The 72,089-nt window shown below is 32.4% G+C and overlaps 6 protein-coding genes and 1 long non-coding RNA gene across 17 annotated transcripts; 5 read left to right on the forward strand and 2 right to left on the reverse strand.

Moving 5' to 3' along the window:
• Positions 1 to 1,117: 1,117 nt before the first annotated feature.
• Positions 1,118 to 6,593, forward strand: LOC123224387 (zinc finger CCCH domain-containing protein 12-like). 3 transcript variants are annotated; one of them, XM_044648027.1, is made up of 4 exons: positions 1,118 to 2,430; positions 3,076 to 3,998; positions 4,242 to 4,309; positions 4,758 to 4,890. In XM_044648027.1, the coding sequence occupies exons 1-2, from the start codon at positions 1,623 to 1,625 to the stop codon at positions 3,195 to 3,197; spliced, it is 930 nt and encodes a 309-aa protein (XP_044503962.1). In that variant the 5' UTR covers positions 1,118 to 1,622; the 3' UTR covers positions 3,198 to 3,998; positions 4,242 to 4,309; positions 4,758 to 4,890. The 3 variants fall into 3 exon arrangements, with proteins under 3 accessions (XP_044503962.1, XP_044503963.1, XP_044503961.1); XM_044648026.1 differs by lacking the exons at positions 3,076 to 3,998; positions 4,242 to 4,309 and adding exons at positions 5,652 to 5,870; positions 6,375 to 6,593 and having other exon boundaries at positions 1,131 to 2,430; positions 4,758 to 5,490; XM_044648028.1 differs by lacking the exon at positions 4,242 to 4,309 and having other exon boundaries at positions 4,758 to 4,884.
• A 10,606-nt stretch (positions 6,594 to 17,199) lies between these two features.
• On the forward strand, positions 17,200 to 18,463 carry LOC123222347 (RING-H2 finger protein ATL29-like). Its single transcript, XM_044645048.1, has one exon. The coding sequence runs from the start codon at positions 17,243 to 17,245 to the stop codon at positions 18,296 to 18,298; it is 1,056 nt and encodes a 351-aa protein (XP_044500983.1). The 5' UTR covers positions 17,200 to 17,242; the 3' UTR covers positions 18,299 to 18,463.
• A 6,431-nt stretch (positions 18,464 to 24,894) lies between these two features.
• Positions 24,895 to 33,077, forward strand: LOC123224577. 8 transcript variants are annotated; one of them, XR_006503999.1, is made up of 9 exons: positions 24,895 to 25,113; positions 25,801 to 25,911; positions 26,800 to 26,874; positions 28,822 to 28,946; positions 29,027 to 29,130; positions 30,458 to 30,586; positions 30,698 to 31,203; positions 31,287 to 31,331; positions 32,703 to 33,077. It is a non-coding gene; the product is annotated as an uncharacterized LOC123224577 (long non-coding RNA). The 8 variants fall into 8 exon arrangements; XR_006503995.1 differs by having other exon boundaries at positions 24,896 to 25,113; positions 32,659 to 33,077; XR_006503997.1 differs by lacking the exon at positions 32,703 to 33,077 and having other exon boundaries at positions 24,896 to 25,113; positions 28,803 to 28,946; positions 31,287 to 31,686.
• Positions 33,078 to 36,197: 3,120 nt separating this feature from the next.
• LOC123223065 (transcription factor bHLH71-like) lies at positions 36,198 to 38,487 on the forward strand. Its single transcript, XM_044646129.1, has 3 exons — positions 36,198 to 37,009; positions 37,471 to 37,893; positions 38,091 to 38,487. The coding sequence occupies exons 1-3, from the start codon at positions 36,581 to 36,583 to the stop codon at positions 38,211 to 38,213; spliced, it is 975 nt and encodes a 324-aa protein (XP_044502064.1). The 5' UTR covers positions 36,198 to 36,580; the 3' UTR covers positions 38,214 to 38,487.
• Positions 38,488 to 42,495: 4,008 nt separating this feature from the next.
• Positions 42,496 to 44,091, reverse strand: LOC123223064 (E3 ubiquitin-protein ligase Os04g0590900-like). Its single transcript, XM_044646128.1, has one exon. It carries the CDS (start codon positions 43,817 to 43,819, stop codon positions 42,719 to 42,721), a length of 1,101 nt encoding a protein of 366 aa, XP_044502063.1. The 5' UTR covers positions 43,820 to 44,091; the 3' UTR covers positions 42,496 to 42,718.
• Positions 44,092 to 47,484: 3,393 nt separating this feature from the next.
• LOC123223066 (33 kDa ribonucleoprotein, chloroplastic-like) lies at positions 47,485 to 53,858 on the reverse strand. 2 transcript variants are annotated; one of them, XM_044646130.1, is made up of 4 exons: positions 53,459 to 53,856; positions 53,266 to 53,364; positions 51,951 to 52,292; positions 47,485 to 47,948 (listed from the first exon to the last, which is right to left on the reverse strand). In XM_044646130.1, exons 1-4 carry the CDS (start codon positions 53,813 to 53,815, stop codon positions 47,811 to 47,813), a joined length of 936 nt encoding a protein of 311 aa, XP_044502065.1. In that variant the 5' UTR covers positions 53,816 to 53,856; the 3' UTR covers positions 47,485 to 47,810. The 2 variants fall into 2 exon arrangements, with proteins under 2 accessions (XP_044502065.1, XP_044502066.1); XM_044646131.1 differs by lacking the exon at positions 53,266 to 53,364 and having other exon boundaries at positions 53,459 to 53,858.
• A 6,676-nt stretch (positions 53,859 to 60,534) lies between these two features.
• LOC123223053 (protein TORNADO 2-like) lies at positions 60,535 to 62,431 on the forward strand. The gene is made up of 2 exons (XM_044646113.1): positions 60,535 to 61,284; positions 61,787 to 62,431. Exons 1-2 carry the CDS (start codon positions 60,787 to 60,789, stop codon positions 62,102 to 62,104), a joined length of 816 nt encoding a protein of 271 aa, XP_044502048.1. The 5' UTR covers positions 60,535 to 60,786; the 3' UTR covers positions 62,105 to 62,431.
• Positions 62,432 to 72,089: the final 9,658 nt, after the last annotated feature.

A 72,089-nucleotide genomic window follows, 5' to 3' on the forward strand; every position in this document is an offset into this window, starting at 1 on the left:
CTAAAAATGACGGAGAATGAATAAAAAAAGAAAAAATATTTTAAAAAACAAACTATAATTGTACTTATTAGAGTATAAATTAGTAAATTAAATATTATTGAATGATAAATTGGTCAATTAAAATTTTATTTTTGATAGATGTATTTATGTAAATTTACTAAAACAATAACCCCATATGCCTATAGTTTCTAGTCCCCAATTAAATATTTAAATGATATATCATTATGTAATTAAATAATTTTGAGTTAAATAATAATGATATATACTCTAAGTATATAATTAGATACTCAAAACTAAGGGATACATGCTCTGATTTGGTGAGATTTAAGAACTATTTCAAAACAAATTTTTAAAAAAAATTTTAAAAAATTCAAATCAAATCATACTATTTTAAGTTTGAAATTAAACTAAACCAAACTAAAATAATACGATTGAGTCTGTTTTGGATTATAGTTTGAATTTATTAAAAATCATTTATTTTCAAATACTTCACACTTTACTAATAACAATTAAATTATAATTATCTAAGATATGAAATAAACATATAAAATAAATAATATATATAAAGTATAAAATATATATTAAAAAACAAAAGGTATACTTATTTTTAATTTAAAATTATCTAATTATATGAGTATATATTATTATTTGTACATAAAATTATACACGTAACACTATTTTTTTTAATTATATTAACAACGATAAGAGTAATATATATATATATCTATTTTTTCTACATAATTTATATATATAAATAATATATTATTATATAAATAAATATTATTTTATTTTTAATTTAAAATTATTTAATTATATAATGGTATATTAACCATATATATAAAGAGCAATATTATGTGTACCTACTTTGGGTACATAAATATATACACACTCATATGTGTCATCATGTGATTGGTTATTGTTTTATTCTTAATTCAAAATCATCCAATCATATAATGACATATATAAATATGTACATATTTATGTACCTAAAATGAGTACACATAGTTTTATTGGTATATAAATTAAATATAAAAAATAAACGTGTAATGCCTTAATCTAATCTTTTCCATAAATAGATATAATTAACGGAACAAAATTACACACAAACTCCATGCTTTACTTCTCCCAAGCTTCTTTCGATGCTTGCTTCACTTCTTTTACGTCATCTATCCTTCCAAATGTTTTTCTAAACCAAATCAGTTTATAAATTTTACTACTTTATTTCTTTTGATCTCTACGAGACTTTATTTGTTTTCAGGTTCCTGACAATCACTCCAAGCTATTCTGTATAAGCTAAAGTTTCTTGAAGATTTCTCAGTTTTTTATTTTTATTTTGACATTGTCTTGTTTGTTTATTTAGATCTATTTCTACGTTCTACGTTTCTCCCTTTTTCTATTTAGATGTTATATTCAAACTGTTTCGTTGTATCAACTGTTTCTGTTGTTGTATTCGTCTCAAAATTTTCATTTCTAGTTTCTTTTCATGTCTGAGAATCCAGTAATGCTCCAATCTCAGATACCCATTTCTCAAAATTTAGAAATATTCCCATCAAATTTAGCCCGTTTGAGAATCTGGGTATCATTCATCATCAATTAGGGGTTTGCTTTTGTTAATATAAACTATGAATTATAGTCGAGATTCAAGCGAGGACGTGGTACACACCGTTGTGGGAAATGCGCCTCCCGATACTTGTATTCCAAATCCATCTGATTCCTTAGTTTGGGCCACCGAAGATGACTACCGAGCTTGGAACGACACGTCGGTTGACACTCCCTCTAACTCCAACTCAAATTACCAGTCTCAAAGGTCCGGCAATGAGCAACAGCTGAATAAAAAGTCAAGAAACAACACTCAAGATGCCAATTCTAAATCCAAGGCTATCGGCAAAATGTTTTTCAAGACTAAACTTTGTTGTAAATTTCGCAATGGAACTTGCCCTTATGTTACTAACTGCAACTTTGCTCATAGTATAGAAGAGCTTCGACGCCCGCCACCCAACTGGCAGGAGATTGTTGCTGCTCATGAAGAAGAGAGAGCGGGTTCTAACGATGTCCAAAGAGAGGAGTTTCAAATTCCCTCTTTGGGGTCGTCTAATTTTGTTGCGGAAACTCAAAGATCACATAAAGGGAGGCATTGCAAGAAGTTCTATACCGAGGAGGGATGCCCCTATGGAGATAATTGCACTTTCTTGCACGACGAGCAGAGTAAGAATAGAGAAAGTGCGGCAATAAGTTTGGGTCCTGGAGGCTATGGTGGTGGTAGTGGTGGAGCTGCTGTAGTTGTAGCTGGAGCTGGGGCTGCTGCTGGTGGAAACAACGGAGGGTCAAATGTGAAGCCTTCTAATTGGAAGACGAGGATTTGTAACAAGTGGGAACTTACTGGTTATTGCCCGTTCGGGAATAAATGTCATTTTGCACATGGCGTTCAAGGTACGAACTTTTAATTCTTGGTAGATTTACTCTATGCGGTTTTTGTAGGGCAAAATGAGCAGTTTTAATGTGATTATTTTTTATATTTTTGGTTGCCGATGGTTGTGGAAGTTATTTCTATTTTGAGAAGTAGTAATATAAATTATATAGATGATGCAATTTGGGGAGAAATTCTGTGATTGATCTCCTATTATTACAGAGAAATGGATACATGGCAATATTACCTTTGAGTAAACTGATTAGTTGACATGGACTTCCCATTTTGGAAATTTTGGTTCTTGCTTGATTATGGGAGTTTCTAAATTCTTGAGAGATATATTTATGTGAGTTTTTCTTGATTAAGGAATGCTTTAATGGACAAACATGAACTATAATTAATAATAGCTAGTTTGTTGCGTTGCAACTTAAGTCATATGTTATAACTCTATGGGTTTTTAAAGTATTTATAGTGTCATAATAGCATCTGCTATCTGGTTTGATAATCTTTTGTGCTACATTGATTATATTCTACAATTCTTTTTCCATATATGATGAATGAAAACAGTTGTCCTTGTTCCACATTTATGCAATTGATGAAGATAGAATGTGTTTCATATATCATGCACTAATGATAATAGTCCTGAGATTGTCTCTCTCTTCTGTCAGTAACTCGGGCTTTCAGTAAAAAGACTTTGTTTTGCTCAGCATTCCTCATCAAGGATGAAGTACTATGGCCTTGTTTGCGTCAGTCTCATTGGAATTTAATATTGAGAGGTGTTTCTTTATAGAAGTATTCAAGCAAACCTTTTAGATGTTTAAACTGACATGTATATCAATTTAGTAAACATTGTTTAGAACCCTACTGACATTGATTTTGAGAGGAATGCATAACTCTGTTAATCTCTTATCAACTGAAATTTCCCTTGATCTTTAAATACACCAATTGAACTATGTGCACTTATAATGAGTATCAATTTCGGTACGAATGATGTTGTGTCATTATATTATTGGATAATTTTGAATTAAAGATAAAGTAACATCCAATTATATGGTGACACATCATCATTGGTACTCAAATTGATACTCATTATAAGTGCAAATAACATTACTATAAATACACATAACTTGTTCAGGTCTTTGAAGTGTTAATATCTATTACTTGGTTTATTTTTAGAGTTGGTGATATGTAAAGGAAAATTTTTTCATCTATTAATTAGCGGCCTACTACCTGTCCTTGAGGTGTATATGATGGCAAATGAACTGAGTCCTTATAAGGAAGAGAGACTTCCAAGAGACACACAATGAGGAGGAGATAAATAAGTGCATGAAACTAAGCCTTGAAGTTCCTCAACCATTCTTTAATAATCTGAGGTCCCTCACCAGCTTAGTGACTCAGGCATCACACACAAAATTGCAGAGAAAGAGAAAAAAGAAAAGCCCAGATCTCCTAGTCTCATCAACTTTAAAGAAAGAGATGTTTCCTATCTCTTAATTGCATTTCTGTGCAGAGCAAGTGTATGGAGTGAATCATATTCTGCTGACTATTGATCAACCATCTTATCATGAAAGCAACCTTAGAAGATAGTAAGGTGCACAAAAAATAAAAATTTTCTAATCTTTTCATGCCAAATTTAAATTTCAAGCTTCTTGAAACAAGTCCAGGGTTTGTCTGATGAGAGCCTTATAAGTGGAGTCATTCATCAGCTTTGAATTTCTGCAGTTTAGGATTTTCATAAAGATTATTTGTGATTCTATTCCCAGGTTTCAAACATTCTGTATGGTTACAGGGTTTCTAGGCATTTCATCAGCTAACCAAGTTACATTGTGTACAGTTGGTCCACATTATTGTTTTGATAGAATACAGTTTGAGAACCACTCCAAGTGAGAAGTATTACCATCAGTTAAGTATTTAAGCTGATATAGACTTTAGTATAATCATAGTTGAGTCATACTGTGTTTAGGCTAATTAATGTTTTCATCTTTGTAAGATGAACATCTCCAGCAAGAATTATGAATCTGAAGGGCGTTCTTTTTTAATTGTATGCACTGTATTACTTTGACACTGAGATGCTCCTTCTGCCTATGGCTTTTAAGAACATTACTCTTGTACTGGTGTCGAATGTCATCTCTCTTTCTTGGACTATTGTTACTGATGAGTTGCTTGACAAACTAACATTACAATGATTTTTCATACTTTCAAGTGCTGTTGTGTGCTTCATCAGTTTGTTGTGTAGTCCTATTGAATTAGCTGAACATAACCAAGAAATTACCTTTTTTCTTCAATTATTAATATAGGGTAGAATAACAGTTGTGTATATCGCTCTGAATTTCAATTTTTGTTACCACAGAATTACACCGATATGGAGGTGGCCTTGTTGACTCGGAAACTAAAGATTCTTCTGATGCTCATTCTGACTCAAAGCAGCGAGGAGTGCCTTCAAAAATTCCTGCAGATACTGTTGTTGCATCAGTCATTTCAGTTCCTCATGCAGATGTTTATCATATTGGAGTTCCATCACAGAGGTCATCTGTTGCAATCCAGTGGCCAGGGCAAGGATCTTATCAAAAATGGAAGGGTCCAGACAAAATCAGTAGAATATATGGTGACTGGATTGATGATGTTGAATAGAATGTGAACTTAGAACCTTAAAAATGTTGAAGAGATAATATGAAAGCTCAAATAACTTCCATGAAAAAGCTTTTTATGGCACACTGAATGATTTTATGCAGTCCTAGGACGTCAAGATCATATATCTTGAGCTTTCAGTAAGGAAACTTTTGGTTTGGATGCTTCAAGCTTTCTGTTAATACGTTTTATTATTGGTGTCTAAACAGTCACCTTTGTGATACTCACACTCAGGTTTGGAAAGTTGAAGCTTGTACTATTTGTAGTAATCACCATTTTTATCAGATAAAATTACCTGATGGTCTTATCTCCATGAGAGACATTTGTACCACTTTCTGAAATTTACAAATAATGTTTAATTCCCTCTTTTTGTGCGGGATATTTATATTGTTTTACTTAGGTTATGCCAAAGCTTTCAGCTGAATCTGGCCTCAGTTGTAGCATTACACTCTGAGGTATGTTATTGCTTGTATTTATTTCTATTAGATACATTGTTTGTTGGTTTGAAATTTTTTTGTTTTGTTGTTATATTTATTAAGAATATCTTCAATATCTCCTCTCTTCTAATCTTCTTTGAGCCTTGCCCTCAAGGAATCAGAATTTTTTCATTTTCCAGGCATCTGAAACCTGATTTGATAAAACTTGAAGTACCTACAAATTGGGAGACATTGGACATACGATGATAGTTTTCTGAAAGTAAAGTGTTGGAAGGGAGAATTTACCATGAATTCCTGTATGGTTCGATCTGTGCTCAAAATTTTCTGCACTTAGCTACAGAGTTTTGTCGATGATTGGCAGACACAACTGGGTCAGTGTTCTGATTCTTAAGTGCAAGGTATAAACTAATTTTGAAGAATCATAATGGCATAGGTGATATACTAGTGGCAAATTTATTTGGACTTAAATTTCATATGATATGATTTTGTTCCCTTTTTCAGTGATGGTTGGTCAGACTTTTGCAGGATCTTTCTTTTGTTCCTGATAACATGTATAGATGATAAATTTAATAATTCATTTTTGTGTTCCTCTCTGTTTGACAACACTTGCAGCCTTCTTGGTGTAATATTGATCCAATACTTGTTCTAAATTGAATTTGTTATGTTGCACAGAATAATAGAACTGGATAATAGCTTCAATTTTTCTTAGCTTCAATTTTTCTTTCGTCCTCCTCTGAGATCATTTTATTTACATTTAGAAAAATGCCATACATAAAAATTGTTAGATATTTTTATATTGCTATCTTAATAGAAATGCTTGGTTGAAGTTGCTTTTTTCACTTACTATTTTATTTATTTTGCGTCACATCAGTTTGTTCTGTATCTAAAAATCTCTCTGATAGGTACCTGGAGGATTCAGGAGCTGGTTCGACCAAGTTACATAGCCTCGACCATCGGAAATCGAAAGCGTTGGCAAATCACAGATGCAGTTCGCAAGAATATTTGTGTTGTTGGCAGTTTATTAATGTATATTACAATGACAATGAAACAGCAAACTCGCTATATAAATTTTGTTATAGAAGCAGAAATAGACAACTTGCAATTAAACATTGTTTCTCTAATATTCATAACAAAAGAACATGTAACTTGGAATATAAATGCTAATTGAAACTTCTTAAGGAGATGTTCCTGATACAGAAACAAACCAAAACCATAACAAAAGATGGATTAAATCCATAACATAAAACCCGAATGCAACTTCTAGCTTTCTAGAGGCTGGTTCTCTCCTCAAACCTTTCCTTCTTCAAATGATTTTCCTTTCCCCTCTCTGCTCTCCAGGCTCCCTTTTTCTCCCCTTCTCCCCTCATTGTTGCCCTTCCAATCATGATATGCCAACTCAGCATACAATACATCCATGGTTCCCTCTTTTTTCTGCATACTTCTAATTTTTTGCTGATGTTCTGCGACCTGTCTTGTTTCTGTAAAGCTGTCATCTATTGATTTCTCAACATGTCTACCTGTATTAACATTATCGGTGCCATATATCAATTTCTCAGCTCCACCTGTGTTGACATCATTGGTTATCTTCTCACTTTGCTTAATTGCATTAGCGTTTCTCTTGCCTCTCTTCTTTACATAAACATGAGCTCTAACATTACCCCTCCCATCTAGAGGCACCTTGTGTTCAAGGTGCAAATGGGGAAAAATCTGAATAAGGTTCTTGTACAGTTCCCACAAGTTTTCATAGTCCGGTAAGCCATGCCATTTAATCAGCAACTCTAAATCCCCTTGTGGTGAATATCTGAAATTCAACGCATCTTCAGGTTGGGCTGCTAGCTCAACCTCCTCATTTAAGCAACTCGGAAGGGTAGACTTGGGACCAGAGGTCCCACACGTTTTTTCAGTTGTGATACATGAAAAACAGGGTGGATTTTTGTCGTCGCAGGGAGTTTTAACTTATAAGCAACAGATCCGATCTTTTCCTCAATTTCGAAAGGTCCATAGAAAGGAGGACTAAGTTTTTCGTTAGGTCTTGTAGCCAAAGATCCAAATCGATATGGCTGCAACTTCAAAAAAACTTGATCACCTACTGAAAATTCTAATTCCCTATGGTTCTTGTCTGCCATTTTTTTCATTCGTTCCTATGCAATATGGACGTTTTGCTTTAATGTGTCTAGGATTTCATTTCGCTGTCGAATTAGTGCATTTGCCTCCTCTATTTTTGAAGGCTCCTCCACCAGCCTTAAAAGAGACAGGGGATCCTTCCCATAAACCTCCTTGAATGGTGACATACTTGCCGATGCACTAAAAGTGGTGTTGTACCAATATTTAGCCCAGGGTAACCAATTGAGCCATGATCGTTGTCGCTCAAAACATAAACATCGGAGATAATTCTCTAGGCTTTGATTTATGACTTTAGTTTGCCCGTCAATTTAGGGATGGTAGGTCGAGCTAAATTTAAGTGTCATACCTGATGCCTTAAATATTTCAAACCAGAAGCTACTCATGAAAACACGATCTCGATCCAAAACAATAGAGCGAGGAAACTCGCACAACCGTACGATCTCTCTGAAGAAGATACCAGCGATATCTCTCGCTGTATAAGGGTGACGTACAATGATAAAATACTCGTATTTTGTTAATCGGTCTACCACCACAAGTATAGTGTCGAATCCTTTCACCTTCGGCAGCGCCGTAATGAAATCTATAGATAAGTCCTGCCAAATTTTTGAAGGAATGGGGAGAGGTTGCAATAAACCGGCAGGAGAAGTAGCTTCGTATTTGGCTCATTGGCAAACCTCACATTCAGCAATAAATTGTTTAATGTCATTCTTCATTTCATCCCAATAAAGAATTGAAGAAACTCTTTGGTATGTTCTAATGAAGCCAGAATGCCTACCCATTGGAGATGAATGAAATTCTATTAGAAAAAGTGGAACCAACTTGGAATCACGTGGCACTACCATTCGACCTCTGTAAAGCAGACTCTCATTCTTTAAATTATATCCATTATGAGAATTAAAGCCCCTCAATAAATCCTGTATGATCTGACGAAGTTTATCATCTTTAACCATTTCTTCATGTATTTCATCTACGCCAACAGGGACTTGGATCGACACTGCTCGCAATTTATTTTCATTACTTGGCTTTCTCGACAATGTATCTGCTGTTTTATTTTGATAGCTTGGCCTATACACAATATCAAAGTCATATCCAAACATCTTCACTAGCCATTTTTGTTGCTCATGTCCAATTATCTTTTGTTCGATCAAGAACTTAAGACTTCTTTGATCTGTTCTCACCTGAAAATGTCGTCCCAGTAAATAGTGTCGTCATTTCTGGAAAGCCATAACAATCACCATTAACTCATGTTCATAAATTGATTTTCCTCTATTCTGAGGTGATAACGCTTTACTCAAATAAGCGATAAGTCTTCTAGCTTGCATAAGGACAACCTTTAACCCCGATCCAGATGCGTCAGTCTCGACGACAAACTCCTTAGAGAAGTCAGGTATTGCCAAAACAGGGACAGTCACTATGACCTTCTTAAGGTCTTCGAAAGCTCCCTATGCTTCATTACTCCACCTAAAAGAATTTTTCTTTAATAAATTAGTTAGAGGGTTTGCAATTTTCCCATATCCACGTACAAACCTCCTGTAATACCCGGTCAAGCCCAAAAAACCCCTCAAGTCTCGTAAGTCATGGGGTGGTGGCCAATTTTGCATGTCACTGATTTTTCTAGGATCGGCTTCAACTCCTTCTTTTGACACAATGTGACCCAAATAATTCATCTTGTCTTTGCCAAATTCACATTTTTTTTATTGACCACAAATTGATGAGCTCGTAGCAAACCCAATACTTTTCGAAGATGTTGTCGATGATCATCAATCCTTTTACTATAGATTAAGAGGTCATCGAAAAAGACTAACACAAACTTGCGCAAATAGGGGCAAAATATGTTGTTCATTAAACTTTGGAATGTAGCTAGAGCGTTAGACAACCCAAATGGCATAACAAAGAATTCGTAATGGTCGTCATGCATTCGAAAAGCCATTTTTTCTATGTCTGATTCCTTAACTCGAATCTAGTGGTACCCCGATCGTAAATCTAATTTGCTAAAAATGTCTGCACCAACTAACTCATCGAGAAGTTCATCAATCGTAGGAATAGGAAATTTATCGGGTATGGTAATCTTATTCAATGTCTGATAGTCAACTCAGAATCTCCAACCCTCATCCTTTTTCCTTACCAACAACACTGGATTTAAGTATGGGCTCATACTAGATCGTATTATGCCTGCCATTAACATCTCCTTTACAATTCTCTCAACCTCGTTTTTTTGGAAATGTGGGTAACAATAAGGTCTCAGATTTGGTGGTTGCGCTCCTTCTACTAATCGGATAGCATGGTCCCTCTCCTTTTTTGTGGGGCTTTCTAAACAAGTCATCAAACTCACTTAGCAAAGGTACTAAGGCAGACATAATTTCTTCAACTTCGGTGTCCAAAATTTTGGTCTCATCCCCTGATTTTAGGCAAAACCTGTCACTCCCATTGGTGATAAGTTTCAGTAAGGTCCTCACAGAAATCTCCTCTTATCTCTATTTTTTGTCCGTTCCATTCAAACTTCTTGGTCTGCTTTCCCCAATTTGATTTCACCTCCCCGAGTTAGCTAAGCCAATCAATTCCAAGTGTTATATCCACTTCCCCCAATTTGAAAGGAAACAAATTTTGAATTATTCGGACCCCTTGAACCATTAGCTTCACTTCCTCACATCTCTCTAGCCCCTTCACTCTCTGATTATCCCCAAGTACCACTGAGAATCTGGCAGGTCAAATAGGAATCTGTAATTCAGTTACCACCTTTTCTGAAATGAAGTTATGGGTTGCGCTGTTATCTAGCAATATTAGCACCTGTTTCCCTTTTAGAGTCTTTGTGAACTCCATTGTTTTAGGAGAATAAATTCCTATTAATGGTATTTCAAAGTATAGAATTTGAATTTCAATTCTATTTTTTCGATTTTCGTTCTTTCAGGATATATCGATTCGTATTTTTAAATTTTCGGTTGATTTTTTGATTGTTAACATTCTAGGGTATTTTAATTTATAGAATTCAAATTTCATTTCTGTTTTTTCAAATTTTACTGTTTTAGGATATATCGACTCGTATTTTTCAGATTTTCGAATGATTTTTTTATTGTTGACATTTTAGGGTATTTCAACATTTAGAATTCAAATTTCAGTTTCGTTTTTTCGAATTTCACTGTTTTAGGATATATCGAATCGTATTTTAAAAATTTTCGAATGTTTTTTTGATAATTGACCTTTTAGGGTATTTCAACATTTATAATTTGAATTTCAGTTCTGTTTTTTTGAATTTCACCAGTTTAGGATATATCAACTCATATTTTTTTAGATTTCTGAACGATTTTTTGATTGTTGATATTCTAAGGTATTTCAACGTATTGAATTCGAATTTCAGTTATGTTTTTTTATTTTCACCGTTTCAAGATAATGAATTCTTATTTTTTAAATTTTGTCATTTCTTTTTTTATTGTTTTCTATTTTTTATCTTTTTATGTTATTTTCCATTACTACATTTGTTTACATATTTGTTTTTTTATGAATGTCTTATGATTTTATAAAATTTTTGCAGGATATTTCTCGTAAAGGAAAATGTGTTGAAGGCGAGCTACGAATCTCTGATAAGTCTAGACACTTCCAGGTAGATGTGATATGTCGTGCACAGTACACCACATTATCTAGGATTACTTCTACATTGACTCCATATCAGCTTCAACTATTTAAGAGAACATATTTCAAGATATTGGTTCATGCATTTCTACTACGATAGCTACATTGGCCCTCCGTTAGAGACGAGTTATAGTTTAGGGTTAGTAGGGTTTATGTTAGATTTAGCCCGTTTGAGTTTACTTTGATGATGGGTCTTTCATTTAGCTGACACACTGTTATTTTCTCATATATTCCTCGCTCCTCCAGACATAGGATCAGAGATACATACTTTCAGGATTGTCTAAAAGTACAGTATTATCACATAAAGCGTGTTTTCTTGGTCAGGTCATGGGGGGATAACGATATTGACGCCGTCAAGATGGCCTTGTTGTATATCCTTCACATGGTGTTGTTAGGGAATGATCAACGAAAAAAGGAATCTACGAAATACATATAGTTGGTTAACCATTTGGATGAGTTTAATTCTAACCATTTGGATGAGTTTAATTCCTACCCTTAGGGTGTTGCCGTGTGGCAAATGACGTATGAGTCTATGTCACAGGCGAGTGACAGAGTGTGCTCCGGACGGATACTTGAAATGCGTAAATACGACCTCTACGAATTTCCTTTCGCATTTTAGATAAGTTTTAATTTATTGATTATATATATTAATTGGCAAAAATATGAATTGATTTATTTAAATTGTTAATGATTATATTGCAATATTGAATATATGAGACATTGGACACCTTGTACGATTGGGTTGACAAAATTGATATATATGCGTCCCCACGGATGTTTAGGTGGCATACGCGAAACGTTCCTAGTTAGACTCATATAGACATTATTTTCACTAGTCCCCCGATATGTAGTCGTTAATTAATAAATCGATTAATTCACTGAATATTGTAATTATTTCGACTTATATATCTTCATGATTAGGATGATGTCACATTCCTGCTTCTTCTGTCACCGATGGAGGAAGGTTTACCATGGTATGCTAACATTCGCGAGTACACCAATTTACCGGATACTGATTCCTCCACATCATCTTTGGTTCCTCTCATGATAGGAGATGAGGTTGCTCTAGTCTCAGGACATTCAGATATACCCGTCGAGACTTCTAAGACACTTGAGGAGTTTATTCAACCTCCTGTTATGGAGCAGCCTATCTATCCCCTTGGAGTTCAAAGCCCATTGAACACAAACCTTATGGAGTTGAGGATTGTATTACCCATCCTGTCGCCAAGGAGTGTCCCCTATCAGTATCACCTAGTTTTCGCAACGATATGTCTTCACAGATGAATCGATTACACAACAATGTGGCTTGACTCGAGGATCGTATGACTCGTTTGGAGGATATCGTCACACGTATATGTCTAGCCCTCATCGATCAGGTTGTAAAACCACATCTAATTTATTACTTATAAAAATTGTATTTCGTTATTATTCTAACAATTATAATTATATTCGTATAGGAGAGGGATGACGATATCAGGACGACCTCTCCCATTAATACCATAATACCATCCTAATCAACCACATGAAATCTGTATTTAATTTCAAAATTATATTTAATGTTAAATGTTGTTATTATATTATAATATTGTTATATATAAAATGTCACTGATTAAGTTATTATTACTATTACCTTAAGGTAGTTGCTAGGAGGGGGCACCGATTGACCCTTCTGTTGCATCACCTGTCCGAGCTGAGGTATGTCACTTATCAATGAAACTTTATTTTTATGATTGTTTTGTTATCGATTAATTCATTTTATATATTCATATAGGGTCTTCATCATAAAGGTCTTTTTGTCAGATCTTTGTTTGTTTTAGATCCTTAACTTAAGGTATGAAAATTATTATAGATATTATATTTTTTTTATGAAATATCATTTACCATTTTGTTCTTTTCATGCATATAGGGGACCGACATTAAGATATTATCAATCAAGGGTTCTCCCCAAACACCTTCCCTGGAAGTTGAGATTATGTTTTTTTAAGAAATGTTATTGATCGATTTGTATTTCTAGTTATAATGCATTATTGAACAATGTTTTGTCTCTTTTTCAAGACGAGCACTTGTGGTTACTTGTTGATATCCCGAGCTCCAGCAAAAGGACAGTGGATATTAGTTCACAGGAGAAGGACTTCTAAGAGGACGTTTTCGAGGCCATCCATATTGATGTATATAAATTATAATTAGTATATAAATATTCATACATATTGTTCACTGAGATTTTCAAAATTACAATTTTGTAGTCCGTCGACGGGGCACGTATGGTGGACTTGACCATGATTCAAGATTCTTCAGTCAAACCTCTTCCGACATACATGGAGAAGGTAACATTAATCGATTAATGCATAATTGTTACGTAGGATCAAATAATGAATTGATAGTTGTATGTACTTGCAGCTGATTCGTACAACACACGGTTGGATCGTTCGGAAGGGTCTGCTTGTTCGCACCCTGTATACAAATCCAATCAAAGTGAGGGTGAAATGACAACTCAAGATCATTCCATCCTCTGCCTTAAAGCGTAAGGAATCTTTCCTCACGTGGTACACCAGAGTTACGGCTTCTAACTCGCATGATATTTACTTTATCGGGTCGAAGTCAAAAGATAGTTTTTGGCGGCTTGTAGTAGAGTTGTGTGAGTGGTTGACCGATGATGTAAGTTGTTTACACTATATAATTTGGTTAAAAGTTTGATACAATCGTTAATAACTAACACATTTGAAATTGTTTAAACCATTTCAGCATATGGATTCCTTTTTTACTATATTACGTCGACATCAAGATGATCACCGTTCAACCGTATCACAACGTTGAACGACTGTCCGCACATTCTTCGTAGGACATATTGAGATGACCTGGAAGAGTTGGCAGACCACACCGGATGAGGAGTTTCAGTTTTCGGGGCTTTTCACGAGGATGGTTGAGACAGCTTATACCCTGGGTTGTTTTACAAACCATGGGGGATGATCGATAAGGTATAGTATAATAGTATTTTTATTACATTTTATGTTGAATTAATTTATAATCAACTTTAATTTGTCACTGTTGATATATTTACATTCCTATAAACTTCGACTACGCACATTGGGTGGCCAAAGTTATAGATTTTCGTGAGTGATCGATTACGGTGTACGATTCGGAGGTATCATACTCAAGGAATATGGGGTCTCTCAAAGAGTGGATGCAACCGTACACGATTTTCATATTCGTATTATTAGAGGCGATGAGTTTCTGGACCGCTTGTGGGCAGACTCCACGACGTGATCCCCTCGTGTTACATCGAGCGATAGTTGTCCCTCAATAAAGGGAAGACTCCAGTGACTGTGACGTGTTTATATTACATATTTTTAAATGTTTGACATTGTCACGGAGTGTCGATTTTTCCCAAGAGTCGTCCACTTCCATACGTCGACGTTTAGTGTCATAGTTGTATTTTCACTGTATCAAGTAGATCATAGGTGTATATTTAGTTAGTTCATTATTTATTTATCATTCTTCATATGTTTTTATGTATATATTTATTGTATATGTGTATGTATACAATGTACTTTATCTATCGTTATATATGGATATCCTTTTTATTTCATTTTTTAAATAATTTTGTCACGAAAGTAATTATATGTGATTTGAGTGATGTTACTATCAAACATGAGATGAAATAAAGAAATACTCAAACAACTCATTTCAATAAATATGAAATGAAGAAATTATTCATACTAAAGTTATTCCATCAAAAAACCCCTCATATTTTTTTAATATTTAATTTAACCCCCTACAATTATTTAACAATTTATGTAACACCCTCGTATGTTATCTTATATCAAAATACATCTATTTGTTCTTAACATTCCATTTAAAATTTTTTTACAATGTTTAAATCAAAATACCCCCTATATTTTTTGAATAGTTTATTTAACCCCCTATAATTATCTAATATTTTATTTGACACCTTTGTATAATATTTTGTATCATAATGTATCTATCTATTCTTAATATTTCATTAAAAATGTTCTTATAATGTTTACTATCAAAATACCCCCTATAATTATCTAACAATTTGTTTAACAACATTTTCTGTTACCTTGTATCAAAATGTATCTATCTATTTTTAACATTTCATTTAAAGCTTTCTTACTATGTTTAATATCAAAATACCCCCTATATTTTTTAACATTTCATTTAACCCCTCATACTTATCTAATATTTCATTTAATACCCTCGTATGTTTCCTATTATCAAAATACATCTATTCATTCTTAACATGTTTCTAAATCCTTTATATATTATGAATTATCAAAATACTCCCATGTTTTTTATTTAACCCCCTATAATTATCTAACATTTCATTTAACACCATTTTATGATCTCTTATATCAAAAAAATCTATCTATTCTTAACCTATTATTTAAATCCTTCATATATTATGTAATTTCAAAATACCCCCTATATTTTTTAATATATTTTTGCCCCCTATAATTATCTAACATTGCATTTACAACCCATGTATGCTGTCTCATATCAAAATACATCTATATATTCCTAAAATTTCATTTATAATGTTCTTACAATATTTAATATCAAAGTGCCCCTCATATTTTTATAACATTTTATTTGATCCCCCATAATTATCTAATACTATATTTAACACCCTTGTATGTTGTCTTGTATCAAAATATACCTATCTATTCTTAACATATTATTTAAATTCTTTATATATTGTATAATATCAAAATACCCCCTATTTCTCTAACATTGCTTTTAGCCCCTATATTATTATCTAATATTCAAATACCTCATTTACATGACATATAAACTAGATTTAACAAATAAAATTAAGTTTTTAGGTTAAGATTTGTATAAATACTTTTTTTCCACGAATAGCCTTTTTTCTATTCGAATTCAGAAATACAAACTTCTTTCATCCGAATCAACCTGTATTAATTGATATTGAGTAAAAATGAGAGTGAGAGTGAGTGTTTGAGTGAGATAAAATGTGTGTGTAATAAGAGTGAGAGAGAGAGTTTATGTAGATGTGGTGAAGGGTAATTTTGATATTTTAAAAAAAGTTTAGGGCATTTTTGCTTAGGAATAGAAAAATTGGGCTTTTTTACTTATGAACAGAGAAATTGGGTATTTTTGCTTAATGTATGGGTAATTTGGCCAAAATTAATAATTTCCCTTTAGTTAATGAGTTTATTGACGTGTTTTAAACGTTTTGATATGTAATTTTTAGATTATTTGTAAACAAGACACAAAGTTATAATGTTTGTTTTATTAATAATGTGTTGAAGTAATTTGGTGAAAAATTTAAAACTTTAAATAAAAATAATAGATAATTTTGTATCAATTTATATTGTATTAAACAACCTAAATATTAAAAGATTTTACTAGGGTAAACAATTTTAATATAATTCTAATTTGAATTAAATTAGAATCAAAAGTTTTTAACTCAAAACCTAAATTGACATACATATGATCTAATAACACAAATTATCATACGAATTTTTTATTGCGAAAATCATGACTTATTTGAACCGTGGAGTTGAAAACTACCAAAAATGGTCAATTTCAGTAAAATTCACTTAAACCGGGTAGACATCAGTCCTCTTGCCAAATCACTATTAGGTCTAAATCAATTCCCTAAATATTTGGGGCAAGTTCATCACCCAAGGGCGTTACCGACCGAAAGTGGCAAATGCACCCCCAAGAGATTGAATAATTTTATAAGTCACGGTTTATTTTCGATTCCCGTTTCTTCAGTTTTATTATTTTAATTATACAAAAATGATATTTATTACCCATTTTATATAATAAAATTATAAATAAAATAAAGTTTGATAAGTTTTTGGGTGTGCTTGTCATTTTCCAAAATCCTGAAAGCAGTAGCAAGGATGAAAGTGTTACAAACCACATGAAAATGTAAATCAAAAGTATATGGTGTAGAGATTACCTGATGATCCTTCTTCTCACAAAGAGTAAGACTCGCTCAATTTCTTCCATCATCAACCGCCCACCCCACATGAATCCCCCTTCCAAATTAAGTAAACTATCACATTTGCACACAAACATATTGCATTGGTTTCTTCTTTTGCTGCTCTTAAACCGAGTAACAATTATCACACCACCACAACAGCCACCTTTTGATTGTTATTTTCTCATCCATGCTAAGACTCAAGGCCGGATTTTTCCACTCTCCGGCCACCCTTCAATGTCGTCACATCATCCTTACCCTCAGCCACCAGATAATTATTCATCCCCTCCAGTGGTAATTTTTTTAACTGTAACTCTTCTTGTGTTTTTCTTCGTGGGATTTTTTGTCATATACTTTTGTAGGTGTTTCATGGAAAATATTTTTAACTCAATGAATAATCGAAGTAGTCCCTCAGGGAATGTCGTTGGTTCTTCCTTTGTAAATCAAGGACTTGATCCTGCACTTGTACAATCTTTTCCCACATTTGAATACTCAACTGTTAAAGATTTTTGTCCTGAAAAGTATGGTTTGGAATGTGCTGTTTGCTTGGCAGAGTTTGAGGATGACAATATGCTGAGGCTTTTAACAGTTTGTTACCATGCTTTCCATCAAGAATGTATTGATCTTTGGCTTGGTTCTCATAAAACCTGCCCGGTTTGCCGTAGGGATCTTGATTTACCCAACATTTCAATTGAAAAATCTCCACCGCTTGTGCGTAGCAATTCCATGAATGACATTAGTAATGTTTCTTTAGAAGATGCAGTGAGCATTGTTATTAAAGAAGATGAAGGGGAAGAATGCAGAGGGGAAAGTGTTGAGCAAGGGGCTCAAAATAATACCATATTTAAACAGAGTGAAAGAGGTGAAAAATTTGTGAAGTTTTCAAGGTGCCACACAACAGGACACTCAATACTTAGAACAAGACAAGAGGAAGATAGGCATACGTTGAGATTGCCAGATCATGTGAAGAAAAAACTATTAAGAAGGCACAATTGGACAGGAAGTTTTATTGCATTTGGCCATTTCTCACACCCAACACCCACCAGAAATGGAGGTTTTGGTGAGGTTACAGGGTCTCCTGCTGGAGACATCAATAGAGTATAAGCCTTTTTCCTTTTTCATTCCATACAAATTTATGCAAGTCATAGATGATATTATCTATTTGTTTGCTTATCAATTCTTAGTTAGATATGAACGTAGAGCAAAAATTCAAGTGCAAGACCAGGCTGGTTTGCCATCACTTGGAACTTTTAGGCCGTACAAATTGTAAGTTGCTTCAGATTATATATATTGACTCTGGATGTATAATTTATACATCCCAAATTTTGTTTTTAATGTATGCAAGAATACAATAATTTACAAGCTTTTAAACATTGTAGATATATGTTCATTAAAAATCCATGGTGGTTATTGATTTTAAGCAAAGGGAAAGCTAAATTGCTACTGCAAATTTATGCAGTCATTATAGAACAATTTTTAGAGATGTACACATCGGCATCTAAGTCCTCTATGACAGAAACAAATATGTGAACATTACTAACAACAATCATGTGATCAGCCTGGCTCCACTAGGATATCATTTTTTTCTTTTCAGATTGTGTTGAGTAATCTAACTTTTAGGCCTCCTCATTGGTTTATCAATATTGAATATGCTGCATTTGGGATGTGGCTCAGCATCTGATAAAACTCTGAAGTAGCTATTGGTGACCCTAAACTTTCCAGCCAGCTCTTGAGTATTCATGGAAGTATAGTAAAGCAGCCAGCTCTTGAGTATTCATGCAAGTATAATAAAGCATCATCAGCACATATCTGTTCTGGCTCAACATTGTATTCTTCCTTCCTTATTTCCTCCAACGGTGGCAAAGGAATTTTAGTTAACAAGGTGTCTAATTTACTGCATGCTTGCTGATAATGGTAAAGTCTATATAGGAAATTTTGGTTGGAGCTAGTACACATTAGCTTAGGCTTCCTCTATAACACCAGTAGTGGCTCATGAACTTCGCTATGAATTCTGTTAAACAAAATGCTTTACTTATAGTTGCAGGGTCTTTTTGTTTGCAACTTACATGCATATCTGTATAGCCTTAAAGAGGCTGATCTCAAAATACACTATCACAAAAAAGTTCAAACTGCTTACATTCTCTGAGCAGAAGGCTTAGAAAATTTTTCTTTGTTGTTGGTATCTTACATCTATCTCCATCAAAATGGGCTCCAGTATTCTATATTATGTATAACATGTACAAGTTATTGCCAGATTAATTTTTCTTAAAGAAAGAAGGAGGAAATGAAAAATTTAACCTCATGCAAACATCAGCACGGATAATTGAAACTACATCAGTTTGGTAAGACTGTCTGTGCAGTAACTAGTATGAATGAAATTTGAACTTATATATCGCTTACTTTGTCTGCCAAATAGCCTCAAATGAACGAATAGCTTGTTGAAGGCAATTCTTAGACTTCTCTGCTATATGTTTAGCCACTGTTGAGGCAATTTAATTGTTCAGCAATGAAGTCCAAGACAACAATAATCTGTAGCATAGTAGGGAACAATAAAAAAATAGCAATTCAAAGTGGCCTCAAAGGAACTTCAAACTTTAAAAGAATTAATATCAACTTATCATTAATAACCTGCTTATCTGAAGGCGGAAGAAATTGAATAATTTTGCAGAGGGAACTGAGATGCTGAAGCTGGGAAACATCATGGCAGCAGAAGATGACTTTACAAGGGCCTTTATGCTCGCTAAAAAACCTAGGATATGAAGTTGGGAAACGTAGAATTTGATTTGAACCCAAGAATTTATTATCAATTCATCATTACCTTCCTCCCAATATGATAACACAGATCCCGAACTGATTACCTCCGTAATTCAGTATCTTTTCACCCTGCAATTTTTGCAGTGTTTCCTTAAATGGTTGTATGACTACATCTGCTGCATTTCCTTTTAGGCCATCTCTATTGACTTTCTATGTGCTGAGGAGATACCATCACTTTCAAATGGAGATGGGAAATTGGCCACTTGTGTAATGCATTCTCACATGAACTCAGAAAGATATGGTTTCAGGGCTAGACAATACGGAGTCACCTGTTTTTTTGTTCTTTTCTTTTGCATCATTTCTGAGTCATCCTAATTTTTCAAATTAATAAGATTTAAGGCCATATTTTCAAAAAACAAAAATATCCTTGCTTGAAAGAACAGTACGCATTCTCTCTGACACATCAATTCTCCAACTCTTTCACCATTTCATCTAAGCCTTTCTGCTTTCTATCTCTTCATATTTGTCAGCAATTTGACAAGATCTCCTTTTACCAATATCTTTGTGCTTCTGGCAGTTGTACTTGTAAGTTGCACATTTGCTTGATCAGAATTGCTCTCTCACTGCTTCATACATTGACTGATTTCCATTTTGTATTGATTTCATACTTCAATAATTCTGGTACTTGAACTCCTGTCGTTTTGAAGGATCAGGAGTAATAGTATGATAAAAAACATACGTACATATTCATAGCATACATCTTATAGGTTTTATGATGAAAACAAGCATTAAAAAAGGAAATTAGTGTAAAAATTAATTATTAAGTTCCTAGAAAAATGTTTGATTCTTTTAGTACGGCACAGATGAAGTTAAGTCTTGAAAACAGAAAGACCTCTAAATGAAATTTATACCGCAAAAATTTTGTTCATAATAAAACTTATGTTTTAAATGAGATAAAACTTTTTTTTATTCAAAGGATTTATAAAACATTTTCTGAATGGTTACATATTATTCAAAAACCTTTTTATGAATTTTAATTATATTTTTGAAACAGTTCCACATGAAATATATTTTATCATCCATGGAAAGTGCAAATTATCCTTGGATGATCAATTTTCTCTCTGTGTTCTCTTTATTCGTTCAAATTTTTATGTGTGATATTTTAATTTCACTATAGTCTAGACATGGCCTATCGACACAAAATCGACTCCCAAAAAATGTGATGCAGCGTGAACTATTGGTAGTTGAAGAACGAGAGAAGCAGAGAAGTGGCGCCAAGGTTTTTCAAAGAAGCAGGGGCGAACAACATGTGTAAACATTACAATGTCGTCAGTTACATGTGCATGTGTTACGGTGTCGTTTCAGATTACATAGAATGTTTACTTTATTGTATGCGATGCAACATCGTTTGGAAAATATTAAAACGCTGGGTTTATTGTTATATAAATATACTTGTGAGCGGGAAAACTATTATGCCATTTAATTCATGCTTTCTATTCCTATGAATCTTGATCTTTCTTTCTCTTCTTCTTTGTGTATGTTTCTTGTAATTTTTCTCGATTCTTTCTAAGTTTTTTTGTTGTACTGTAACTGTATGCATTAGTGGTATCAGAGCAATTCTAGGCCATGGCTGAAATGCAAAATCAGGAGCCTTATAGGGAGATTGTACAAATGATAACACAAGTTGTAGCTGAGGCAGAAGATAGGCAACAAAATCGTCTCTAGGAGACTAAGGAACGGATGCAATAGTCCATGGACGATTTGAAGAAACTCATAAGTGGTATTAGTCTTCAACAGGTGGTAAGTATTGTCGTAGACACCCAAATTAAAATATTAAATTCCTGTAACAAAAATATATTAAAGGAAAGTAGAGATCGTTCCCTTGAAGAGTTTCAATTAGTAAGTCATTATTTATCTCGTAAAGCAATGAAACTGGGGGTTTCTGAATTGACTATGAATTATAATTAAAAGCAATAAATAAAAATTGACAAAATAATCTAAAATAAATAATCAATTAAACAAACTTTGGCCTACGGTCACATCCACCATTGAAACTACAATTAATCATCGACATCCAAAAGTATCAAATTAATTATTCAAATATTCATTGTGCTATTAATTACTTGTCTTTCTTTATGATTAGTTAACCAAAAACATGTATTCCAGTTAACTCTTATTGATTAATAACTCGGATACGATCTCGAATTTAATTAGACAATAGCATTAAGAATTAGAAAGACCAATGAAATAAGACAACACAAATGTACGATGTTGCATTTAATCCAATTGATTATTTTCCTAAGAATTACAATTTATGACACAACAAACAATAAATCTCAGTTGCCACTTCGATTAGATGAATTGAACAATTACAGATTCATCACCTAAACTAGCAGTAGATTATATTAATTGATAAACTAATCGCGCACCTTAGCAATCAATCAACATAATCATGAAAAATAATTCAAAAAGATAATCAATACTTGAATAATTAAAAAGATGCATTAAAGAAAACAAAAGTTCCACAATCCTTGTAGTTCATGGTTTCAGATCCCTTCAACCAAGAGAAAAAATTCAACCACTGTAAGTCATGCTCCTCTAATTTTTCCAGATTCGATTCTCCTCTAGCAAAATAAAAATATAAATCAGATCTGAAAACAAAATGAAAATCTTTAATAATCCCCTAATCCAGGCAAGTAAAAATAATGTATATCTTCTCCAAAAAGAAATAGATATATATCTTCCTTGTATATATCTCTTATCTATCAAAATAATATTCCCTTTTTTCAGCTAATAATCACCTCTTTTCTAGGAAGCAAATCTTGACTTTTTTGGAATATCTCATATGTTCTAGACTTCAAAATTTAAATTCAGAAATCTGCTCTCGTCATTGCACGTGCCCACACCTAGTCAACATCACAGATTTTGTTGATTCATAAATCTGCTTTCACTTTAAGTCATTTTGGTCCAAACTTGGCTTCAAATATGTTCAAAGCTTCCTAAGTGCAAAAAGATAAACAATTCTATTATATTGAATTAAATTTTCACACAACATAAGGGAATTAAAAATATTGACAATTAACAACATTATCAACAGGTTGAAGTTGTGTCTCAAGTTGCCACAAGAAGGTACCCCACACATGGTTTTAGTGGTTACCGTTAGCTGAGTTTTGGTATAACACTTTTGACTATTCCAACATTCGAATGACTCTCTTTGAGGCCTTTTATGGTTATCCTTCTCCTATTCACTTACCCTACCTTCCACATGATACAATTGCTACTGAGGTTGATATAATGTTGAAAGTTAGAAAGTCCACAATTCAGATTATAAAAAGAAATCTCTTTAAGGCTTAACATAAAATGAAGCAATTAACAGATAGGCACAGATCAAATCGTTAGTTTTGGATAAGTGATCTTGTTTATGTCAAATTACAACCCTATAAGCAGTTCATGATGCATATGGGAAACTAAAAGTTCCAAGCAAAATACTTTGGTCCCTTCCCAATTATTGATGTCATAGGAAAGACTGCTTATAAGCTTCAGTTACCATTTGATGCAATGATACATGGTGTCTTCCATGTCTCCCTGTTATAGCCTATTTATGTGCGGTTATCTATTTCTCCTATATTACCTCCTCATTTCTAGCTTCAGCGAATACCTTATGTTGTGCTTGATCACAAATTAGTACGCCATGGTGGAGTTCCAGTTGTGAAACTTCTTATCCACTTGCAACATGAGCTTCCAACTGTTGCTACTTGGGAGTTCGTTGATACTCTTCATAACTAGTTTTTGTCATTCTCCCTTGAGGACAAGAAAATCGAGGAAATGGTAGTTGTTGCAATATGAACTGTTGGTAACTGAAGAACGAGAGAAGCAGAGAAATGGCACCAAGGTTTTTCAAAGAAGTAAGGACGAACAACAACATGTATAAACATTACGACATCGTTAGTTACATATGCATATGTTACGATGTCATTTCAAATTACATAGAATGTATACTTGGTTGTATGCGATGTGGCATCGTTTGGGAACTATTAAAACGTTGTGTTTATTGTTATATAAATATACTTGTGAGCGGGAAAGTAGTTATGCCATTTAATTCATGCTTTTTATTCCTATGAATCTCGATCTTTCTTTCTCTTCTTCTCTGTGTATGTTTCTTGTAATTTTCCCCAATTTTTTCTAAGTTTTTTTGTTGCACTGTAACTATTGGCATCAAGACGTGTCTAAAAGTTCATCAATTACGGTAAACATTTAACAATGGATCATAATTCATAAATCGTAATGAAGACTAACTTTATAAAACCTTTTTTGGATAGTATATATCGTGTAGTGAAATCTTTTCATTGTTGGATCTCAATCAAGGAAAGACTCATAATGTGTCAAAAGCCTAACCTTAATCAGTTATAGAATCCTCAATCAATATATTCTAAATATGTTATCATGAAGAACCTTTTATTTAACTTTTTTTGTACTTTAGTTAAATATTTATGTAAAATTATCAGGGAATTTAAAATCAAATTATTTTGAGTCAATAAATTTTTTCTTGACTCTCTTGTATCCATATATGAAGAGTTACGTATTTATATACCATATAAAATAAACATATCCATATCAGATCTAACAATGATATCTCATGTATAAGGATTAATAAAACACTAGTATAATCTTACGAGAAATCATTAATTGTATTTTAAATATTCATATGATTCATCATAATTGATTTTGTTCAAAAAATAGTTCAATAGCCTTTTATCTATACTAATGTGTTGTGATATTATTGTCCGATCAACATCACGAATGTAAGAAAAGCTTCAATGAATCGATCTTCTAAAACTCTGTATCATCCAAATAATTTACACGCATACAATATATTTAACAAAAAAATAAACTATGGGCTTACAAAAGGAAGAATGATTATTTAGTTTTGGCTTCCAAGAACTTTTGGGCTTACGTTGTTACTATTACAATGGATTTTTCCTTCATTGCCATTCCCATAAATTTTTTCACTATGAGTTATTTTCTCTCTTGCAATTTTCTTTTGTTGTACTTGTTTCTGCATTTTTAGTTGTTGCTCTTTTCTGCTTCCGAACAGTTTCTATCAGAATGGGTTATCTTGGATGGCTTCTGCCGCTGTCAGTATTCTTTTCGGTAACAGGAAAAAGGTCATACCTTGCAATTCATGTGCTTATTTAATTTTTAAGTTGGGTAAATTTTTTTGTTGTTTCTGCAGAGTTAAAGAAGGACCAGGTTTGAAATATATCTAAACAGTTTTTTCCTACCGAGAAGGTTGGAGACACATTTTATAATTGAGGGTTTTTTTTTTTTTTAATAACAATTTGTGGGGAGAGTTACTATGGTTTCATAATTTTAGGGAGGTTTTCAACGAGTTATGTTATGAAGCAATATTTCCTGTCTACATCTTACACGAAGCTTGGAAGGGATCAATGAAATTTTCTTTTTTTCTTTTTTTGGTAAATACTTGCAAGATTAGTACCATAAGTCTTAGTATTAGCATTTTCTCGGGGAAAAACTCTGAAAGATACACAAGCATGTTATAAACATCAGCGGCAATTATCCTCATCACAAGACAAAAGGTCGTGATGCAAATATATTTCATACCAATTAGGACAGTATAGAAGTATGAAAGAGACACGCACGCACACCGTGTATGACGATGTAAAAGGCCTAAGCGAATGGGTCCCTTCTTCCACATTAGGAGAAATAACAAATCTGTATGAAGCAGTATTAACTGTTTAGTCAGTATGAATTATAGGCCATTCAAGCACATGCGTTAGTCTTGAATGGCCTATAATTCATACTGACTAAACAGTTAATACTGTTTCATATAGATTTGTTATTTCTCCTAATGTGGAAGAAGGGACCCATTCGCTTAGGCCTTTTACATCGTCATACACGGTGTGCGTGCGTGTCTCTTTCATACTTCTATACTATCCTAATTGGTATGAAATATATTTGCCTTTTGTCTTGTGATGAGGATAATTGCCACTGATGTTTATAACATGCTTGTGTATCTTTCAGAGTTTTTCCCCGAGAAAATGCTAACACTAAGACTTATGGTACTAATATTGCAAGTATTTACTAGTAGTATATTTCTTTGCGGTGGTTCTATCAATTGTCATCATCATATCACGGTTGTTATAATTGAGTAATTTGCATGTTACATCCTTGTTACTTAAATTTATGACACAGGATAGGAAAACATAAGAGTTTAGCATTTTTTATTATAGTATCTCTGAAACAATAAATTTATAGTCTGGGAGATAATAACTACCTCTGTATCAATTCTAACTTGTTAATGGTTACTAGCGCAAGTTATGGCTTGTAAGCAAAGTTAAATAAAAAAGCTTTTCTTCATTAAATATTTAATTTTGTCCTAATCAGGATATAAATGTTGCTGAAGAAATATATGATGTTGAGAAAATGTTTTAACAAGATGTGGTAAAAGTGCAACTATCTCAAACCAAGCTGACGAAGAGAAAATGTTGGTCAAAGCTCTACCAATTTTAGGTTGTAGTGATTATGTATTAATTAGACTGCTTCAGGCCATCATTTTTTCAGTTCTAGTGGTATCATTCGTTGTGGAAACTTTGTTAAGTAGCTTTTATTTGGTTTTGCATTTTGGTCAGTATTAAGTGGATTAACTTTTAATGTCATGTTTGGTTGGTGGAATCTGCCATGGAATGGAAAGAAGGGTTCTATACTGTAATAACTAGGAATAAGGATTCCAAATTATGGGCTAAGGAATCTGAATTTCACCCTTTTTTTTTAATTTCATATTAATATGTTTCTCTTTTCAACTGACACTGTTCCTATTATGATTGGCTTAGATGGATCTTAGGGTTGACTCATTTGTTGTAGCAAATGCAATAGTTTCGCGGCAAACACAAAAATGTCGTATCAATGTGAGTCCTTCTGTGCTTTACCATCTTGATTCTGAACCATGTTGATATCAACTACTTGCTATGAACATGAATAGATGGAGAAAGATCTAGAGTATTATGAGAACAATATTTGCTCAAGGCATATGTTTATCGGAACTCCTTTTATTCATTATCACTGATCGTTAGTTGGTGTATGATTATTAGTTTGTATTTCACTTTTAATGCATATTTATATGTGTGCATATATGTCCCAGTATGTGTGTATTGAAAAACAACAGAGAAATTGAACCTGAATAAAGACCAAGTGCATATCAACTGCAGATTTGTTTGCTTGAGTTAAGCAATTGATTCTGGCATTTAACTTGATTTAGGTCATTTTTATGGAATTTGTTGTCTATTGATCCAATTCCATTCAAGAGGAATATGTTGGTCCTCCATGCATATGTTTTCTGGAATTTTTTAACTGTTGTGATAGTTCGAAATTATGTAATGAGAGAGTGGGAATTCATCCAATTGATGCCCACCTCAAATTGTAGTAGGCTGAAGTGCAAGATACTGGGAGAAAATTTGATAATGATAAGAGTTTCTTTTCTTAATTTCAATATTCATTCTTTGATTTTCTGTTTTAATTCTGGCAACATTTTTTGTTTTCCCACTCAACTGCTGTCTTGTTGTATAGGTTATGAAATGCATTGATTTTTTGATGCTGTGTAACTCTCTTCTTGAATTTATGATGATATCAGAAGTTTGCTTGTTTATTCATGCTTCTGTAGAAATTGGAAAACTGCACCTAAAACTATGATTCCTTAGATATTGGTAGGTGTCGTTCAGCTTGTTTCTACAACAGGTGTGGACAATCAGGTAGAAGGGACATATAATTTTGATATTTGTTGTTCTCTAAATCCTTGCATTTAGACAAAATATTGCTATATATATATGCATCAAATAATAAAAGGTAGAATAACCAAAAGGTACTTTAGAAAATTATGTTTTCCAATTGAAGGTCTACGGTTAGATTTCTCAAAAAAAGAAGAGGGAATTAATAGTAATGTCTTTAAGAGATTAAATTGATTTGATTGTATTTTAGTAGACTATGAGGGGATTTTTTTTAGAAAGGTGGTATATTCCATAGACAGGCATGAGAATTGAAAGCATACCATGGACAGGTAATCAGGATTTCTTTTAGAGGTCAAACAGGATTCTATAGATTTAAGTGAATCTAAGTGAGGTTTCTTTCCTTTCTCAAAGCTTTCCAGAGAATGTTTTCAGAATCTTGTCCAGCTTCCAGCCACTTCCAATCTGGAACAAAGGTTACTAGCATGTATGGCAAACTTGATTAAACTGACTCAATTTTTTTTTTAAATGTCTAGAGAGACGCCTTTAATCTCTTCTATTTGATCTGGCACATTATTCTGAAATTCTGAAGCTCTTGGACTTTTGCCCAAAGGAAGACCCAATCGATTAGAGGCCAATCACCTACTTCCCAACCAATCAAGTTTGACCCAAAAAAATGGTTCTATCTTAGTGCAAATTAACTTTTACCATTATATTTTTCGAAAAATTTATTTTCAGTTTGATATTAGAAAAATTGAATTTTTGTTGGATATTGTAATCTCCTTACCAGAACCAGAAGAGGAGAGGGATTATCTTCTGCTAATTGATGCTGGAAACCTCAATACCATCCATACCCTTATAAGCTATTGATCAAATATGCTTACATGCTGTATGGACTTGGTGAATTCTTGTTAAAATCGCTGAAAGCAATCATAGTGTGCTGTTATTTATATGAATTTTTTCATTTACATATTTCTGATGTAAAATTCTCAACAGTTGGCAAGTACTGATGAGGAACTTTCAAATCATTCTTGGAATGTTGTTCAATATGTTTGCCTGCTTGAGGGTTGAATGTTATGATTTTAACCTTGTTATTCTTTTTTACATGAAACTAGTTTTCCTTTGTCCCTGTAGGTCCATGTTGGGGGAATATGGAGTGCGCTGAAATTTCTTTCTCACTTGCTGGTGTATCAATTCTTGCACCATTATAAGTGTTCCTCCTAAGTGCTGTGGAGTTCTTGGTTTTGTGGTGCTAATAGGTATGTGTTCAATTTAATATCCATTTCTACGTATATGTATCTGGATAGTCATTTCTGATTAATGTTTGCTAAACTACCAGACTTCTTCAGGATACCAGAGTTGGTTGAATAGTGGATTAAATGTGTATATGCTTTCTAATGAAAGGGGAACAGATATCATAAGAAGGGATTTTTAGCCTATTCGGTGAGAAAATTTTGAAAGAACATATAATAATTTGTATGTTATGTTATATATTGTCTTTCAAATTGGAGTTGTGCTTTTCATCTGTGAGTTGTTTGTGCATCTAGACAGAAGTTATGACTTCTGCGTTTCTTATTTTTGTTTATCGGATGTTTGGATGGTTATGAATATATCAGTGTTAAAAGGTAAGGGAACAAAATGTATTTGAATGCACTGTAGAGTTCTTGGGATCAAATCCCAGTCATACCAGGATTGTATGGGTAAAGGGCAGGTTGGGGAAGGTTGAAAAGTTTTAAGGAGACTCTAGAACATTTGATAATTGCTTAATCTGGTAAAAAGGAAAGGGGATATATAAGTAGTTATGTTAAATCTGGTGTAAAAGCAAGGCTGCATGGTATTAGATGGAGCTAATGGTAAACTTGATGAACAAAGAATAACAAATATGCGTTGCATTTGTGTGCATGCTCATTTGGCCGTGGATGTTTATTCCTGCACATTTTTAATGTGTAGTCTCTACAAAATTTGTGTTCATGCTTTTGTTTGGCTTGCATCTGATTTCTTTACAAACATATACAAGGCTCAATAAGTAGAAGTGACAGCATAGGCCACTTGTAAAGCACATACTAGGGTGTTCATGGGGTGGCTTAGTTTCGTTTTAGCAAAAATCTGTCCCAAACTGGAGTAAATAGATTATGAGTTATAAAAAATCAAAACTGAAATAGACAAATTAAGATTTGGACATTAAGATACAGATGCAAGATATTGAAGTTAAGTAATTTCCAAGCATTTAGACTTGTCCACGGGATAAGCCCCAATTTTGTTGATGACCCAATCAGGCAATATCTCCCATTTGCTTAGCCTTGAATGTGAAAAAAACAGAAATGTTTTCTTGCATAGTGAACAATTGTTGTATCTTTTTCTTGAAAGTGGTGGATGTGTCTATTTACTGGAGGTAACCTAAGAGTAATGAGTTTGTTCAAGCTCTTATTCACTAATAATGTGAGATGTGATGAGTCCCCACCTTTGGACCTAATTTCACTGTGAGGTTCTATTACTCCATAAAATCAGGTGGCAAGGTAGCTCTAGTTTTTTAGTCACTAACATGTCGATTGTAGAAGAAAATAGTTGTATTTGCGTTTTGCATATATTCTGTCTTGAAATATTATATTTGCTATTATTAGAGACAAAAAAGGTGGTGTTTTTTTATCTATTCTATCTTGTAAACTTTTCTTAGTAGAATCAGCCATCACTATCTTTGATAAAAAATAGTTATTCAATGTAACTTTCTGGTAAGCAATCTTTGTTAGTAATTAACTGTTTTTGTTCTCAGGTTATAGGAGCCTTTATCTTGTTGGTGTACAGTTGGGTCACTATCATTTTTTGGGAAAGGTTATCATTCCACATTTAGAAGCAATCATATGACAGTCATTAAAGTGTGGCTAGTTGCTTTTCTGTTATGGTATATCTTCTGTTTGAAAAGCTCTGTTATCATGATATAGCCTGAACCCCTGCCATCAACATGTTTGGCCTGAAGTGGCCTTCTAACTCATTTCTGCAATGCCTGTTGCAGGTTATTGACTTTGCTTGTTGATTGAGTCCCAGCCAATTTCTAATGCAAGCAGAATGGTTCAAGCTCACAAATCAACAATCAAGAATTGCAAGTGAACAAACTCAGAATTGCAAAGATAATTGACTAAATAGTGTACTGAATTACTGCTTACACTGATTGAATGAAAGAAATACAGTATGAGCTGTGATGCAAACAGCTTGACTGCCCAACAGAATTGAAGAGAAATACAAAACAGAAGCAGAAAAATAAGCTAAGTTCCTGGCAAATTCAAGAGTGCCAGGAACATCCTGATATCAATATTCTGTCCTCCCCCATACTTCCCATGCCCTACCCTTTTATTCCTTTCTCCACCAAAACAACCACGTGGTCCCTATAATTGGTTACTGGAATCTTCCTGATTTATCTTTTTTTTCTTTTTCTAATCGCACTTTGTTGGTTGGTGATCTTGAATTATTAGGGCTTTATAACTTGTGGATAGGCACATTGAAAGAGTTCCACACAGAATGGTACAATCTCCTGTTCTTGTTTGATTCTATGAAGATCCTTCGTCTACAATATTGATTAAAATAAAACAAATTTACTTTTGCAGTGCAACCAGGCTTATGTTACTTGGGTGTTGTCTCTGAATTTACAGGTTGTTCAATTTCCACTCTAATTTCAAGTTTTCATATAGATTTCTAATTGTTCATCTGATTTTGTGTTCCTGACAATAATCAAACTGTCACTGAACACCAAGTTGATCTAAAATTTATTTTGAATTTTGAAATCAGTTGTGATGCAATGTGTTCTTTATGTACCTTGATCAAATTCAATTTGTTTGTCCTGAACCATTTTTTTTTTTTTTTGTGGGACTATTAGTAATTTGTAGACATACTGAAATGTTTTCACATTAGGCAGGAAGTAGGTTTTCAATTTTGTTGTGTTGCATATATGTACTTGGTGTATATGGAAATATTGGTATTATTTTGTACTGATTATTATCATTCCAATGGTTGAAATCCATCTTGATTATGTGCTGTGCTATTTAGATAAAAGTATTGAAAATCTTGAAACATGTTTCTTCTGTTAATAATTTTAGATTTGATTTTAAAAATGATTACTGGGCATGTCATTACAAGAGATGCATATAATCTGTAGTGAGCCATGACAGCTACCCTCCTTCCTAGCACCTTTCAGGACAGTAGTAAGTGGGTAAACTGTGACAGCATTCTTTTTCTCTCCTATTTTCTGCACCTAGTTCAGATGAAGCATTATTCTACCATCCCATAGTTGGTTTAATATACTAATCAAGGGCATGCCTTCTTCAATTAGGACAAGGAAAAAAATTATATGATCTTTTCTGCAAAAGATGAAAATATCTGCTGAACAGCAATTGAAATTATAAATAGACCAACAGGATTGTAGGGTTTAATATATCAGAAGAATGTAATTTACTGCTACTTTATAATTGGGACTGTCATACTGAATATAAATTAAGGAACCAAGCCAACGTTGAAGAACTTAAGGGGACAGGTGAATCGGGGACAGATAAGGTGGTTTTGAAGTTGGAATGTAAGAATACGGCCACAAAATGAATCTAAGCTCTGAATGCAACTCTTTTTATGTTGATGAAATATACATTATAAGAACTTGAACCCTATTGTTTATACTTATTATTGAAGCCTTTTTAGTGTTACACATCATGTGATAATTTAATTTGACTTGTTGAAGTTAGACATCACTGGCGTATAACACTATAACCATGTCTGCTTATATAATAAATTTAAGAAAGTCGACATGTAACCTGTTTTCTTGAAATCTAAGACATCACTGGTTATGAATGGAGTAAAAATTTTCATAGCTAAGAGGACAATTAATTTTTACTTACTTTTCAGTTCTAGTAGGTTCATCGTTAAGCTTGTTGGCTTTTTTTTTTTTTTTTGGTATGATGCATAGCCAAGTAAATTTTGCTCATTTTCCAGCTTTTAGGAGGCTTCATGATATCTCAGTAGTTCCCTGTATGCAGAATTACAGAACTTGAAGTAGCATTTATCCGCGACTTTCTGGCTTCATTTCTTCTGGTGAGCATAAATGCTTGTTATTCATTTCCAAAGTGTTTGTCTTACTTCCCAAACTCAAAACAATAGTCTATGGTGCACTTGTACAAATTATTTATACAAGCAAATCTGTACAAAGGCTGGTAAACATCTCAGTAGATACACTATTTGCCTCAACAATCTCGGCCCTCTAAATCTTGTCATAACAAGAATCGCTTTAAGCAAAATTGTCGATATCTTCATCTGTGGCCAGAAAGTGCCATACATTATTGGCCTCGGAAATGAGGCACGTGCACAGTTTATGTAAAATTTAACCTAGATTATATGCGATGTATAATGTGTAATGCTAGTAGTACCACCACTGCCTGGACCATATAGGATGATATGGGTAATAACAAAATTGAAAGCTATTTGTGCCTATGACACTTTGGTTTTAACATGCGGATGCATGTGTTTTGCGCAAGTCATATGCCTGCTGATTGAGAATTGCCAGATAACTAAATTCTCCTCAACTGAGTTCCATGCTTTCTTTTCCATATATTTTCTCATTCTATTTTCCAAAAGATATCATAGGAGATAAAAAAAAAGCCAAAAGCCTTGTTCCCACCCAAGCTTTGATGCAACCCTAAATTACCACCCGTCAACTTTCAAAAACCCAAACACTTATCTGTAAGTTAATTTATATTAAAAATCTCAATTAGGGTTAGGGATAAAATCGTTATTTAATAAAATAATTTGAAAAACTAAAGTTTTATCACATTTTTTCCTTAGGTTTTAAAACTAACATTTTCCCCCCACCTAAGGTTTGAAAAATAAACATTTCCCCTAGGTTTTGTAGTTTTCCCTTGTTGTGGCTATTCCGGTGATTGGAGTTGGCCAACCTCCATACCAACACTCCTCTCTCTCCCGAACGATGACAAATCGTCAGTCAATTAGAGGTGGGTTGATGATTCGTTAGTGTAAAGATGAAGTAGATTTGTGTGTCACACAAATTGGCAAGAACAAGAAATTAGCAATAGTAAGGGAAAACTATAAACCCTAGGAGGGTATTGGTTCTGAGAGTAAGTTTTTGCAAATGTGTGATTGGAAAGATTCTTCTTCTAACAATAAAAACCAAAAAATAAAAAATAAAGAGATCCAAAATCAGTGATTTTAAGGGGTAGAAAGAGTAGACATAAAGTCGCTTTGATGAGGTAATTGACAGATCCATCGCAAGTGCACAAAAGAACATCACAAGGCAAAAAGATTAAGGCCAAAAGACTATTTCCCACCCAAGGTATAGTGAAATCTCAAACTCATATCTGATAACTTTTAAAAACTCAAACATCCACCGATCACTCAATTTTTGTTAGGATCAGAGGTAAAATTGTTATTTTATCAAAAAAATTAAAAAATATATAATTTTATCTCATTTTTCTCTCAAGTTTTGAAAATTAACATTTCACTCTATCCTCAACTTTTTTAGTTTTGAAAAGTAATATTTTTTCCCCGAATCCCTAAGTTTCGTTCTTCCTCTTCAACGACAATTTATCTATGATGACTCATCTCCAATGACCATCTATCTATGACGGCTAATCTCCAACAGTCATCTCTTCGTCTCAATCAATGAAGAGACAAAGAAACGTCGTCTCTTCATCTCTATCGACAAAGAGACCGTTGTTGGAGATGAGCTACCGTAGCTAAATGGTTGTCAGAGATAAGTTGTCATAGTCGGATTGTCATTAGAGAGAAAGAACAAAACTTAGGAATTTGAAGAGGGAAAATGTTACTTTTCAAAATTAGAAAATTGAGACTGGGATAAAGACCTAGGGGTGAAAATATGATAAAAATACAATTTTTATAATATTTATAGTAAAACTAATGGTTTTACCCTTAGTTGTAACAAAAATTATATGATAGATGTATATTTAAGTTTTTGAAAGTTGATAAGTATGAATTTGACTTTTCACTTTATCTTGGGTGAGAATAAGTTTTTTGGCCAACGATTAACAACAGTATAACCAGTAGTGGTGAGGGGTTAAAAAAAGGTGTATAAAACGGAGTCGAAGCTAATACTTTGGATGATGATTGGTATTTTTGTAACATAGCATCAGATAGTTTGTTTTTCAAAGAGATGGTGAGGGTCACATGGATTCGTCTGCAAAAGGCTGACAGTTTGGACCATGGTCCAAGGTCGACAAACCTTCGTCAGTCTTCGTCGCCAGAAAAGGCAACACTTCCCGCAGTTCGTAGTTTTTTCCTCTTTCATTATACCTCTCATTTCTCTTTTCTCTCCCTCTCTTTCATGCACACGCGTGTGTGTAGTGCACCTAATTAATTATAATAATATTCATTTGGGTTTTAAGTTTTTACTAGAAGAAGAGTGCTCATGCATCCCACCATTAATATGAGCATCATAATTGTTGATGAGAACCTTTTTTGGTTCTCGAATCATATTTCTGTTCAAGTTCTAAACTTGTTATGATATGAAAATATTTTGATCCGACTAAAATCTCTTGATTTTGCCTGTTTGATGGTTGGAATTTGGAGCAAGTTGATTACATTTTGACAGTGGGAGAACTTGGCCATTATGATAAAATCTTCTTGTACTTGGTCAATCGTTCATTTCATATAGCATAAAGCCAAGTTATAGTTCTAGGGTTGATAAAATTTTCAGGTAGATTTTGTAGTCTTTTAATTTCTGACGGCTTCTACTTCTAAGATTGCTCTTTTCTCAACACCAGCAAGCTAGGCTGACAAATGACTTCACGATGACCCTTCTGTTGGTCTGTCGGGTAATCATATGGAAGTGCTAAAACACACTCCAACCTAACTCTAATCACAGATTTATCAGACTACCAGGTGTTGCCCACAACAAACCCCATCTATATTTACCGTTTCATCAGGAAAGCATGTGGTGAATGGTCCGGATGAGATATCACTGAAGACAAATAGTGATCAGCATGAAGTCGAAGTGGGCTCCAAGCACATGTTAACACTTCTCTGTGTTTCAAGTGAGTAATTGAGCCCAATTGATTTTCAATTAATAAAGATTAAGTTAGTAATTTATTATTTATTTTTTATATTACTATTTTTATATTAAATATTAAAATATTATTAATATAATTTTAATTTTATTATAATTTATTAATTTTTAAATAAAAATAATCATATTTTTAATTAATATAATAAATAATATAAAAATATTTTAAAATAATTATATCAAAATATTTAAGTAAAATAATTTATTGATATTTTTTATTATTTTTAAATAAATATAATAATTATTTATATTTATCAAATTTTATTTTATAATTTTTTAAATAATTTATCTTAACTTATTTTTAAATTTTAATAATAAAACACTATCCAAACGAAAATAGCATTAAATTTTGAACTAAGACTGTGAGAGGGTACTGAGAAAGTGAATTCCTGCACAGCACAGAACAAAGTTTGAATATGAGGTGAGGAGTAGGTTTTCACACAGCTTGCTGGAGTTGTTTGTATGCATATTTCTATATAGATTTGGGTCCCTCATCCATTCATCCATCGCTAATCTCTCTGTCATTAGTGTCGACAGCATCTTTGAAATCGGGAAGGGAAACCAAAATTAGCAGCAGTGAGTTGTGAGCTGCCTCTTTCTTTCTTTCTTTTTTTCACTTTGTTTTGCAACTAGAAAAACTCAACACACTTTCTGCCCTCTCACGCGCAACACCTCCCTTCTCTCCTTATTTCCTTCCTACTAATCTCATTTTAACCATATCTCTATCTTCTCTCAAGTTCATAAACACAGAATTCTTTTCAGCTTATATGTTGAAGTATGAAACAAGTTCATGGTGTCAAGTCATTAAGGTTTTATTTATAAGAAATGACACTTGAAGCTCTTTCTTCTAACGAGTTCTTAAACTTCATCATTTATGACACTATTTCTGCAACCCCATATAGCAGCCAAGAATATTCTTTAGAGACTGCAGCCGGTTTCTCATTGGGAAATAATTGCACAACGCCTCAATTCCTTGAAGACCAAGTTCTTAACATTGGCGCTTTAAATACGTCTTCATTTTCAGCAATGACTCGACAACGTCGCTCTGTGGGAGTCGAATCAATGGACAAGAAGCAGAACCTGGCGGTGCGAGGGGGGAAGAAGAGGCGAAGAAAGCCGAGAGTTTGCAAAAACAAAGAGGAAGCTGAGACGCAAAGAATGACACACATTGCTGTTGAGAGAAACCGCCGTAAACAAATGAATGAGCATCTTGCTGTTTTGCGTTCACTCATGCCTGAATCTTATGTGCAAAGGGTTTGTTTCCTTCGATCTCTTTCTCATCTCTTTTGCCTCGCGCTATGTATATAAACTTCCATGGAAAAGTTTCTCTCCACATGTGTTAATGTAGCATTATGATACTTTGAATGAATTGAGCTGGTTCATAGCTTCAGCCACGCAAGTTTGACACCATGTGCAGGTTTTTTTTTTTGGTAAGATAAAAGGAAACTCGGTTGCTTGTTCACCAAAATAAGGGGGTGAATGGTAATAGATATAGAGATTCTTGATCCACCATTACTTCCAACACACTGTATTTCAAGCTACGAATTAAGATGATTGGGGACATTTATAATGAGAAATATATACAAGACTGGATTCTTGTTTTCTTTTTCATTGCTTTTAAATGGGATATTAAATTATTGATGTTCTCTAGTATGTTTTGTAAGTTGATTTCAATTTTTTAGTAATGAGATTTTCTCTTTATTTTTTTGGCATAGGGTGACCAGGCTTCCATTGTAGGAGGAGCTATAGATTTTCTGAAGGAACTAGAGCATCTTTTGCTGTCACTTGTGACTCAAAAGCTCCAATTGCTACAAAATAGAGAAACTGCAGGAGCTGCTAACAGAGACAACAGCTTCTCTGTCTCTGAAATGGTGTCACCACCTTTGGCACAATTATTCATGTATCCTCATTACACATGGTCTCAGATCCCTAAGAAGTTTACATCCAGGACAAAAGCAGCCATAGCTGATGTCGAGGTGACTTTGATTGAAACTCATGCAAATCTTCGAATCCTCTCTCGAAGAAACCCTAGACACCTCTCTAAATTAGTTGCTGGTCTTCACTCGCTTCATCTCTCCATTCTTCACCTTAATGTCATCACAATGGACCCTTTGGTCCTCTACTCTATCAGTGCTAAGGTAAATTCACCAATTTATTACAATATTAATTAATATAATCAATCATATGACCCATCTTCGTGCTTGATTAATAAATTGTCATATGGCGAGAAATGAGTATTTATGGTGTTTACCAAGTTTAGATATTATGTCATGGAATGTGATTATGGAAAATCAAGAGGTTTAGGCTAAAATCTAAAGATGTATTGTAAATTCAGGTTGAAGAGGGATGCCCATTGACTTCAGTAGATGACATAGCAGGAGCAGTTCACCACATGCTTAGGATAATTGAAGAAGCACAAAATGTTGATGGATCATCATCGGTACTTTGTTGCCTATAACCAGTGCTCCTGGGGTTGCAGTTGTGGCAGTCTTTTTTGTTTCTTTTCGGCAAAGTTGCCCTTGCTTTTTAGTGTTTGGCTTCTATTCAAGCTTGTCTTTTATCCCCCTTTTCAGCATGACTTGTGAGTTCAAAAGGGCAAATCAATAGGGTTTCACTCCAAAATGAAATTAAAAAAAAAAAATCAATGGTCCCTGCAAACTCACTGATAAAGTTTGGTTAATTTTTATGTGACATGTTTAGGAGAGTGAAATAACAGCGTTCTTTTCATCTTATATATTTTAATTATAAATATATTCACTAAAATAAATAATTAATAATATTAACTCAATAAAATAATATATACTTATTCAGCAATGCAAGTACCTAGGGTTTTACCCCCAAAAAAAAAATAATGGTGCATGCAACCTCACCAACAAAAGTTCACTGGTTTACAACGTAAAAGAAGAACCGAACCTCAGTGAAAATGCACTTGGTGACAATATTGAAAAACGTAATCTCTTTCACTCAAATAGTGGAATGTCAACATTGAAGGGGCATTGAAAAAGTGGGAAATTTTGTAGTTTAGAGAAAAGCTGCAAGAAGGGTTTTGTGGTTCAATGCATGTTATGCAATTGGTGTTGATGGAAAGCTCAATTTTTTGTTTGTTTGCATGAGAGAAATCCATACACTCATTAAATTTATTATGTCCTCTTGTGTTTCTCGATAGAGACAGTGCATGAGGAGAGAGACAAGTAAAATGCAGATCTCGTCGTCTAATCATAATCTATTTTGAAATCCCATAAAATTACAGCATAGTTTTCTGTATGTAACAGTCTGATTCTATTTCTCGGTATTGCCGTTTTTGACTTGCAGTTATAATTTTAATCCTACAGAATTACCCGTATAATTTTATATATAAATAATTATATATTATTATATAAATAAATAATTAAAAATATAATAATTTTTAATTATATAATAATATATTATTATTTATATATAAAATTATATTCATAAATTTATTAATTTTTACTTTTACTCTGATCCCACTTGTGAATAATTCTTATATTATATATAAAAACTAATTTGACATGATTTTTCAATTATTATTATATTATTTATTTTTATTTATTAATATTTATAAAGCTAAATTATTGAATAAATTCATTTTTTTATGTCAAGTCAATTCATATAGAAAATTCCTTCACTAATTCGTTAAGATTTTTAATTATTTAAATAATAAGATGAGCTTGTTAGAAGTTGTGAATCCCTTGTTATCTTAATTAAGGTTGTGTTTCCAATGACTTTGGTAAAGCCAAAAGACTTACAATCGATGAAAATTTAGTTCATTTGATAAAACTTTACTTATTAATTTTAAAAAATTTAAATACTTATTTAATAATTATTCTTTTTAGTGAAATTTAATTAATTAATAATAAAATTATAATTATCAATGTACTTGTTAATATAAAATTCATTTTAAATCGTATTTCAAATTTTAAAACAAAGATTCACCCCCATTAAATGCTTACAAGGAAAGGCGGCAGAAGAAATAAAATTTTTTGCCTTTATCTAATCAAAATTAATTTTTTGGCGTATTCATGCCACATGCTCGACGACTGTTTAATAAGGGTTGATATGGCTTGCTGCGTCGTGGACACGTGGCCTGGGATTTTTTATAAAGTATCAGCAGCAAAATAGATCGTGACACGTGGAGGATGCTTTTGTAATTTCAGTTGAAAGTAAAAAAAATCTGCGAATTAAAAAATATTATATTCATTTTAATTTGAATCAAATGGCGACATGTGGAATCACGGGTTTAAAGGAACATGAAGGCTTCCCTAGTTTTCTGTGTGCGAGGCTATTGTCTAAGTGAAAATTTTTGCAAAAACCGAAATGCTTGTTGTAAAACTGTAATTTTGCAATTGAGTCCAGAGTAATGCTCAACCAACTATAGCGAATTCATTTCGATACTGGAATGTAGATCTTCGATAATCACACAAAAATATTTAGAATGGTTTACAAGAAACTCTAATACAAATAAATGTAATTAAATTAATATATTTTACTTTTAATTAGATAAATTGAGAAATTAATTTTTATATAAAGGTTAATTTTGTAAATTTAATTACATAATTAAACTTTCTAAATTAATCATTTAAATTATATTAATTTATAAGGGTATTGTTGTGATTATACTAAAAAAAGATAAATTAGTAATTTATAATTAAACTAATCAAAGATATTAATAAAATTAGATGATAAATAATAGATATCTAAATTTTTTTAAATTAATAAATAAAATTTCGTCGATAAAATAAAAAACTTGGGTGAGAATACTTCTTTTAGCCATAAATAAATTCAGGAGATGAAGAGGTACGGTGGGAAAATCAAATGGACGAAGACCATAGTCCAATCTAGAAACTGTTTGGCGAAGATAGACGAAGCCAGCCCATGGTTGGTCCATGGGCTGCAATCAATTCAGAGACTCCTCTCTTTCTGGACCTAGGTCTTCATAGCAATGAAGACACTCATTCACTCACATAACAAGTCATCCATATGAATTTTGATCATACACATAAATGGGATTAAATGGGAAAATTTTATTTTGATATATCATTTCCTTTTGAAGTGAAGAAAGACCATAACATGATACTTCATCGATTAAAAGAATGTTGGAAGAAATATTAAAGTAGGTAGAGGGTTATGTTGGAAGATTAAGTAGAATTGCTATGTTCAAATAATTATGACAAAAAATTATGACCCAATTTTTGCTCAAGTAGTTTGGGTTACCTTATCCTTCCATAATCATATCTTAGACGATGTTTTGCCACCAAATAGCTAGCATCTAACTAAGTGATTAGTGATAGATACATCATGTTATTTAGACACATATAGTTAAGTAAGATCATATGTTCCCTATTGAATAAGATGTAGAATGGTAGCATCAGTTACACAATAAAAAATGAGCAAATTTTTTATGATAGACTAATAAAAAAATAAAAAAAGAGACTTCTACTCTCCATCTCGAGAAAAAAGTTAATCACTTTTCCTTTAGCACACTATCTAATAGTTTAAGTTTAGTTGTAACTTAATCCTTTTTCGGTCTCAAGAAAACATTCTATGAATTTTCTTAAAAATTTATTATATAATTTTTCAATCTTATTTCACCACAAAAAACAAGAATACTCTTTGTAATTGGTTCTCAAGAATACATTGTAAATAAAATAGTAAGATAATAGTGAACGTGCAATATGCTTAAACAATCGAACCACTTTAAAAAATCTTCATGTGTCACTATTTCATCACATAATATTTTAAGTGCATGTTTATCGTTTGCCCATCTTCACCACATGTCTCATGTAATATCTCTGAATTATTATATGATTGTGTTGGTGCAATATCATGCATCATCTAACAATTCCAAACAAAAAGATTTGAGTTCAATGACTAGATTCTGCTCCTTGAAGATCTGGGTACATCCAAACTCTTTAGTTTCTAGTTATGGGGTCATTATAAATAGTTTGCAGCCCTGAAATATTTATATAGACATAAATTAATTATGTTTTAATTGGTAAAAACCGGAAAATGTATAGTCTAATGAGAAAATTTTATGTGCATAATGTGATCATAATGTAAAGACTTAATATATAGTTAATTGAAAGTGTAACATACTAAAGTTTAATGAACTTGTAGTGGAGACCAATAATTATAAAGTAAAGGCTAGCGCCATTTCCATAAAACCCCACGACAAAAGGAGTCGTAAATTTATAAAGTATTGTTGAAAAAGAAGACCAGTTCTCTATACATTGATAATCGATCAAATCAATCATGACACAAGCAAGTTTATCAAGTATTTTATACCCATATGTTGAAGTATTGTTGTGAATTTGCGGATTATATCCAACTGATTTGATAACTCTTTTAGTGAGAGCTCAGGATTTGACAAATCTCAATATTTTGCAGCCAATTTCACGAGACATTACTGCACCATTGACAATCAAAGTACAAGACAAGAGATATTATTGTTCATAGATGCCAAAATAATTGTCAAGTTGCTATGAAAAGCACTTATTCTTAAAGAGCAGTTCTACTTGTTAGGGGCCAAGAACAAAACCTTTGGGAATCCTACTTCTATATTCTCATTCTCATTTGGTAGCAAGACAAAAATTCTTTCAAGGATTACTCTTTTAACATTATCAACACAGTTGGCAAAATCCAGAACTTCATTTCATTTTACTAAATTCTTCATTCTACAAGTCAAATTCAAACACAGACACATACAGTGTAACAAATGGTAGTTAACAGAAGAAAATCGAAGGCCAAACTAAAAGAAATTAAGCATTGAAATCTACAAGATTTTAGCAAGAAACTAAAACACAGAGATGGTGACAGAGAAGTTGTCACTCATGGAATTAATTAGCTATATATGATTCAAATAATATGTTGAGCTTAAGAAAATGGCAATACACCTCTTAATAATTGATACTAATCCTTACGTTTTACCTATAAAAAATAAATTTGTCACAGGGGGATGATAGAGTCTCGCACTCTCCCTTGCCTGGAAAGCAAGAATCTCCCACTTGAAAACGATCTCTTCATCACGGGAGTACTCCTTACACAATGCAAACCCTTTTTCCTGTTCATCGACTTGCTGATTTCTGTTGATTGTTTTGATGATCCTGCTCTTCCACTGCATTCTTCCTCGTGAATAATATCTTCGTCTTGGTTCATTCTAAGCATATCAGCAATTGAAATTCGGGTTTGACATGAATGATCCATTGAAGCTGATCTTCCTATGTGTTGACATCCTTCTTCTGTGATCTCAATTGCTGTATTTCTTCCTTGAAAATTCCCCAGATCACTAAAAGCGCGTAATGGACTTTTTGGGAACCCGTCATTCTGCATTCTTTCCTCTTCGCCGACGCCTCTTTCTATATCTTGTGCAATTGCTGCATTTTCACTTGCTGCTTGGCTATCTTGTAATGAGTCTTGATATGAAGGAGTTTCCGTGATTGGAGGTAACTGGGGAGGCGAAGCACCGATGAAAAAGATGGTTGAGCGACACAGAGGGCAATTTGAATGATTTTTAAGCCATGTATCAATGCAATGAACATGGAAAGCGTGGCTACACTTTGGTAAAAGTCTGACGCTTTCATCTTCCTCGAACTCACTGAGACAAACCGAGCAATCAGTGCCTTCAATCAAACCATCTCCCTTGTTGTACTTACAAACCGTAATGGACTTGATGAGAGCATCATCTAAGCCAGCTGTTGCAGCATGCCAAGGTTCATGGAGAGAAGGGTTGCTATTGTCAGCCAATTCTTGAGTTGAATCAGGGTTGTTTTCTCTTCCTCTTGCAGAGTTTCTATTGCCACAATATTTAGAGATTATGGTGTAATAACTTACAAGAAGGAAAGCGCTTGCAAGAATGCCGATGATGGCAATTACAAGGGGCGAAAAAGTTGGACTTGAATTGTCTTTAGACATTTGATCGTCAAAAGGAGGTGGAGGAGAGAAGATTATGTAGCACCATTGTGGACAATACAAGCTGCAAAATCCCTGAGAACAATCTTTGCTATTCACATATGGAACCCAAGCCTTTGGATTCCCTATAGAACCCATCACAAAACGACAGAAAACAAACTATTACTTCTAGCAGTTCTGGTTTGATCGTATATCCTCTTCCTGCTATGGAATTAAAGAGGTTCCTGTATAGAAAATTTGTTGAAGAGAGATAAGAAGGCTGGAGAAGAAAGCAAAGAGGCTTACATGGAAAGAAATTAAAGGGAGAAAAACAGTAAGGGTTGTGTCTTCTTATTGTTGAGGATGAGTATTCTTTTTTTCTTTTCTCTCTCATTTCTTTTTCTTTTTCTTTTCTTTTTCTCCGTCGCTTTTTCCTAAGATAATGGTTTGTTGACTAAGGTGTTGGTGTGATAAATTGGTAAAGTAAAGGAATGCTTTTATTATAGCTCAAGCCAGTAGCATTCAGAAAGTATCTTGACTTCCTTTATAATTTGCCCTTTATATCAATTACTTCACCGCAAGGACAAGAACTTCACAAGATTTAACCAAAGATTTTCATCAAGATGATTGCACAGTACTCTAAAAATTAGGTGCACCGGTCTTAGAACTTCTGTACTGATGATAGGGAAATTCATAAAAGACTTTGATCCCCATCTCCACTAATTTCACTAGCCTTGTAGCTTTTTATGCAACAAATTGTTGAAAAATGAAGAGGCAAAAAAAGAAAAAAGAATCATGGGACACTGCTCATTCGACATAAGTGTTGGTGACACTATTGAGCTAAAATGTGTCTGCATTCTGAGTGCATCTGAATGCGTTGGTGTGTGGGGGCTGAGTAAATGACCGGAGATTCCATTTGAGAGGAGAATATGTTCTTCAAAAGTACACTGGAGCTAGCATCTTTTGTTTACTTGCCAGAAAACCAGGGGGCCAACATTTTTCTTTCAATTCTTAAATCAGCATTATTAAGAAATTTAAAGTGGCCCGACCGCATTAAACTTGTAGACCCTTGAATATCAAAAGCAGATAAAAAAGACATGAACCTGGAATTTATAATTATTTTCTTGACTAATGATGTCGAGAACTTTTAATTCTACACTAATATTTAACATGTTGACAATGTTTTATGAACTGTATGAATTGTGTTGTGCAAATAGACACCCCCCTGAAGAAATGGCCTCCCTAATAGAACCTAGCCGCTATATCCCTGTAGTGGAACAGTGCGGGAGGCGGCAAAGCGTGTTGCCTACGACATGCTACATGCCTACAGCGAATTTCAATCCCTATAAAGCAGGTAGGGCAAAGTCACCTCGGATAGCGGAAGTTTGACTGTGTAAGCTAAGTCATGTGCATACCATGAGATGAAAGTGTTCACTACGAAATGCACATCAAAGTGTACTCATCACTTTTACAATCTTGTGATTGCCATATCACATTGAAAGTCAGGTAGTAGCATCATTTCCCACTTGTATATATGGTCTAAACATATGTAATTAATACCATTTATGTTATAAATTTATGTCATCGATGTCATTCATGATTTAAACCTTTTGTGGTTAGACATTTACTATAAAACTCATTCTTCTAACTTAAAAAAGGGGGAGAGAGGTTGATAACTTGATATAGGGATGAGTTTTGATCTCCAACAAAACAGAAGCATAAAAATAGTATCTTTTAGTTTTTACTTTAAAATTTTTTGTTATATCATTCTTATAAAAATTTTATAAATTAAAACAAAAAATATTATCTAAATTCTCTTCAAAAGTCTCTTTACAATATATCAAAAGCACTCTTTATAAGTTTTTCAAATAAAACCTTGTAAAAAATAGTAATAACATTACAGTAAACATAAATTTTGTTCAACTAACCAAACCGCTTAAAAGAACTCTCTTTTTCTTTTATTGGTTTATTGTTTTTGTTGATTACATAAACACATTCCGTTACATGCATATTACGAGTCTCACATGATATCTCTAGATACCTAGGTTATTATGTTTGTGCAATTTCTCATATCCTAGAAGAGAATATAATTTGTTAAACTTGTAATATATAAAGGGTAGACATTCCAAATGAGTAGTGGAAGGTATTAAAAAAAATTGGATATAATTTGGAAAGATTTTATAATATTTCTTTTGAAGTAATGGGATAATTTGTTGATTGATTAAAGGTTGAAAATGGTGATAGAATTCATGGGAGATGAGTAGGAAGGGAGAAGTTCCTCCTTGAGAACCAACAAGTCTTTATTTTTATCAAACCGACCAACTTTCTTTGATTCTCTCTTCTTTTAATCGCTACATTCTGTTTTTGAGTGGCAGTGGTCTTCTCTCCAAAGTCTCGCCAATTCAATGAATTAACCTTTTTATATTAAAGGAATGAATGATTATTGTTATGATACAATATCTATCCACCCATAATAAATTAATGTCATTAATCTTTGTCAAAAGTTTGTATTATATTTCCATTACAACTTTCAGTGAAATTTCCTGGATTCTCCAATGTTTGTAATTACAAGAAAAGGAAATGGAAATGGAATGTGAAGAAGCATCTCTCTTTAATAAGATTTAATTATCAACAGCCAAGTATAGAATTGTCTACTTAGAAAATCAAGATGACTGGTGGTTTGGATTTATTTAACCACCACCTGGAGCAGCATATGATGCCAGGAGCAAAAATTATTAAATAGAAACCATATGATATCAAATCTCTGAAGTATCGATAAAAAGGACAATTTCATTTGGCATATCAAATGAGAGAGACAAGCAGATTCCTATACACTGGAATTGGGGTTCTTGGGTTTTTGAGTCAGAGAGTAAGGCTTGACAGTTAAAGCTGTATGAAAAAAGGCTGGCCCTACTTAATAGGAGATATCACATTATTCCACTGAGTTGCCTCCAATTACTTGTTTATAGTTATAACTTCTGTACCTTTTCCCCAACTGGTAATTAACAGTGACACAGATTGCAACTCTATCGAAAAAAAAAAAACTTTTATATTGATTGAATGATGAATTATTGTTCTGGGTTCCAACTTTCCAAGTTTTAAGCACAGTAGAAAGTGGGAAAAAAAATTGAACCTTTAAACCCTGAAGATTTGGTATCTGGGCAAATCTTATTTTGTAGCCTTAACATTGAAATTTGATTTTATTTTTTTTTATATCTAATTGCTAATTATCATAGACTTGATAACAACAATTACTATTACTTCGCAATCCATATCATCATCGGCCAAATCAAAAGCAACTTTCAAGGGGAAGTCTACTATTTTAGCTTTTATATAAGAAATTGACAACTTCTCGTTTTTCATGCCTATTGAATAGTAGAATATGCATGAATCATACACATCAGCTTTTCATCAATTTAAAGCCCCCCTAAGACTAACTGTATTCACTTATTCACCTTCTGTGTATGTTAATTTCTTTTCACGAGGAATGTAATTCTACCATAAATTTTCAGGTGTAACTTGCTTTGCATTTTCCATTCATTCATAGTGGGAAAAGAAGACTTCCCTTTGTGACAGTGGATTCAAACTTACCAAGAAAAGGATTTCCAATGGTTGAAGGTGGATGTCACATCTTAAAACATATGTGTCTCAATCAAATAAATTATTTTAACTAAACATATGTGTCTTAAGTGGAAAAAAAAAAAACCACATGAAAGTAAAATTTACTTGAGCCTCTCAAAGTTTCCCCAAAACTAGTCTTTCTTGCTATTCGTGAACTGTGTTAAGCATCGAAATTCTTGCCCATATGAAACAACTCAAAAGCATTTTTATCAAAGCATGATGCTTGAAAATATTTCTATTTAAGTAATCATTTGATACAAAATGAATGTCTATCCATATCTTGGACATTCGAGGGGTAATGTGAGTATACATTAACCATTTTAACAACTAAAAATTTAAGGCATCAAGAAGAAAATTCTGTTAATATGTGGTACCTAAGGGCGAACTGAAGGATACAACTTAAGCACACGCAGAAATACACAGATAAAAGAGAATGCCTTCATGAGTTTTACGTGTGGTTGACACAAAAAGTTCTGCCTCCCATAAATTTGCCCAGTCAATCTGCTAACTCTACAGCAATTTTAATTATCTATGATTCTGCAGTTTGATCCTCAGTCATATCCTCCGGTTCATTTTCACTTTCAGATTGATCAACTTTCTTCTCACTTTCAGATTCCTCAACTTTTTTTTCACTGAATTTCAAACGAATTGGTCTACCCATCAACTCCTATAGGAAGAAGAATAAAAGGATCAAGTAATTCTCCATCTGATCTCAGAGATATATGAAGATAATACACCATGAGAATGCAAACAATAAGCTCAGGATTTTCTCTAAAAAGAAATGTAAGTTGCGAAGGATGTATGCATATAAAGCAATAAATATATATATATATGTGTGTGTGTGTGTGTGTGCGCGCGCCTATGGATGGTTAATTGGACAGGAAACTGCATATTCTATGCTGAGATGGTGACCAAAAATATCATTTCTTAAGATAAATAAGCATCATTCAATCTCTAAAAGTAGTCTACAACCTGATTAATTCCCATTCTTGCATATGGTCATTTTGTCTTATTAAACCAGTGGGCTACTAAGATCTTTTGATCAATTCAACCAAAAAGGCATACATAATGAAGCAAGTTGACAAGTACATAACTAAATGGATGAGTGTTAAAAGCTAAGTTGATGTTGAAATTTTTACTAACCACTTACAAATATTGATGAAATTATACTTTTATAAAAATTAAAACTACTTAGGCACTAACCATCATTAAGATAAATTTAGTCTAATACATTCCATTGCCACTCCGTTCTTGTCAATCTTATATCCAGCAGTTAAGGGACTCATCCATATCTCAAGAAATTGGTTGTTGGTTTTACTTTTTAATCACCCAAAGACTCCTTTTAACCAAAAACTAGAACAGAAAAAGTTATCCACTATCACTATTTAGTAGGTAAAGGGCAGCTGCAAAACTGTCATCAAAACTGTAAATTCATGCATCATCAACTCTTTGGCCTTAATAGTAAAGTTGTATCGAAGCGTGGAACAGGGGATAAATACCAGCTGGTAACTAACAAGATGCAATATTATCTGGTCAATCAATTGGAAACAACAGAGTAAACCAGACTTTGCCTATCATGGTGAGAATTAGATGTATATTATTGATGTGTAAATCAATGGTTCATTTACATTCTCCATTTACATATGTGCAGCATAGATACCAATTAAAAACACACAACTGTGAACCCAAAGGAAGGTTTCACAAATATAAGCACAAATTTTCATTTAAAAGAATTGTATAGAAGCTGAGTATATAAAACCAGTACATAAAATAAAACAGCTCAGGCTAATTATTTTTCATAAGCTACAACTATTGGTGATGAGATTAGCACAAACAAGAAGTACAATGAACAAATGTGAAATTTGGTGCAAGAAGGTAAAGAGATAGCAAAATTTTTAACATAGTTCGGCCTATAAATCCAAAGCCTACGTGCAAGGAGATGTGATTAGTTGAGTAGTTAGAGAAGAAGCGATAATATAGTGTTAGAAGCTATGATTGCTTGTAGAATGCTCAAAGTGTCTTTCCTTAGCCTTTCCACAACTTAAAATTTATACTAGTGGAGACTAAAGTTACATGTGTATTTGAATAGGTAAAATGCAATATCATGCTACTTGATGAGTATTGTCATCATTATGTGATTCCAATGTAATCGCGGTATAATTACACTTTGATTGTAATCGTTGAAGTTATAGGAAGTGGTTATACAATAATAAAAAACTATTATTTCAGATTGGAGAGATTGTAGGAGTCGTGATAGTTATTGACTCTTGTTTCATCTTTGCTACTTCTAGATGAGATTGTGCTCTATTCGCGTCTCATCTCAACTTGTGAGCTAGTGACATGTCTTTTTATCACTACAAATCACCTCTTAGTGTCATACTAGTGAGCTTGACTAAGAAGACATTTTGGCCGCCTAAATGCAGAATGCATTTTGTTTAGTCAGTGCTACTCATACATGAGAAATGCACTACACACTTACGGACATGACTTCCATTGATGAAAGTTATAGTCTAAGATACCTAGACTAATTCCAAGGTATGCATTCAACCACCTTTTGGGAAAGGTCCTACAGGCATTCAGGTGGTCATATAAGTCTGACTTACAGGTCTGGTAATCAATGTTGTCTAACTTGTCGAAGCCAATTATAGCACCAACACACAGGGCATTGAACGGATATTATCTTTTGATTGGAGACTTGTTTCGTATGTCAAGAGGCATTATCCATTGATTGTCATTTTGTATTTTGGGCTTGACAACGCAAGTCATCTCCCCTGTTGTAGTCGAACATAAAGCCATTTTGGAGTGATGAGAGTCTGGTCCTTAAGATCAACAAGCTAAGGTTGATTCACTTGTCAAGGCTAGTTATGTGTCAAGGATAGATGAGAAGTATGGGTCATCCTAGAAAGAAACAAACTCTTTACACTAGAAATAGTATCCACGAGTCACCACTCTGGTCCACAGGTTTGAAAAACTTAGTTTCCAAGTCGGTCGATTAGGGTGTTAATGCACGAGGCATTGAGCAAAAAATATATTTGGACAGTGAGAGAGATATTGTACTCGTTACTTGCTATTTATCTTGAAGAATAACTGCAGTGAATGTTGCATACCAAATAGGACTCTAGGACTTATTGTCTAGAAGCATCTTGTTGTTGTCTTTGCAAGGAGAGCCCTAGTTAAGGGGTAGCAAATCCAAAGCGTCACACACCCAACAGAGGATTTGGGATCCCTACATAGAGGTATCTAAGTCATTGTTTGCATTAGCGAAAATGATTGATAGTCGTTTGAAAAACAAAGGTTCTTAAAAACAACTAACAATTTAAACGGATCAATGTCCCTAATCTTCCCATTGGGGTGGCATATTTGATTTTTTAACTATGTGCTAAGGATTACACACCAAGAATTGGCATAGTGAGTTATCAACTCATGTTGTGCACTGTACATTCTCAATTGGTGTCACAATGTGAGCAAGCTCTCTTTGGGAAATGATACAATGAGGAAAGAAAGGTCGAGGGGCCTCTTTATTTCAAAGAATAGAAAAGTGTCATAATAGGGCATTTTTGCTATGTATATTGTCTACTCTTGAAAAGTTAAAATCAAGAACTTAAGAGACACCTACAAACTGAGTTTCAACCTCTTCATGGCACAAGTTGTTTGTACGTTGCATCAGTATGTGTAATGAAATATAACCGTTTGAGGTCTTCCTTGGTATCTTTCCAGGGACAGTTCTAAAAATGATAGTTTACCTAAGATCAACACATCAAGGAATTTGTTCACCTTTTCAAAGACATTAGGAGATAGTGTCATGTCAAAGATTAACAATACATTGACATGTTCAACGGAGAACCTCTTTCTAGTGTTAAATTGTTGGTGATACGATTAACACCAATGAAAAGTACATTGAACAAATACGAAATTAATTGTAATAAGGTAAAGAGAAAACAAGATTTTTAATATGATTCGACCAACAAATCAATACCCTATGTTCACAAAGATGTTATTAGCTAAGTACTTAAATAAATAGTAATAATACAATGCTAGAAGCTATGAATGCTTGTGGAATGCTCAAAGTGTCATTCATTAGCCTTTTCATAAACTAGAATTTATACTAGTAGAAGCTAGGGTTATATGTGTAACTACATATGTAAAATGCGAAATTATGTAACTTGATGAGTGTTGTCATCATTAAGTAGTTTTGATATGATAGGAGAATAGTTGTACTTTGATAGTAATTGTTGAAGTTGTGGAAAGTAGTCCACAATAATAGAGACTATTATATAATGTTGGAGAGATTGTGAGAGTCATGATCGTTATTGACTCTTGTTTCCTTTTTGTGCTCTATCCACGTCTCACCTCGACTAGCAAGTCGATAACACATCTATCCACTGGTCGTTGATCATCTTTTGGCGTCGTGCCCATGAATTTGATTGAAGAGGAGTTTTGATAATAACAAAATCAAGATAAACCCACTAAGCCATTATAAGTAAATTAATACGCCATTAGGGCTTAAGGTTCTTAGTCTAGAAAAACGTATACAAGGGAACAAGAAGACCACTATTTTAATAGGAATGAGGACCACAATTTTAAAAATGATATATACCCTATTAACCAAATAAGCAAAAAATTATGCAATCTACTAATGAGATTAAGTAGTAAAATTAGCTTCATTTACCTTCCCATTTAGAGAAGAAATTGCAGCCTCTGCTTCTTCCTTTGTGGCAAATGAAACAAAACCATAACCACCAGATTTTCCTGGAGCTTCAAAAACAACCTTCGCAGAAACAAGATTATGATCAGCTGAAAAAAATTCTCTCAGATTATTGGCTCTAACTTTCCAAGCAAGATTTGACACATAAATCTTATGTTGTGTCTCTACAGGTTGTGTACGTAGAGATTGTGTCTCTACATTTTGTGTTTCTTCAGCAAGGGGACTTGGGGACCGTGGTTCACATGGAGGACGTGGTTTCTTGAATTTCCTTGCAAACGCAACTCTTATAATTCTCCCAGACACTTCCTACACCACAAAATCATATTGAAGTAAATTTATCTATTCCTAAATGAAAATTTTCCATTGACAATGCTTATAGAGTCAAATTTATAGAAAAATTTATCAGAGAACAATGCACAAGAAGAAAACAAGGATGAAAAAGGAAACAAGAACTGGCAAAAGAAGGCTAGCACATATATAAAATCTAGAGAAAACAAATAAAAAAAAATGTGTACATACTTTTAAGTACAAAATTGGATACATATATGATATTTATTGGGTGATTTTAAATTAAAGATAAAGTAACACCCAAATACATAATGACACATTATCTATTTATCCACGTATATACTCAAAAGTGTATGCATATAGTATTACTCAAAACAAAAATAAAACCCTAAGCTACAATTAGAGTTATTGAAGTTGCAGTTTGATGAGCTCAACCCAACTTCCTAGTTTGACTCCTCACATAAAGAAATAACACTATCGCTCTCTCTCTCTCTCTGTAGAAACTAAGCACTTAAATGAAATTCTCACTCTCAACATAAAATGTACACTACTGTACTTTATGTGACTCATACTCTGATTCAGTTTGGTAACTAGCAATCCATGAATCAAGACTGAGAGCAATGCTGAAATTTCAAGTAGAAAGGCCAAAAGCATAGTAACAAAGAAATACTAAGTTCCTGTGTCCAAATAAATGGCAATAAAGCTGACAGAGAACCATTCAGAAATAAACTACGTGAGTGAAGCTGTCACATAGTTTAGGACTTCGATATAAATTTCTTTCATTCACGCCATCAGTGAATCCCATTAGTACCATTTTGCGATTTGAAAAAACGAAACAACTCAAAATTCAGATCATTAAAGAAAAGTTTGACCTCCTAAGAACACAGATATAACAATTAACAAACACAAAATAAAGTTGAAAATGCAGCTTCCAAGAATTAAAAAACATAATGGCAAATTTAATTAAGACCACATAGAAAAATAAACTTACAAGAGCGTCAAGCTTATCAATAGCAGCCTGAGCTTCATCTCCTGAAGCCATTGTCACAAATGCAAAACTTCTGCTTTTCCCATCTTTATGCTTTACAATCTATAACAATAACGCTTACACTCAAAACGCATCACAGAAATAACATTAAAATAAACAAAAACAAAAGAAGAAAAAAAAAATAGAGAAGAAAAACCTCAACATCAGAAACAGCTCCACATTGGCCAAAGAGGTTCTTGATATCTACAACAGAGAAAGACCACGGCAAATTAAATACAAATAGCTTTCTCCTTATATTTTGTTTCTGAGTTTCCTTTTGTTTTTCTTCTACAACTGTTGCCTCTTCTACGGCAGAGCATAATTGAAAGCGGTATCCTTTTCTTGTTGGGTTAGTGCAAGGGAATAGAGGAAACCTGTGAGAAACTGAAAGGGTCGAATTCGAAATGTGAAGTAGCTTTATAGATGACGGTGGTGGCTTGGAAAAAAAGTGGGATTTAGAGAGAAAGGCAGAAGAAGAAAAGATTGAAAGTGCTGCTGCTTCTATAGCTGCCATTGTGTTGTTTTCCGGAGAGGTGGACAAGACACAAGCAAAGGGATAGATGATAATTTTTGGCTTGATTTTTATTTGGATAAATTGGTCATTTAACTTGTGAAGAGATTTTTTTAAGATTTTATTTTATTTTTTCTTGTTAAATATTTCATTACTCAAATTATAAATAAAATTCTTATTTTTATTTATTAAAATGGATCTATGAAAATTAATTATATTTTGGGTGTGTTTGGTTTATGCAATCTTTGATTGTTAAGAATGAAATATTATCATAAACATGAATTAATATCACTAAAATATCATTGAATATAATTATTCTAAAATATTTATTATATTACTTGTTATATTAATTAAAAGTAAAAATATTTTAGTACTAAAAAATTAATAATTAAATATATAATTGTAGTAAAATTAAGAATATTTTGGTAATCTTTTAACACCTAAAATTATATATTAATTAAATTATTATTTATATTATTTGTCACATCATCATTGATAATTAATTATTACAAAATGTTTTATTAACTATAAATCTAACGATGTAATATAAATAATAAAAAATAGGTAACCAAGCTAATCTTTGATTATCAATAACCAAACTCCCTTCAACATTGGTTTTTTTAATAAGCTTAGATGTGAGATTAATATTGTTTATTATAATTTACGCTAGAGCTGGCAAAATTTATGACGACCTGTAAACCTAACATGAGATGACATGAAAAAATTGGATTAAGATTATAATTTTTTACACGAAAAATAGTTTATGTTAGGTTTAGGTTGACATAAAGTGAACCTAACTTAACTCAAATTACCCAAAAAATTTTAAACAGATTATTGCATAACACATAATAGTAAAAAACTTCAATATTATTTATTTTTCCATTTGACAAAAACAGTTTTAATCTACAAAATCCTTAATTCCTAATTTAAATCAATCAAAGAAATTGGCATTGCATTATCAAACATCAAATCTACATCACCTAAAACATTCATTTTAATTTAGGCCAAAAGACTTATTCTCACCCAAGGTATTTCAAACTTCTATTCATAGGATTTCAAAAATCTAAATACTTAACCATTATCCAATTTTTGTCAAAAAATTTTGTCATAGCTAAGAGTTAAACCATCATTTTACCAGTAATATTAAAAAAATATAATTTTATCTCATTTTTCACTTTAGATTTTGAAAACTAATAATTTCACCCTAGCCTCAACTTTTTCAGTTTTAAAAAGTATTTCTTTCCCCCAACCTCCCTAGGGTCTTTTTCTTCCCTATCTGACCACAATCTCTGACAACAGCAACCACCTAACAAAAAATGAAGAGACAACAACCATCTTTGGCACACAAAGACTCATCTTCATCTTTGTTAACGAAGACACGTCTTTGTCTATCAAAGATGGTCGCCATCTCTTCATCCCATCTTTGTCTTCTATTAAGTAGTTGTCATCATCACATATGGTAACTAGAGAAGGAAATGAAAAACCCTAGGAAGGTGGGGGGAAAAAACACTTTTCAAAACTAGAAAAGTTTAGGCTAAAGTGAAATTATTAGTTTTCAAAACTTAGAGGTGAAAATGGGATAAAATTATAATCTTTTTAATATTATTGTAATACCCTCAGATATATTCCAAGGGTAATTACGTCTTTTGACCCTGTTTGGAGATATTTCCAATTGTGTGTGTGTGTGTTTTAGTATATATAGATATATATATATTTATAAAAAAAAAAAAAGTCAATATATATGTGCCAAAAGTCAATAAAAGAAGGAAGGAAGAGAGAAAGAAACTTTACCTTTGCTTCTTTGATCATTTTTCCAGCAGCTTCTCGTCTCCTAGAGAGGAAGGCAGTATTCTTCATTTCTTTGTTGTATTTTAAGAACAGTGAGTGATTTTGAGGGGATTTTGGAAGATAAATAAGGAAAGAAAAAGAAAAGGAAGCACTTGGAAGCTTTGGTAACCAAATATCTCCTTCTTTTCCCTTTTATCTATGTTTATATGCATGTTATGTGGATATGTTAGTGTGTTTTGGTATTGATTTAAAGTGGTCTTGGTGTTAAAGGAAGCAAAACAAAGAGAAGGAAACCAATTTGCAAAGATTGGGCTTGAAACAAGGTAAGAGGAATCATTATTGATATGTTGCATGTTTTAAGCTTTTGATTTCTTGGATCTATGTTATAAATGTTGATTTTGAAGTTGAGGAATGTTGTTTTGCCATCTGGGATGTCTATGTGTGTGATTTTGTTTAAGACAGAAAGTTGCATGATATTTACAGTTTTTGCCACTGAGTTCGTCCCACGTTTTGACTGTCTTATCTATTGTATTATGAGTGCTATTATAGCTCGTTGGAAAGATCTTTGAATCCTCTTTTCAACGATATATAGCTTGTATGAATTAGAAACCGTTTGGGCTGTTAAATTGTATGAAAAGAAGGCTGCCCTGCTAAATGACTGTTCTGTGAACAGTGTTTCTTAATTCTTGGCAAGAAAGAAAGAAAGAAAGAAAGAAAGAAAGAAAGAGAGAAAAGGAAGAAGAAAGGAAAGAAAGGAAAGGAAAGGAAGGAAAGGAAAGGAAAGGAAAGGAAAGAAGAAAAGAAAAAGAAAGAAAAGCAAGAAAAAGAATTTGAGGCTCAAGATTTAAGGGTCGTCCCAAGAGTAATGTCTGGTGAGTTATGAATAAATTTAAATGGAAGCAAAATTAGTAAGATATAAGACCCGCATGCATGCTATAAACTATGAGGGGGCACTTTACACTACACCGCCCACAGTAGGGCACGTCCGCAGTAGGACATAGACCCCTAGTAGGGTCCGCTCGCAGTAGAGCATGCTCGCAGTAAAGCTCAATTCAGATTCAGAAATAGTGTAGTGAAAGAAAAAGAGCTTGAGCTTATAAAAGTGTCAAATCCATATAGTTAACTTCCATAAAGTATTAAATAGACACTAGATGGGACAAAGTATGACCCAAATAGTAAAGAGTAAACTAAATTACCCCCCTCAATCTCTTATAGAGGTTAGGATATGAGGTTGAGTCCCAAAAGTGAGTTAGAACCGGAAAAAGAAAAAAAGATAGTTTACTTGATTCTTCCCCCTTATTGAGTGTTCTTATCACTCACTCCTTTTTCTTTCCTGATGGCAGGTACAGGTGATCGAGGTAACTACGAGGCAGGGTCAGGTCAGCGTAGGTAGATCCGGTTGGAGCAGGTTATCTCTGGTTTATATTACATGCATACAGTAGCATGTTCTTATCGACTTTTGACTTTTTGAGATTATGGTACAGTTGCATATGATTACTCTATGTTTTCAGATACTTTCAGATGAGTTTTCATATGAGTATATACATCTTTTGTTCGCTTCCAGATTTTCAATTTTCTTGGAATACTCCTTAAACACTTTTAATGAGGCGTTTATTTTAAAGTTTTTTTTTTTTTAAAAATAGACGCTCCGAATATTAATTCGTAACATTTCTCCTTCGATGGATAGTACTTCTATGGAGGGATGTTACAATTACTAATAAAATAACTATTTTACCTTTAATCATAATAGAAAATTATAACAGAAGTTAGATGATAGATAAAAATTTGAGTTTTTAAAACCTTGTGAATAGAACTTTAAAATTTCATCTAACCTTGGGTGGGAATAAGTCTTTTGGCCTTTAATTTAATAACTCTTTTTGACATACTTATCAAAAACTACTTGTAATTTTTTTTTTTTGTAGGTATGTTGTATATAAATATTAAGGATTTAAATTTATTATGATTAATATATCATATTTATATACATGTTAGGGTATATTTTGTTTAGGTAATCTTTTATTACAGAGAATCAAATATTATCAATAAGGTAGATTCCCAGAAAAATTACTAGGTATAAATTAATTACTATATTGATGTATATAAATCATTATTGTATTTAGTTAAAAATAATAAAATAATACTAGTATATTGTTTTATTTATTATATGAATTATTAATTGTTATAAAAAAAATTTCATATTACTTATTATTTTAATTAAAAATAAAGAGTATTTTTGTCCTAAACATTTAATAAAGATAAAATAATAACAAAATTAAAATTACATTAATAATATTCTAATACCTAAAATGAAGATAGTAATAAGAGTACTTCGTATATTATTTATCACATCACAATTGATAATAAAATATTAACAAAATATTTTATTACTTTATAAATCAAATAAGATAAAATAAAGTTTACTAAGGTAACAAAAGATGCCCCAACCAAATGTCCCCTTAACATTTTAATTTTAATAACAGTCACATTCATCATATAAATTAAAAACTAATTTTCTTAAATATTTAACAAATAATCAATTATATTATTTTAAAATTAAAATTGTATACTTATTTGAGTTCTTAATTATAATATTACATTTTTTTGTCCTTACAATATAAACAAACTTTAGTATTAACTTGAAATAAAACGACTTTATTTATACAAAATGTGGTTTCATGTCAAAATATTTTTTTATGTATTATTTTGTAACAAATCGTGTTATTCCTTGATATTTGATAAAATGTGTTATTTTATAATAAATCATGTAGTTATATAATGTATTCTGACATAATTTTATCTGCTACATGTTTGAATTAATTCAGATCAAGTCAAATTAACTCAAATATGTCCAAGGACTTTAACACACATAAATATGTCCAAATGATTTTTTATGCCCGTAGACACACTTATTAGAAACAAATTATACACAATTTCATGCAACCACTCAATATAATTCATCATCTATGTGCATTGTCATGCTTTTAGAAGACCCTACATGTTACTTGCACAAACTATAAGCCTGTACGTACCTTTAGGGACTGTCAATGTGTCGAACGATTTATTTCACATGTTGCATGCACCAAAGGAATGCCTCCACATGTAGCAAACACATCAACTATAATTACACGCGCTCTCACATGCCATAGAATCGGCCATGTGCTCCACGCCCTTGCAATTTAGTCACTCGCGCCATTTTCCTATGCCACGTGTTGTCACGCATCTCAATGAGCCCCTACGCGCCACCACAACTTTGGACACACCTGCATGCACTTCAATATTGCCACCACGTGTGCACACGCCTTCCAAGCCTCATATTCAAAATTTACACATGTGATCTCACGCTCTAACTCAACTGGCCCTGGTTTTCATCTATGAAGGGTCGGATCCATGGGTAACTATTCGACCTGAGTTGACTTTAACTAGATCAATTGAACCAATCTGATTACAAATCGAGTCCCCCAACCCGGTTGGACCTCTATTACTAAAACCCTAGGTTACGCAATTCATGGCTCCAAAGTTCCAATTCTCAGCATCTGATCATCCAACCGATTTCAGAATTAGGATCTCAGCTCATTCAGATCTCTTTTCAGGCAATTCCTTCGTCAAGTTTAGGTCAGAAATGTGAGAATGGAAGAAAATAAATAAATAAACTTCCACAATGTCGTCAACTCCGATTTTGCATTGTCAACCATTTTGTCAGCATTTTGCATCTTTTCCAATGGTTTTTCGACATGAAAACACATAAAAATCCAACAAAAATAGAGTAATAGATTCAGCTCTCTTGCTTAATTTTGCAATGCCATCGAGCTACTCCTTCGATGCTCAATAATGTCTCAACCCTCTTCATCCTCTTTCATCGTAATGTTGTCGACCACCAAAGGAGCAAGTGGATGGCATCGTGAAAGCAAGCGAGAGGGTCAAATCTCTCACTCAATTTTGTTCATATTTTTACATAGTTTTCATGTCGAAAAACCACTAGAGAGAATGCACAGTATTGACAAGATGGTTGATGATGTGTCAAAAAAAAAATGTATTTTGTGAGGCTATAATTGTAATGTTTCAAAATTTGAGAGAACAATTGTTATTGCTAAAATAATAAAACCCCAAAAAGAGGGGATAAAAGTTTTTAAAAGTAAGTTAGGAAAAAATTATTAGTTTTTATAATTAACGTGAGAAAAAATGATAATTTTTTTAAATATTACACCCTAAATGACTTTACTTTTAGATTTAGTCTAATTGTCATCCTTGCTTATAGCTCATCTTACATCAATTAGCATTCTTTATTTGAATGATTTTTCAAGTTACTTCCATTAAACCAAAAACATTTTTTAATCGAAATTAAATCATCCATCTGTTTGATTTGGTCCGAACCCAAAATTGAAGAACACCATCTAATCAACTTGACGATTAGGTATATTAGCTAGGTGGATTGCAACTCAAATTAAATTCCTAATTACTTTCAACTTGAGTTTGTTTGAACCCTAAAAAACAAACTTAAAGGCCCCATTCCAAAAGTAATAATCAAAAAAGTTTAATTGCTAATTAAAATAGAAATACCCGATTCTCAAGAAAGCAAATGCATATGCAATTTGACTCACAAACATTAGGGTACGAATAATGTCATGTGATCGTCCCATCCATCCATGACTTTTTCCCTTCTCTTTAATCAGTTTCCCTCCATATATATGCATTTGTTTTTTGTGAGGAGAGACCCATCTGAACGGAGTTCTTTTTTTGGAGCAAAATTAATTATATTAAATAAGGTAAATTTTAAATTTAATGTCAAATTTTACAATCATTAAATTAAGAAAGTTAAAATTTTAAGTTTGAAATATCATTAAAAAAAAACTTAATCTCATTTCTTCTTATTTGTATAAAAAATATTTTTTTTTTTTGTCAATCAACCTATCTTAAGGCATCATATACATGCGTTGTTGTAAACAACATTGTCTCTTTACTCATCTTCCGTTTTCTTCGTGATCCTAATCTTGTATAAGGTATTCCTTTTCAAAAAGTTGTCCTTATGTGATTAGACATGAAGATCAAAACCCTACTTTGTAATTTATTATTGCTCGCTTTAGTAGCTTTCAGTTTCACAGATCCAAGGTAAGGAACAAGAACGGGTGGGTTGTGGAAACTTTTTCTACAAATTCATATCTAAATTCCTCATACATCTCTTCAGAAAAATGGCACTTAGCAACAATGTTATCGGAGCCATCAACTTCGTTGCCATGCTTCTTTCTATCCCGGTCATTGGTGCCGGAATCTGGCTGGCAACCGAACAGGACAATTCCTGTGTGAAGATTTTACAATGGCCGGTCATTATCTTGGGCATCTTGATTTTGATTGTGGCTCTTGCAGGCTTTATAGGAGGATTTTGGCGCATCTCCTGGCTGCTTATATTCTACCTTGTGGCAATGCTCATTCTCATAATATTGCTGGCCTGTTTGATTGTGTTAATCTACATGGTTACACTTAAGGGTTCTGGTCACCTTGCTCCCAGTAGGGCTTACTTGGAATATCACTTGGATGATTTTTCAGGATGGCTTCGCAGAAGAGTTCAAAGTCCTTTGAAATGGGATCGAATTAAAAGATGTCTTAGCTCAACACAACTGTGTGCTGAATTGAATCAGAACTATCGGATGGCTCAGGATTTCTTTAATGCGCGTATAACGCCTCTGCAGGTAAATTAATTAGCCTTATTTTGTCCTCGTTTACTTCACTGCTACAGAATTTTTTCCAACAATTGAACTTTTCTAGCTTCAAACCCTAATTACGAAAGCAAAAATGACTTCTTCTAGAGTTAACTTATAGAAAACCATTTCTGAAAATGAACTCTTATATCTCTCACTTTCCTGGATATTATCTTTTTAGCTTTTTAGAAAGAAAATTTTTCAGTTTTGATTACTTGAACTATCATGAATCATTCATGGCCAAGAAAAGAAAAATTATTTAAAAAACCAAATATTTTTCAACATTTGTCATGAAACAAAACAGTTTAAATAATCTAGATCATGTTAGCTAATTTCACCTCAAAACGGGGATATATTCCTAAGCAAAGAACAATAAACAATATCTAGATAAAGTAAAACAGCATTAGATTCTTCAACCAATTTGTTTTAATCTTCGTTTACAAAACATTCTGATGAGTCTTTATCTTTATTCGTTTCTGCTTTCTCTTTACAGTCTGGATGCTGTAAGCCCCCCACAGAGTGTGGGTACACATTTGTGAATCCAACGTATTGGATAAGTCCCATCAACAATGCGGCAGACATGGATTGCCTTCAGTGGAGCAATGACCAAAATCAACTATGCTACCACTGCGATTCATGCAAAGCCGGATTGTTGGCAAATCTAAAGAAAGAATGGCGAAGAGCAGACATCATATTACTCATAACTCTCGTTGCTTTGATCTGGGTTTATTTGATTGGATGTTGTGCCTTCAGAAATGCCAAAACTGAAGACCTCTTTCGAAAATACAAGCAAGGAACTACTGACACGTAAGAGAAGTTATAGAATTAAATTAAGGGCTTGATTTTTGGTAACTTATTTTTATGAACTTATTGTATAAGAAATATCCTTTTGTGTTGGGTTTGGTGATACAATGTCGAGATTAAAGCTGCCAATGGACGCGGCTGTGCTTGATTTGCGGAGGGCACCGAAAGTTGATTGCTTGTGAATTGCATTATCATTGTGATGATGGTGGCATGCAAGTTAAAGGCAACCTTTTGAGGGAGTAGTTTTATTAGCTAGCTAGGTTTGGTTTTTATTTTCTTCTTGCAAGCCTTTTCTACTGTTAATCAAAATTTGACAAAACTATTACTATCTCAATGGGTGTGTCTAGTTTCAAACTAAACCAAATTATTTTGGGTTTGAAGCTAAATCAAACTAAATTTAAAAAATATTATTTAATTGATTCAGTTTAGATTGTAATTTAAACTTAGTTAAGAACACCCACTTACTAAATAATAATTGAATCATTGTTATTTATTTTATGTATGAAATATATATAAAAATTTAACACAAAATACATATACAATAAACATATAAAAAATGGCAAGATAAATATAAAAAGACAAGCAATGTGAACCCCAATTTATTGCACTATGTTTAGTTTTTTAGAGATATAATTGTTATTTTTGAAAATATCGAACAACATATTAAAATTTTAAAAATTTAAAAAACCCCCTTAAAATTTTTTTAGAATTTTCCAAAAATCCTTAAAAATTTTATTAACACTTTTAGCATTTTCAAAAATTACAATTCACCCTAAACATATGATTATACATCATTAACATCTCATTTATCATTGCTTGAATTAAAGTTTTATATAATTTTTAAGCAAAATTATATAAATTAGGGATAAAAAAATTATTTAATAAAATTTTGGAACAAATTGTTATTTTGTTTGAGAGTTTGTTTTGTCTTTTAAATAATTTTATACAAAATTTAATAAATTTTTTAAACAACTTTAACTTAGATAAGAAAATGATTTTTTTCAAATTTAAAATAATAAAAATTTACTATATCATTAAATATCAGATGATATTTTTTAATTTGATTTAATTTAAAAATTATTAAAACAATAACTTACATCATAAACTTTTTTTTAAAATTATTAATTAAAATTAAATTATTTTATAAATTAAACCAAATTATATTATAATTGATTTAATGATGGATTAAATTTTAGCTTTTGAATTATATATACTACGGATGCGCGTCTTTCTTAAGCGGAACAAGTCAAAGGAATGGCCCACGAACTCAGACTTTAATGAACTTATTATGTACGAGCGAGGGGATTTTTGCAACAGTAGTGGAAAGAAAGGACTTTTAGACATTTTCTTAGGGTAGAAAGATCATTTCACACTGAACTATATATATCAAAACAACTCCTCCTGTTTTCCTTTTAAATTAAAAAATGACATTATCCCATTTTCTATCAAAAATCAATAGTTAATTTCGATAGTTAGAAATATATTTATATTAATTTATAAAATATATAAATATTATCGATTAATATTACTCACACCTTTCAGATATAAAAAAATTATATTTTTTTTCTTATTAACTTAAAAATTTATCATTTAGATGTCTATTTATAATTGAAAAAATCACAATCATCACCTTAACTCTAGCCAATTTCGAAACCGCAATAATTATAATAGAAATTTGGGTTAAAATAGCATTAAAATGATATAATTCAATCAAATTCATGTCAAATGATTGGTTTTATCAGAATCACATTAAAAGAGTATGAATGAATCAAAATTACACCATATCAGTGCGATTTTGATTGCAATAACATCATTCTAATGCGATTTCAATTAGAAAAACGTCATTTTGATGTAGTTTTAATTGAAATTATATCAGAATTGCACTATTTTATTTAGAATCACATTGAAATTGTGTGATTTCAATTCAAATTGATAGTGTAATTCCAATTGCATTGCACTATATTTAAATACAATTTCAGCAAAAATCGCATTATTTCAATGCAAATTCATTAGGAGCTACACTATTTTAATTATACTATGATTTTAGCCATCATCAACTACTGTTTTCAGTTTTAATTTTTTTATAAAACAAAAACAAAAATGTATTTAATAGATTTTTTGTCGTAAGAACTTGTCGTCTTGGCATAGTTCAAATGGAAAATAATCATTATCTCTTTTTTAACTAAAACTTGTAGAGTAATACTATAGTTATTTATTTTAAGTACACAAATAGGTAGATATATCATCATGTAATTAAATATTATTTTATCTTTAATTTAAATCATTCAATCATATAATGATATATATCAAGTATATATTTATTTGTATACTCAAAATAGATATATATATTTTGATTGAAACTTGTAATATTTAAATAGTAATTTGTTGCATGACATAAATTTACATTAAATAAGGTTGTCAGTTAAGCCTACTGAACCAAAACTAACTTTGTAAGACCCCGCTTTGTAAGTATTGTCCTTCAAAGGAAGATATTATTATTGAGACTAATTGTGCATGCAAATAAATGGTAATAAATTAAAACATCATACACTATACATAAATTACCAAAATACTCGTCTGAAATTTTAACATCTGAAAGCATACAAAGGATGTCATTACATAATCATGTTGTTATATAATGTGTAGCTAATTACATACCCTCATCTAAAATTTCAACATAATCCTTGTTGTTAACACACACACACACATATATATATGTGTATAATCACAAAATATCAACAAGAAGCAATTTAACTCAACATTATCAATCATCAATTTATATACATATTGACAGAGAATCAACCCTCAATGCACAATCAGTTCTTGCATTACACTGAGGGTGTAACTTTGCTTGCTCACTGGAGAATCAAGTTGGTCAAAACCTCTTCTTCTCTTTACAAACATCGTCATCTCCTTTGTTGGGAAATCCCGTTAGAACTAACAAAAAAAGGCTTGAAGTTTAACCTCAAAGGCTCTCTCCTCTTCTAGCAAAAATGCATGCATTTAATTAAGGATAAAAATTTCTAAATTATAACAAACGTGTTTTATATAAACTGTTCTAACGTAATGTCACACAGAGCATATGTTTCACCACACATGACTGTGTGCCACTCAATTTCAAAATTACGTGGCGTTCATCTTATTCAACTAACATAGCAAATGACACACGAGCATGAGCACCTCATGCAAGGTTGTGCGTCACTTTATTTATCGAAAAAAAAAGGTTGTGTTACTTAAAATTCACATTTCATCATTTATTTCACATTACTGCAACATATTTTAACATAATCATACAAAATGATTACTATGTCCTCAAAACATACTTACGAGTGTTACAATCTTGTTTAAACACAAGCCTATTAAAATTTTAAGTTTGGACTTCAGCGTATTTTGGGCTTGTTTTGTAACTTCAAAACCCTATAAAAACATCTTTACAATCTCATGTAAGTTTGAAAACATGATAAATACACTTCTACCCATAATAAATTTTTTGCTCTTATCGAGTTTTAAGCTTGAACAATCTTTAATCAAATTCGAGCTCAATAACTTAATGGACAACTTTTTGTGCTGGCCTATTTGAGGTTTGAATTATGTTCAGTTCAAAATTAAATGTTTCAAGCTAAAAAATCAGATCTTCCTAATTGACAAACTTAACATTAAATATCTCAAAACTATCATTAAATATGAATAACATTAAATAATTATTTTTAGTCTAACATCAAGCTTACTTTTAAAGTGATAACAGATTTAGTCACTATTAGATACGATAGTAGATCGTGTTGATTTGTGACAAAACAAGACCCAAAGTATAATCTAAATCCTCTAGGTTATGTCACTATTAATCTTTAGTAGATCTATTCACATGTATTAGAAGACCAACCCGTAATATTATATATTAATTTTTTTTATTTTAATGTGGCATCACTTCAACCCATGGGTTGGGCCCCAAAGCTCCCGACACAATTTGGGCAACCCATAAATTTAGAAGCCATGCCCCCATGAGTAGATCAATTTCAAGGGAGCTGGGTTGTCAATGTACTGTTCAACTCTACAAAGACAGAGAGAGAGAGAGAGAGCAATAAAAAGTGCCAATTTATTTTCACCACCCGATGGCATTTGTCACGAATTTTTTTCCAATAAAAAAATTATCGCTAATAATCATTTTTCTTGTAAAGATAATTGTTATAATCTCAAGAATAAATATAACACTGTTTAGCTTTAAAATAGAATCATCAAGTAGGTGACAAATTACATGGACAGGTTATATGATTATGCTCAAACCTTGCCTAACAAAATATTATTATAAGTAGGGCTGGACTCGAGCCGAGCCAGCTCGAGCTTGGCTCTCGAGCTGGCTCGGTAGATTTTTTTTAAAATTTTTTTATGTAAAATGACGTCGTTTTGATCAATATATATTAAAAACAATATCGTTTTGATAACAAAAAACGAGCTGAGCAAAGTCGAACCGAACTCAAGCTAAACTCAAGCCGCCTATGTATGAACCGAGCCGAGCTGGAGCTTGGCTCGGCTCGGCTCAAATCCAATCCTAATTATAAGACCCGAGCGTTGGTGGTAAAGAGGTGAACTTCAAAAAAACAGTTTCAATTCAAGTCTCATAAGTGGCATATCAAAATAAGACTCTTAGCTAATTTAGATCAGTACCAAGGGTTTAATCTACTCAATGTAAATACACATATAATATGTCATTATATGAGTAAGTGATTATGCCTCATTTAATAGCAGCACATCTAAGTGCAAAATCATAATAAAACCAATAATTGCTAAAGAAAATGTTGATGTGGATTTTAAATTTGATTTTTCTGCTGGTTAGAATTAAATTAATTAGCAAATGATCTTCATCCTTGAATTAAAAATGCTTCTGGAATCAAGTAGATAAATCAGCCTAGCAAAATTGTTGTTAGCAGTGACAATATAACAACTATTCAAGCAGGCGCAACAGTCCTCCATACAAACGAATGAGTTAGGCATCTTAATGGTCGGGCAATCAAAAGTGGGTTGATACATTACGGCCCAACAATAATGAACCCCACAATTTAGCACAGATCCAAAGCCCTACAAGCTTTAAATTGAGCTGGAGCCTAAAAGCTAAGTCCATCCATTTTAGGTCAGTAAGTCAACGAATATGAACTTGCATTTTAAGTTTATTCTGTGTATGGTGAAGAATCCAAGAAATTTCATTTCAGGTTCACCCACCAGTGTCCAAATCTCAGAAATTAATATGTGGGTCTGCAATTGTAAGTAAATTTCTTTTTCTTGTCATAGATGGATGTTTCACAGTATTTACCACGAAAATGAACATTGAACGAGAAACTGACAGAAAGGAAGCAACAATTAGCTGATGAGGTGAACAAAGTTGACTAGAGACATTGTTCAATCCAACTTCTTCCTATAGTGTAAGGTCAATATAAGTGTAGCCATAAATAATATCTTGACGAATGTGATACTAAAATTCTCTGCAATATATCAGAAATTTTCATTTTGACTTCCCCACATTCTCTTGAATATGCATGTCTCTTCAAATATATCTCCCACTTAATTTAAAAAACTGTTAAAAAACTCAGATATTGCACAATCGAAGCAACCCAAATAAACCTAACAAAACCGACGCACAAGAAATGAAAAAACATTAAAAAGGAAAAAGAGCCCATTTAGGGTTTGGAGTATTATTATTGTTGAATAGACATACACTTTGAAAGAAAGGGAGAATGATATATTTACTTTAGAAGAGGACCCTCCAACTTGTGTTTGCATGCTTCCATTTCCATTAACAAATAGTTTTAATCGTTTTTGGGCTCTCTCCGTACTGGATAAACAGTGTGCCCCATGCCTCAACCGTGTGTGGTGGATATGGGTTTTCAGTAGCATTAATTAATTCCTTTTTTTTTATTATTATTATTTATATTTCTTTTTAAGTACATCACCTAACTATGATCCATTGTCTATCGTTGAATCCTCTTTATTTCAATCTTATCCACTGTCATTTTGCAATTTTTCACTGTTTTTTGGACCCCATTTGTGCATCTTCCATGGGGTGTCTTTTTAAGAAAGAATGGAATTAGGGTTTTGGTCCATTGCCCTTGTGGGTAAAATCTTTTTGCTTGATTAGTGTGTTAATAACCATTGGCTTTTTTAACTTAAATGGAACTTCTGTTTCAAATATTAGAGCAAAAACAAATCAACAAACTGTCAATTGTAATGTTAGATAGATGTATAGTAGACAATTTACAAAAAATAAATAAATAACAAATGTATATAATAGAAAGTAGTTGGACAAAATTTTAAGATAACTTAGTGAATTAGTTTAGGGTTTACTAGTTAAAAGTACTTATGCATTAGTCTTATAGTCTTTAAATGTGCTTCTATGATTAAAGCCAAAAATAAAGAAGTGTTGACGTGTGTTAGGTGATAACACATTTAAAATTCCAGTTGATAGATAAATATATATCCTTTTAGCAAGTGCTTTTTACGTAATGAAAATGTCAATTCTTATTCCAAACTTAACACAAATAACAATTTATCTTGACAATTTCCCAAAACTTGTGATATGAATGAAAAACTGCAAATATATATAGAATAGTCAAGCTTCTTGAAAAAATCCTGTGTTCCTTGCAAGAAAAAGAAAACCCTTAACTCTTTTTTTTTTTTTATAAAAAGCAGAAACAAAAAACACTTTGTCATCATGCCTAATAGCACTAGTCAAAATCTGAATACATATTCAATGCCAACAAGTTCTTATGGTGGACCAACTGATTGCTCATTCTTCTAATCAACTATAATACAAGGTCCACAATTTTAATAAAAATATCTTAGAATTCACTTAGATTTCCAAAAGCACTTGGAAGATCGCTTTATTTTATTATTATTGTCATTTATTTCGTGACAATTTGACAAGAATTTGATGTCCAAAAATGACCGAGTTAAATTGTCATCTCTTTGATGTGTCTATCCAAAACCCCATGTGTGCTCACACTTAAATCGTGTTAAATGTCATCATATATAATATATAGTAATTAATTAAAAATAAATATGCCTTAAATTACATAAGGGCATAAGAGGTGTAATTTATGTAAATATTGATTAAAGATATTTGATGCAAAGACATAAAATATAAAGCAAATGGAATGGGGGAGTATTTTTTTAATAAAGGAAATTAGGTAAAATGTAGGTGAACAGAAACAGTAAAATCCAATCAATTTTAAAATAATGGAAGAAAAAGGGACCCAATTGAGAAAGAATGAAATAAAATTCATCAGCATGGTGTGGACGTGTTTGAAGATTGAAGCCTCTCTTTTTCTATGCTTTATCAGAGTAATTAACCAATGATAACATGGCTTCGGCAATAAGCAAGAAATTAATGTGAATTCTATTTTAATTAATGAGCAAAGGTTGAAGATAAAGACGAAGATGAAGATGAATTAAAAAAAAAAATCTAAAGATATAGAAAAAGAAAGAATGATGAGCATATTGTATAAAATATAAATAAAGAAATGGGATTAGTGGAGTGAGACTGATATCCACCATCAGTGCTTCGTTATATATATAAGACTTTGTTAATGTGCTCCTCCTACATGGCTACCACCACCACCACCACAGCCACCATCACCACCACTTTTCAAGATTTAGAAATTCTGTTGCCTATTTCAAAGGCAAGTTGAAATGCCCACGTATTTGTCCTGTAATAAAACAGCTTCAAGTTTGTCTTCTTTATCTTTACTCATCACATCGATACAATGCCTTTGAGATACAATGCCTTTGAGAGCTGCCTTTTATTATCCTATAAACGAAAGACTTGTATTCATTCGATAGTGTTTAACCGAATTTTGGTAGTTTTTGTTACGTGCCCCAATTGTTATCCACGCCTTTCAATTCAGATATTATTATTTTTTGTATGTTCATTTTATATACGGTCGAGATCAATCACACATGCAATGAACATACCCAAAATTCTAATATAAAAATTGACACTGACAATGAGTCACATGAAAATGACCAAAAAAAAAGGGCATTTTCAAGCAAAAATAAATATACTCCCAGTCTAGATGTGAAGTTGTATTAATAAAGAAGATGACCGAAAGACTTGTTTCCACCTAAGGAATAGTAAAATTTTAAAGTATTATTTTTTATTTTTAAAAAATTTAAATACTTATTTATGAATTAAATTTTATTAAAATTCTCAATTAAAGTTAAGGACAAAATTATTATTTAATAAAAATTTTAAAAACTAAAGTTTTATCATATTTTCCCTTTTCAATTTGAGAAGCTAATAATTTACCTCTACTTAATAATTTTTTTTTCATAGTTTTCTCTCTTTCTTTTTTATAACTGATTTCTTGCTGACTGTCAATTGGTATTCCTTCATTCTTCTCTCTTGATTGGTCATCTCTTTCTTCTCTTTATTGTTAGAAACACGATCATTATCTTCGTCTGAGACAAAAATGATAATCTTCATCTAAAATTGGGATGACAATCTCTATCTCTGATAAAAGGGAAAAGAAAAAGCAAGCGTATCAATGAAAACTAATTTTAAACTTATGAGTGGCTCCATCTTAGGGCAAGAGTATCGACGACTTGTTTGGATGTGCCTTTTGAAATAGAATATTGGTAACCGGGAAAAATACTTTTTAGAAACAGAAATTTAAATGCGTTTTCTACGTCTACTTTCTATTGTGGTTTACAAATATTAGAAAAAAAAAAAAAACCTCCCCAATTTTCAACACCTTATTTTCTTTTGCTTGATTAATATAAATATAATTTATTTATATTTTTTAATAAACTTTGATATATGTTCGCTTAAAATAAAATAATTTGATAGTATATTGGTCCACAAGCCTACAACCCACTAAATTCCAAACTTATACCTAAAATATTCCACGTGTCAGTGTAGCACTATGGTCAAACTTTTAATTAGATTCGAAAACATGGAGTGTTTTCAGGAACAATAATGTTATTCATACAAGTTATTTATTAATTTATGATTGTACAAAAATTACTTGATTTGACTATGTGCAAAAATCAATCTCTCACTCAATGTTCTCTAATTTTGTTTCACTATAAAAAAATATATATTTTATTTCAATTAATTGTAATAAGCCAAAGGACTTATCTTATAAGGAAAATACTCTTTTTTTCAAGTTTTGTTGAGAAAGACGATTACATTTTCGTTGAATTAAGAGAGTGTAGTGACAAGATCGGGGAGGGAGAATCTCAATGGTTGAGAAGAAGCATTTCATCGAAGATAGAAAAAAATATCTAAAAAGAAATAATCATTATTTTAAATCTAAGATATTGATAGATTTTTAAATTTAAAAGATAAAATATAATAAAATTTTAGTTTTTTTAATATTTTATTAAATAATGATTTTATTTTTTATAATAATTCTAAAATTTAATAAATAAATAGATATTTAAATTTATTTAAAATTAAAAAATACTAGTAAAAAATAAACTTTGGGTGGAAATAAGTGTTTTGGCCATTGTAATATAATATGATATTCACGGGTACTGATAGTGTCTCATAACAAAAATCAATAAATAATAATGGTCAAAGTGTTGTTGGTAAATTATAGGGGTTAAAAGGTAAAAACAGTCACCATCAAACGAGAATCGATCTCCTCAGCCGCTCAAAGTTGGGACAAAATTTTGGTCAAAAAGATTGGCGGGTAAAAAGTAAAACAAGTACATTCAAAGACTAAATGTTGCAACTTGCAAGGAAAGCACGTGCTTGGCACGCCTCACCACAACTTTTTCAATCCTATTTTCTTTTATTTCTATAAAATTTATGTAACCACATTTTAGTATTCAATAATATTATGCATATTTATTTCAAATATATAAATAGATATGTATTTATAATATTATTTTATTATTAATTTAAAATAATTCAATCATATAATAAAAGATACCAAATTTATACTTATTTATGTATTTAAAATATATATATATATATAATTTTATTGTTTAACATTATAAAT

The sequence above is a fragment of the Mangifera indica genome, chromosome 8 (genome assembly GCF_011075055.1).
Source record: "Mangifera indica cultivar Alphonso chromosome 8, CATAS_Mindica_2.1, whole genome shotgun sequence".
Taxonomy (NCBI): domain Eukaryota; kingdom Viridiplantae; phylum Streptophyta; class Magnoliopsida; order Sapindales; family Anacardiaceae; genus Mangifera; species Mangifera indica.

What these genes read in the sequence shown, in the direction of transcription:
- LOC123224387 (XM_044648026.1), top strand. Translation starts at nt 1,623, where the DNA reads ATGAATTATAGTCGAGATTCAAGCGAGGACGTGGTACACACCGTTGTG. An exon ending in TTTTGCACATGGCGTTCAAG is followed by an intron (nt 2,431 to 4,757) that starts GTACGAACTTTT and finishes TTGTTACCACAG; the next exon opens with AATTACACCGATATGGAGGT.
- LOC123223064 (XM_044646128.1), bottom strand. Translation starts at nt 43,819, where the DNA reads ATGGGTTCTATAGGGAATCCAAAGGCTTGGGTTCCATATGTGAATAGC.
- LOC123223053 (XM_044646113.1), top strand. Translation starts at nt 60,787, where the DNA reads ATGGCACTTAGCAACAATGTTATCGGAGCCATCAACTTCGTTGCCATG. An exon ending in CGCGTATAACGCCTCTGCAG is followed by an intron (nt 61,285 to 61,786) that starts GTAAATTAATTA and finishes TTCTCTTTACAG; the next exon opens with TCTGGATGCTGTAAGCCCCC.
- LOC123223065 (XM_044646129.1), top strand. Translation starts at nt 36,581, where the DNA reads ATGACACTTGAAGCTCTTTCTTCTAACGAGTTCTTAAACTTCATCATT. An exon ending in CTGAATCTTATGTGCAAAGG is followed by an intron (nt 37,010 to 37,470) that starts GTTTGTTTCCTT and finishes TTTTTGGCATAG; the next exon opens with GGTGACCAGGCTTCCATTGT. An exon ending in TCTACTCTATCAGTGCTAAG is followed by an intron (nt 37,894 to 38,090) that starts GTAAATTCACCA and finishes TTGTAAATTCAG; the next exon opens with GTTGAAGAGGGATGCCCATT.
- LOC123223066 (XM_044646130.1), bottom strand. Translation starts at nt 53,815, where the DNA reads ATGGCAGCTATAGAAGCAGCAGCACTTTCAATCTTTTCTTCTTCTGCC. An exon ending in GAGCTGTTTCTGATGTTGAG is followed by an intron (nt 53,365 to 53,458) that starts GTTTTTCTTCTC and finishes TTATTGTTATAG; the next exon opens with ATTGTAAAGCATAAAGATGG. An exon ending in TTGATAAGCTTGACGCTCTT is followed by an intron (nt 52,293 to 53,265) that starts GTAAGTTTATTT and finishes TTTGTGGTGTAG; the next exon opens with GAAGTGTCTGGGAGAATTAT.
- LOC123222347 (XM_044645048.1), top strand. Translation starts at nt 17,243, where the DNA reads ATGAATCCCCCTTCCAAATTAAGTAAACTATCACATTTGCACACAAAC.